Consider the following 72,089-nt stretch of genomic DNA (forward strand, 5'->3'; position numbering starts at 1 on the left):
CCTTAGAGAAACTGTCCTTGATGCAGGGACCCAGAAATGCAAGCTACTCTAATGTAACGTGCCCACCTTCTTCTCAAAGCCAGGCTTCTTCTTCCTCTTGCTACAGAAGAAGCATTAACAACTTCTAAATCCAAGGGGCTAAGAAATGTTTTTCCTGTGTGCCAGGAGCAAGAAAAGAACAGAAAATAGATTAGAGTTTTACCAACAGCCTTAAATGCACATCCATTGTCTGCTGCCCTTGCTTTCTACTTCTACCTTAACTTTGCTTTGGATTCCACCACTTGCCCTTCAGAGTGTGCTCACTCTCCCAGTGACTGATGGTGAACCTGGGAAACCTGGCTTTTCTTCTGGGATCACAGGAACTCAGTCACCTACAGGATCCTCTTCCTGGAGAATGCTTTAATGTTTTACTTTGTTTTTTTTTCTTTTCCTTTTCTTTCTTTTATTCTTTTCTTTTTAAAAAAATTATTTAAAAATTTTAATGGCCAGGCATGGTAATTGACAAGTTAGTGGGCTCTTCTAAAGAAAACTATGGGATCCCTGGTAAATTCTACCAAAACTTTAAATAGACACAACTCCTTTTCAAACTCTACCAAGAAGTAGAAGAGGAAGGAACAATTCCCAACTTACTTTACAGGACCAATATTACCCTGATACCAAAGCCAAACAAAGACATCACAGGGGAAAACTAAGACTAATACCCTTTATGAGTATTAAATACAGAAATCTTTTTTAAAAAAACCTAACAACTGGGGCTGCGATTGTGGCTCAGCGGTATAGTACTAGCCTAGCATGTGTGAGGCCCTTAGGTTCGATCCTCAGCATCACAAAAAAATAATGAAATAAAGGTATTGTGTTCATCTACAACTAAAAAATGAATATTTAAAAATAAAAACTTAACAACCTAAATTCAGCAGCTTGTTAAAAATATTATGTATCATTGCCACTTGGATTTATCCAAGAAATGCAAAAATGATTCAACATTAAAAGTAGAGTATAGCTGGGCATGGTGGCACGTGTCTATAATTCCAGCAACTCTGGAGGCTGAGGCAGGAAGACCATAATTTTGAGGCCAGGCTCAGCAACTTAGTCAGGTCCTCAGCAACTTAGTGAGACCCTGAGTCTCAATTAAAAATAAATAGGACTGGGGGCAAATCTCAGTGATAAATCATCCCCTGGTTAAATCCCTAGTACACTCCCCCCCCAACAAAATGTTTTATAGGTGATAGTCTGAGACATCATTACCAAACTGGAAACTGGGGAGATGGCCAAGACTGACTCCAGCATCATGCAGGATGACCTTGGTGGTGCAATGAATGCAAGATGCGTGTCAGACCGTGTCTCATCAGATCATTGTAAGAATCGACACTATTGGTAATTACACTTGTGATTGGGAAAAAACTACTCCAGACCTTAAAAAGCAGGCTGGGGTGAAAGAGTTTGAAAACAGAAATGATAGTTGCCACACAAAGGAATTGATGTTTGCTAATATTTTACACTGAAATTTGGAATACCCTTTTCCTAAGCTAAACATGGTTTCCTGCAGATAACTACTATGTGTTTAAAGGTTTTATATTATAATGCCCATTCTTATCACATACTATGTAGTTAGTTTATAGAGTAATTTACCCCCAGTTTCTTGAACATAGTGTATATCTTTGTGTCTTGGACCTGGTCAGTCAAGCTATTAATTATTGAACACTAAAACTAGGAGAAAATGTCAATTTGTAGTACACCACATTAACAGTGGAAGAAAAATATCATACATGATCATTTGGTGCAGAAAACGCATTTGACAAATCTAATACCTTTCCATAGTTAAAAAAGACACACACAGAGATAAAAGGTAATTCCCTCAACCTTATGAAGGGCATTAATAAAAAATCTTATATTTATTAAAAGTTTCAGCCACAGAAATTAGGCAAGAAAAATATTTAATATCCAGGTGAGAAAGAAAGAAGAAATCACTTGCAGGTGGAAAGATCTTGCATATAGAAAACCCTAAGATAGTCATGGCAGTTAACTCCTGTAACTTGGGAGGCTATGGAGGAGGCTGAGACAGGGGACCACAAGTTGGAGGCCAGCCTGGCCAATTTAGTGAGAGCACGTCTGAAAATAAAAAAGGGCTGGGGATGAAACTCAGTGGTGGAACACTTGCCTACTATGCATAAAGCCCTGGGTTTGATTTGATCCTCAGTACACACACAATCTCTCTCTCTCTCTCTCTCTCTCTCTCTCTCTCTCTCTCTCTCTCACACACACACACACACACACACACACACAAACACACACAATTAGAACTACTAACAAATAAGTTCCATTTCTATTTTGTGGAGTAGTCTGAGGTGCACTTGGTATTATCCAGGCTGGTCAGTTTTCTCTCCTCTCATCTCCAGCCCTTGCCAGGAAGCCAGCCAGGTCAGTCACTGTGATTATTACTGACGCCATATTTTAAGGATGAGAGAAATGCTAAGTGTCTTGCCCAAGGTCAAAAAGCCAGACAGTATTGGCTTCTGAGAGCAAGGATCTTCTCCCCTTCCAGGAGGGCTCTGTCCCAGCCTGCCAGCCCTCATAGCCTCCCCACACCCACAAAGAAACAGGCTTCTCTGAACGTAGAATAAACAGGCAGAGAAGCGATAAAAAGCAACAAAAAATATATTTTATAAGGATTAGATAACTGTGGAGGTCATGGCACCCCCAACAGGGGATTGAGTGGGGGGGCTCAGGCCCGGGAGACCTCCGTGTAGGGCTCACATCCTGGCATCACCGGGTGGGATGTTGTAGCACTGGGCTGATGGGAAGATAAACACAGAGTCAGTACCTGGGGGCTCTCTCCCTAACCTCCACCCCACTGCTCACAGTCAAGGCCCTCAGCTCCAGGAGGCAGGAAAAAGGAGAGGGTTGACACTACAAGTCATTGCAAGGGCCCTTGGGGGGCACTGGGGGATACCCAGCCCACTGCACTCCTAATGCTCCATTCCATCAGTTTCACATGGGACTGAGTAAAAATTTCCAATTAAAAAAAAAAGAATCTCCTTTAAAACATTATAAGCTACTGGACTAGTCTCAGATCTCATTAACGGCTGAGGAAGGTAAGGGACTGTCCCAAGACCAACCAGCTAGTTAGCAGTGCAGTCTTTTCTCTTTCTCTATTGAGGGACACCTGGGTGTGCTCTGAAGCCCTGTGACCTGGACCCTGCACCCTCCAGGTCCACAATCTCACTCCTTATGCTCCACGTGCTTCAGCTTCAGGGCCAGCCCAACATTGGGGACTTCCCCCAACACATATACAACCACAGACCCCCATGTTCCAAAGCTCACCCCATACCCCTTACCTTCTATAAAGGTGCAGACTTACCTTGGGGGGCCTGAGTTGCAGACCTGGGCCCAAGGAGGTCTTTATGATGTCAGGTTGGCCTCCAGTTGGTATCCTGCTCCATTTGAAGGTAAACAGCCTCGGACATGTACCTGGGAAGCAACAGGCCAAATGCAAGGAGTCACTACCCACCTTGGCCTGGTCTCCCTGACCACACTCAGCCCTCAGCTGGGAAAGCACAGAGCCCAGGGCTCTCATCCAGGAGCCTTATCCAGGCTGCCATTCCCCTCTACCACATATCTTGGGGCAAGAACCTACAACACCAAGGAAGAGTGAAATTCCCAGAAACTCCCAGAGTGCCCTGGAGAAAACCCCAAAGGAAAGGAACAGGAAGTGTTAAGGCCTGGGAGCTGTGGACAGAGACCAGGGAAATAGACCCAGCTTCACCCCACCCCACAGGCCCCAGGGTCCACCACTTGAGCCCTTGGTTTACCAACTCACTTGGGTCCCAAGGATGCACATAGCGTGTTGTAGAAATTCCTTGTGCAGCCCTGGTTATAAGGGTTATCGTGCTGGAGGGAGATGAAAAAGGGAACAGGAGCTCAGAATCAGCAGGACTGGGCAAGGCCATCTCCCAGTGACCATTGCTAAGTTGGTCAGTTAAGTCAGGGCTCAACCTGGGCCCGTGGCAAGGCTCTAAGAGTGACCCAGGGCCTCCTGCCTTCCCAGGCTCCTAGGAAGAGTGACCTTCCTCAACCCACTTGTGAGCAGCTCTCCACAGACAGTGCTTACCTAGCACCCACCTCTCCTGCCTTCTCAGGGCTCCTCATCCCCTTGTGCCTCCCTTTGCAGGATCCTTGCTCTGTCTCTATTGGCCACACCTGTCCTCTCACCTCATCCTTCCAGGTACCTTTTAAGGTCTTTCTAGTGCTGTTCTGCTCAACTGATCCAAAGATGGTGTCACCACTTTACTCTCTTACCTCTTGATTTTTTCTAAAAATCTACCTTCATTGAATTTCACTCTCTGGGAGGCCAGTGGCATCAGGGGATGCCCAGACATATTTCCCTAGTCAAAAATCAGATTTTCCAGGAAAATCTGAGCTGATGACCTTCAGTACACAAAGCAGGAAAGGTCAAGCTCAAAAGTCATGTCCTTCCCTGGACACTGACTGGCTTCTCCTCTCCCTTCTTCTACTTTCTCTTTCCCCTGAGTCCATTTGTCAGCCTCGACCCCTCCTCCTTCCAGACCAGGTTTAGTTTCACCCCAACTTCATGAGCTTTAGGTAGCAAATGCTCTGTTATAATGGCAAGTGGCCCAGCAGCACTTCTATCCACACCAACTCTCCCATGGCCTACACGTGAAGACTTTCATCTTCAAACACTCTTCTCCACCAGAAGGAAAGACGATTCCACATCAGAACAGCTCTGGAATATGTCCATAAAGCAACATGAATCATTGTCCTCTATGAGGTTCTGCCTCCTTTAAGGTGTTCACAGCACTTAAGAAATGAGTATACCACCAGTGCAGTGGTACACACCTGGAATCCCAGGGACTTGGGATTCTGGGGCTCCCAAGTTCAAGGCCAGCCTCAACAACTTAGCAAGGCCCTCAACAATTTAGTGACACCCTATCTCAAAACAAAATGTAGCAAGAATTAGGGATGCAACTTTGGTGGTAAAGCACCCCTGGGTTCAATCCCTAGTACCAGAAGAAATAAATTAATTATTGGCAGAGTATTAAACAAATCACAGAATTTTTAAACTTAGAGAAAGAATGTTTGATTAGATATATATCATGTATAGAAAATACTGATTGTACATCAAGTATAGAAAATGCTTAAGGAATGATAGTTAATAAATATCTAAGAACTGAGCAGTAAATTTGAATACCTTCCTCCCCCCACATGGAACCCTATCACACACAACTAGAATCCAACAGCTCTGAGGCACCCAGACCAGCCTCTCTCACTGGCTCCACTCCTGGGGCTTCTGCTCCAATTCTGTGTCTCAAACACCCTCACACTCCACAGGACCAAAATCCAGCAGCATCTTCTTGCCCCATTTTCTGCCCAACTTCCTGCTGCCTCTCCTTCTTCCCCTTATCTTGGGGGATCAGGGCGCCAGGCTTCTCTCTCTGTTCCTATCTCTCTTTCCTTCTATCCCCAAATGTTGATTCTTCTGTCTGTTGGTTCACTCATTTATTCAGATTTCTTTTCTCTGTGTGCTGAGGATTAAAACATTCAGGGCCTTGCACATGCTAAGCACACACTCTACCACTGAGATGCACCCTCAGCCAGAAATATTTTAGGGCATTAAAAATGCTTCTGTCCAACAAGGCACAGTGGCACACACCTGTAATCCCAGTGACTTGGGCCACTGAGGCTGGTTTGAGACCAGCCTCAGCAACTTAGTGAGACCCTGATTTACAACAAAAAGTAGCAGGGACTGGGGATATAGCTCAGTGGTAAAGTGCCCCTGGGTTCAATACCGAGTAGCAAAAAAATAAAGAATAGTCACTGCACTGGGGATGGAAAGCATCCTGTAAACAGCATGACCAGCCTACTTTCAGTGGTGAGGGCAGCTGCAACACGAGGCACTGAGCACCGTGGGGAGAGGCCAGGGGAGAGCAGAGAGAGGTATCATGGGAACCACGTAGGCAACCCAGATCACAGCACCCAGGTGCATGCAGAGGAGAAGCCCAGAGAGTTAAGTGCTGAGATAGCTACTTCTGGTTTCAGAGGCTGTGTCCTCTGAAGATGTGTGCTGGCTTTGACCATTAATGAGAGCATCATCCTAACAGCAAGGGCTGGGCTGAACTGGCCCAGGAAGTGAAGGGGGAGCTAGTGAACAAGGTCAACTCTTTCAGCAAATAAGGCCCAGAAGGTACAACAGGTGGATTGGAGGCCTGGGATATTAAGGGTGAGACTTGTATGGCTTTTAAGATGAGGCACAAACATGTGTAGATGACCACGGGAAGGAATGGTAGTAATAGTAACAGCAGCACATAGGGCACTTTCTGGTACCAACCACTGTTCTATGTGGTTTACCTGAATTAACCCACAATTCCCTGTTTTACAGATAGGGAAATTGAGTGACCAGGGGCTAGGTAGAGTCTCCCTGCTGGTCAGTTCAAGAGCTGTGATTTGAACTTATGTGGTCTTCACCAGAGTCTTTGCCACCAACCACCAAGCAAGTAACTCTAGGAGGAGTTGAAGTCAGGGAATGGAGTATGGTGGGAATGAAGTTGGAGCATGGGATCAGTGCCTGAAATTAGTGCTGTCAATTATATAAAGGAGCCCTGTGTGGTGAATCTTAGTGTGCAGACCACATTTAGGTCCCTTGAGACTTGGGGATCCTGGACTTGGAGGGCCTCATTCTGAGTAGAGGAGGAAGGGCAATGGCCTATGGCCTGACCTGGGGTGGAAAAACCACAGGATGGAGGCAGGGAAAAGGCTGCCAGGCAACTTCAATGATGGAGTGAAGCTGGAGAGAGAAGACAGGCAGACCACAGGGCTGAGGAATAAGGGCCAAGCACAGGAGTCACAGGTGGGAGGGAACCACATATGGTAGTGGTGGGGTGCTGACCAAAAGGATGGGAGGTGATGAGCAGAGAGGATCCTCTGTCTTTTCAGCTGTCTTGGGGTCTGTAGCTTCCCCTCCCCCACTGATGCTGCCCACCAGTCTTCCTGAAAGAGCCTTTAGTCAAGTGAATGCCATACTAAAGGAATCCCATGGCAGAGACGTCCACTCCTATCATACCTAGAGGATGCTCAAAGAAAAAAAAATAAAGACACACAGATGGGAAAGAAAGCAATAAAACTGTTCCCCACACAGGACATGAGGTTCCATTCAGAGTGAACAACAATGAATGCTGGGGAAGAAGCTCAATGGTCAAGCACCCAATTCAATCCCCAGTACTGGAAAAAGAGCAAAACTAAGGACTCCTGCTCTATGGAAGATGCTATGAACAAAATGAAATGACAAGCCATGAATTGCAAAAAAAGATTTGCAAAACATAGATCTCAATGCAGTATAGAGAAGTCCTGAACTCAATAAGAAAACAACACATTTTTTTTTAAATGGGCAAAAGATTGGAACAAACACTTCACCAACAATATACCCATGGCTGAGAAAACATGAAAATATGCTGAACATCATTAGTCATTAGGAAAATACAGACTGGAGCCCTAATGAGATACCACTACTCATTTGTTAGACAGGCTACAATTTGAAAACAAAAAAAGAATAGTAACAAATGACAATGTCAAAATCTAGTGAGGATGTGGAGCAACTGGAATTCTCATTCATTATTGGTAGAAAGTAGAAACGGTACAGTTGTTTCCTAACAAGTCCCACATGTTTACCTTATGATTCAGCAATGCCACCCTTAACAATTTACCCAACAGAAATGAAAACTTATGTCCACATGTCTATGCACCAATGGTTGTTGTAGCAGCTTTATTTATAACTGCCCCAAACTGGCTGGGTACAGTTCCCCATGCCTGTAATGGCTTGGGAGGCTAAGGCAAGAGAGTGGCAAGTTCAAAGCCTCAGTAACTTAGTAATTTAGCAAGGCCTTAAGTAACTTAGTAAGACTCTTTTCCAAAATTTTAAAAATTTTTCAAAAAGAAAACATATGGGTGCTGGGGGTGGAGTGGGGTGAGGCTGGGATTGTTGCTCAGTGGTTAAGCACCTCTGGGTTCAATCTCTGGTACAAAAAAAAAAAATAATAAACCAACAAAAATACTGCCAAAATCTAGATGCAAAGTAAAAATCCTTCAATTGGTGAATGTATAAGTAATCTGTAGGGAAATACAATACTACACAAACAAAAGACAATAAACTACTGATCTGAGCAACTACATAGATGAATCTCAAATGTATCCTGCTCAGTGAATGAAGCCAGACTAGAAAGCCCACAACGCCATTTATGCATGATTCTGAAAAAAGAAAAACCACAAGGACTCAGGGAGAGAAAATGACAACAAGAGATGAAAGAATTTTCTGAGGTAATGAAACTGGTTAACCTTGATCTTGGTGGAGAGTACATGATGTCATTTGTCAAAATCCCTAACTATAGGCTAAAAAGGGTGAATTTTACTGTTTGTAATTACCCCTCAATAAATGACATTTTTACAAAAATTTACCATGGCTCCCAGGTTTCCACTTCTTCAAAACAAAATTCCATGCTTGGATTTCTGGGCCTTTCTAATCTTGACCCCCATGGAGTCTACCTCATTGCCCATGCTACCTTGTGCTTGAACTAGCTCGTTTCTTCATCATTTTGTTGACACCCTATTTTTGGATTTCTGAGCCTTTCTGCAAAATTGTACCTCTCACAGTCAATGCCCTCCTGTCTGCCTCTCCAAAAGCACACCTAGGACACAGAGAGTGGCATGTTCTACTCTGCAGCGTGGGCTTCACCGAACTACCAGTTTCTTCCAGTCTAATACATCACTCAGGACTGACCCCTCGCTCAGAGTGTTCCCGGTGTCTCCGGTGTTATTCTGATGGCTGGTTGCTCATCAACACAAGTGCACGATGCACTTACCTCTATACCCATCCCTTAAATAACTGCCACCTACCACACCCAGCACACAGTAGGGTTCCAATGCAATGCACCCAGGAGGGAGAATGGCCACCAAGATCCAGCATATAGAGATATCTGAGCTGCATCTTTAGGGGTGGGTCTGGAAGAACTCATGAGGCACCATCAGGGCCAAGGGCAGTGGAGAATGCGCACAAAGTGCCTAATTCCAGAGGTGCAAGATGCCTCCACACAGCCAAGGGCACACGCACTCAGACCACTTACCTGATCTTCATAGGGTCGCCTGGCAGTGCCCACCGCCACTGCCTTGATGAACAACTGCACGATGAGAGGGAGCAGGAGGGCCCCAGCGGGTACAGCCACTAGGATGCTGTGCACAGGCTAAGAAGGGAAGCCATGGAAGAGCTCCTCCCTGGCCCCGCCTTTCAACCCGACTCCTCCCTCCCTCGCTCCTGCCCCAGCTAGCACAACCCACCAGCTCTCCCTCCCTGGACTGGACAGTTAGTCCAGTGCACCCAAGGGAAACCTCACTCCACCACACTGTCCCCCCACCTTTCCCTTTCCAACTTTCATTACCCTACTCTGTGCCCCCCTAGATTCTTAACTCCACTGGCATCCTACCCTGCCCAGTCCCTGACCCCACTGGCCTTCCACATGTCCTTCACAGGTTCTCTCAAGTGACTTCTCCCTCTAGCCCCGCCCACGTCAGCCCCGCCCCGCCCCCCACCAACTCTCACTGAGCCCCTCCCCAACTGTCACTGTGCCCTTCCTAGGATGTTTGCCCCTCCCTCCCCACCAGACCAGCTCTTCCCAGTGTGGGCCCTTGAGACTGTGTGGATACGTCATAGTTTGGTCCAGAAATGCCGTGGGCGTCCTGCCTATGATGAAAAGCACGCAGGTGGCCAGCACAGTTCCCAGATAGAGGCAGAGGGACACGAGGACTAGCAGGTAGAGCCGGATGTTTCGGTGCCCCACACAGTTATTCACCCAACTGCAATGGTGGTCGAACTCCTAGGAGAGAGGAATGAGGACTCAGGGTCCCGTTGCGACTGGCCTCCATCACCCCCTAATCCTGAGGCCCATCACCCCCTATTCCCAACGTAGCCCTCTAGGCCACCTGCTCTTGGCCCTACATACTGGTTCCCATCTCAGGGAGAACCTGGCATTTCCATGGTTAGAGCACAGTTAGGACCCCGTGGCTCATCAGGTCACCTGTCCTGCCTGAGGTCTTTAGAGACAAAACCTGCCTGGTGTTACTTGGAGCAGGATGGATAAGGATGAAAATAAACACCCTTGCCCTACCAGCTGTCTGAACTTGTGAACCCGAGCAGGGTGGGCACATCAGAGAAATGCACTCAGAACCCAGGAAACCCTCCAACTGGGACACCCAGACCAAGACAGGCAAAGATTCCCAGGACAGGGCAGCAGTCAGCCTAAAGGGCTGGGGATCTAGTATCAGCAAGCCAGGAGAGGGGACAGTCACTGCTTTTCCTCCCCCTGACTCCACCAGGTTCCGCACAGAGGGGATGCCCTTTGCATGTCAGCACCTGTGCAAGCAAGGCCAGCCTCCCTGGGCAGGTCCTGACATTGAGGTGTTGACGTCTCTATGCCACTAGAAGCAGTTTGGGAAGATGGTCTCATACCCACCCCCCGGCCCACTCATGTCGTGCGGTTCCTGGTCCTGGCCAGGTGCCCGGGGATGGGTTGGTGGATGGACAGGGAGGAGGAACACTCACTTCCACACAGATGTCACAACTCTCGCAGTGGAAGGTTCGAGGCAGGCGGTGAAAATAACAGGTGGGACACCACGGCATGTCGTATAACCTGCCATTCACTCGTGCCCTGTACAGAGCCTCAGGGTCCTGCTCGAAGGCGCCTGGCAGGGGAAGAGGTTTGGGCAGTGGAGGAGGCCCTTGTATCACTCTGATGCTCGGGGCAGCCCCATAGCATCACTGGGCAACAAGAAGGTGGGGAGGAGGAGGGCAGGGCAATCCCGGTCCTTGTTGAGCAAGCTGACCACTCAGATGGGCGGACAGAGAGAAGGACTTTCCAGCCACAAGAGCTCTACGTGGAGCTCCCCCCTTTGGAATAGTGATCAGTGCTTGGAGTCGGGTGTGAAATGGGAAGGAGGAAGGGTGAACTGTGTGGTTGGAAGAGCCTGCTGCCTCTCTTGCCGGGTCCTCCCTTCTAAAGCAACTGGAAAACCTCCAGGATTCTGTGTTTTCACACTTCAGTGGCTTGGGAAATGAAGTGCCAGGGCCCAAGTCATCATAACAGGGTAAGAAGGGATCCTGAGGACACAGGTAGGGTCAACCCTTTAGAAATGGCCCCTGTAGGCACCAGCCCTTGGGGTGCCACCTCCCTCTCCCAGGGGTCTGAGGTCTTACCTCTGTGTAAAATTCCTGGGTCTGAGATGTTCATGGAAATGAGGCTATATAAACTGAGTAGGCAGAGAAGGCCTGAGGCCACTGGAAAGACCCACTCTCCATTTTGCACCAGTGCTCGGCATCTGAAACCAGGGCCAGACTCAGTTCTAGTCGGGGGCAACCCGGAGCCCCCATGAGGCTTAAGGAGACAGACCCCATTCCCTCCACCAAGTGTCACCAGCATTACCAGCCTCCCACAGTCCTCCCAAAGCCTCAGGCTCCCCACATCGCTGTGCTTCTCACTAAATATCCTCCTTCCCCTCCTGGCCTCCCTCCTCCTCCCTGCCTCTGCACTCTCACTGTCTATTTCTCATCTGTCTCTTGGTGAGAAACCCAACAGCTGGCTCAGAGACTCACGTGAAAGTGAAGTATATGGTGCTCAGGGACACCAGGGCCGCTACAGTCACACAAGCCCAAAGGCTGGAGAAAAGCCAGGATCTGGCTGGGGGTTGGGGTGGGGACAATAAGTCGTCTGATACAGTCATGCTTCGCTGCCTGCTCTCAAACAAATGAGAGCCAACCGCTCCTTCTCCTGGGTTGGCACCCAGAGTACCATGACTACAAGTGTGACATCATAGAGGTTCCGGAATGGGGGCTCTGGCTGCTTCCAGTGCCCTCTGATATCAACCCTCCTCTGCCCTCACATACACACTTGTAGACTGGGACATCCTGCTCTTACACTGGTGGCTTTGTTGGAGCTTGTGAGGATGGGATGTAGTTTGTCCCCCAAAGGTTCATAGGCTGGAGGCTAGGTCCTGGGTGCGGCAGTGTTGAGGGGGTAGGACTTGCAAGAATTGGGGCCTATTACTGGTATGTGGTAGCTCATCATTGGAACCTGGCTCTAGCATTGTGGCCGACATTTGATATTATCTTAATATAAATGAGATACATTCTGGCTTCGATGACTTCTTTTTTGTAAATATCCTTATAACTCTCAATACTCAATATAATATATATATATTAATATGTATATTAAAACATATATTTATATATTGTATATAAATATACATCATATATTTATATTTATATATATTCCCTACTGTTTGAACACAATTGTACAAATCCAACTGGTCTTGCAAGGCCACATTTCTCTCAGCAAGTCCCCCAGTGAGTTGCACTCTGAACAATTTTTAATCTAGCTGTCTGTTTCTCCGCTCTCATGGCACACAGGGGCTGTTCCTCATGTATGTACTGGGAATGGGTTGCTCCAGAACACTGTCACATTGCAGATCCTGTTGAATATGTCTCAGTAAGACTTGAGCAGCTGCATCTCACAAGTCCCCTGGAGATGCTGCCATTGATGGTTTGAGGACCACATACTAGGTAGCAAGGCATTAGAGAAAAGCATAGCTCCAACGGAAGAGTTTGCACGTTTTGATAAAATATAAGAAATAGTTTCTTAACAGAGCACGATAGCATTAAACCAACTATTCCTGATGAGAATGTGGAAGGCCCATGTCTCAATGCAATCCTTGATTATACCTCAAAAGGAAGTAAGAGACAACTCTTGTGCCAAATCCATTTGTCTTTCTTTTTCCTTCCTATATTTTTTCCTTTTGTGTCTAAATATATAATTTTAACTCTGTTTTGTTTCTTAACTTCTTTTATTCTCTCTATTAAACTTCTAAGAAACTTTGTTTAAAATATTTTACTGATTACTTTTATAGTTATACTTACCTTTGTGAACCATCTAACTCTTCATCACTCAGAATGCTCTTAGTAAAGTAAAAGATTATCAATATTGGACAATCATTTTTGAAGGTATATGCAAAAGCTTCTACTATTGTGGGGTAAGGTGGAAAAGATAACAACTCTCAATACTCAATTATTGATTTCTTACTGTATATAACACACACACACAAACACACATATTATCAACATTGTATTCCTTTATGAAATTATTTAAAGACCTTCTTCATAAAATGCAAATAAATATTGGTTGTTTGATATTTCATTCTGATTTTAAGATTATTTATTTTGACGTATTTTGTATAGATATTGATATAGAAGTCAAATTATGGTGTATATTTTCTGGAAATAGATTGTTTTGTTTGAAAAGCAACCAAAAAACATAGTGATCTTTTTTTTTCTTTTCTCATCAGAGACAAAAAAATGACACATGCAGGAAGTTTATGGGAATAAAACTAATTTTTCATAGTTTAAAAAAAAAACAAGGATTGGGGCCTAATGGGAGGTAATTCAGCCACTGGGCATGAGGCCCTTGGAAGGGAGTAATGGACTTCTCATGGGCCCCTGTTAGTTCCTGTGAGGGGGGGGGTGTTATAAAAAGAACAAGACTTATCCTCCCCAGTTTCTGGCCATTCAGTCTCTACCCCTTGCAGGTCCTCCCACCATGATGCCAGTCACCATGTTGTGATCACTCTCACCAAAGGTCAGTCTCAGGGGCTGCCAAATGTTGGACTCTTGAGTTAAATAAACCTCATCTCTTTATAAAGTACCCATTCTTGGGTATTTTGTTTTTAAGGGATGCTAAGTTTCCTTACCACATGATACAACAGTCTAGTAATGCATTTCCCTATTATCAGCATCCAGGTCATTATCAGACTAATGTGATTAAGGTGATGGTTCAATAAATATATAGGTTCAATAGGTTTCTATGTATCCATGGTTTTATTTTGATGTGGTCATTTCCTCAAAGTCATTTCTGTTAGAATGAATGTTATTTACACTTCTGTGTGTGTGTGTGTGTGTGTGTGTGTGTGTGTGTGTGTGTTGGTTGAAATCCTATCGAAGGCCTTGCATATGCTAAGCATGTGCTCAATCACTGTGCCACATGCCCTGCACTTTTTAATATATTTTAATTGCTATTGTAGAGTTACTTCCTTGTATTGTTGTAACAGTTCAAACTGACCTGAAGGCTCACTGAGATTCAGTAACAGCTATAGCCTCAAGAGACCAATCAATGGTGTGTGTGATTTTTTTTTTTCTGGATAGAAAATCTTTTCAATGAATCAGAAAATAAAGTATTATTTTCAAGCTCAAATGAGCTCTACTTCTCACAGTGGGATATACCAAAATTGTATTTCTCTTGGTGTTTTTTACATATATTTACAAAATGATGCATAGATTTTCTGGATACTCATGTGGCTATATTAAGTATTGTTTTCACTTATGACCATTATTTCAGAGTACTTTGAATTTTCCTTCATAGGTCCAATTGACCTCAAATTTATCTGTGAACAATAAATGATTTTTTACAATTCATTTTGGGAAAATAATATGATTAAAGAATTATTCTTATTTTCTATGGCCCTTACATCACATGACTTATGGTGTGAACTTTTCAGGGGTAATATTTTCACAGGTGTAAAATGTGGAAGTTTCATTCTTTGATGTTTTTCTATTCTCAGAGAATAGTAAGGTACCTGTTTACCAGGACCACATGTGTTTTAACACCACACTATTCTCTAAGATTATTCTTTTATCCTGAAGTAGTGTTACTTAATTCCTGCTCCAGGAATAGTAATAGAGGTGTAAAAGATTATTCCATTGTTAAAAGACTGTTTTTAAGTTTATCAGTACTTCTGCCAAAAGTAAAAATTGGAGGTATAAAATGAATTGGATTTGCAGTAAAATAATTTCACCTGAAAATAAACACAAGTTTGAATCACATTTGAATGCTGTACAATGTTCCTTTCATGAGGGCATTTGATTGGCATTAGCAAAGTCTTTCATTGTATTTTTGTGACCTAAAGTTTCCTCATTGTTTATATAGAGAGAGTGATCAAATACTGCCTTTGAGGAAATAAAATATTCAAATGCCCAAATCTAAGTACAATGCACAACTTAAAAATACATGATTTTATTTTAATCTTTATTCTTTTTTCATTTTTTCACTCATATACTGAATTAATATGTTTATATTATGAGTGAATCAATACTTTGAGGAAAATACAGTTAACTGTAAGATCTCTTTCAGTCAGAAGATAATTTCTTCCTATCTGATGGTTAAATAAAACTCCATTGTGTTTACATATCCCATTTTCTTTACCTGTTATCTATTGATATACACCTAGACTGGTTCTACAATTTGGCTACTGTGAATTGTGCTGCTATAAACATGGGAAAGCATGTATCTAAAATATGCTGTCTGTAATTCTTTTGGATAGATACCAAGAAGTGGTATAGCTGGATATTACAGTATTACCTGTTTAGTTTTTGGAGGAACCTCCATTCGATTTCCATAGTGCCTGTACTAATTTACTTTTCCCACCGACAGTGGATAAGGGTTCCTTTTTCTCACACCTTTGCAAACATTGTTATTTCTGTTGAGATGGAATCTCAGCATAGTTTTGATTTGCATTTCCCTTATGTGTAAAGATATTGAACACTTTTCATACAATTGCCATTTATTCTTCTCTGGAGGAGTGTCTGTTAGGTTCATTTGCCCACTTACTGAATTGGTTACTTGCTTAAATGGTGTTGAGTCTTTTGAGTTCCTTATATATTCTCGATATTAATCCTCTGTCAGAAGAGTTGGCAAAGATTTTTTCCTCCCATTCTGAAGGGTTCTCTTCCTGCTGTTGTTTCCTTTGTTGTGTAACTTTTTTGTTTGGTGTCATTCCTTTTCTTGAGACTTGGCATTACTTCCTGAGCTCTAGGAGTCCTTGTTGCCTGCACCTATAGGTTAGAGTCTCTCCTATGTCCTCTTCTAGCAGTTGCATGACTTCTGGTCTTATTCCTAGGTCTTTGATCCAATTTGAATTGATTTATGTAGGGTGAGAAAGAGGGATCCAGATTGAACCTTTACATTTGGATATTGTTTTTCTTTTCTTCAACAAAGGTTTTGGGCAATTGTGTCAAGAATCAGATGAGTTTTTTTTAAAAAAAAAGGAATACGATGAGTGAAGCTATATGGGCTTACATGTCTCTTCTTCTATATAAATTTGACAGAAGGACTTATTTTATGTTTCTACTCTTAATACCAACCATTAACTAATTTAACATTAACTTGAATTTTCCTCCCATTCTGAAGGTTAGCTAACTAACCTTCATTAACTTGAATCTCATGCCAGTTAGTGAGATGTATTCTTGAAATCACTTTCTGCTGGTTTTGAAGTTGACATACACAAGAAAGTGAACTTTAAAATGTAAATCTGTAATAACTATCCATTTAAATATTTTAATTGGTGTTTAGTGTCCACTCATACACTTGCTTATGTTTTCTGATGAAAATTCTGCTTTGAATTGAGTCACCTCCATCTGGCCTGGAGCTGTCAAGTCATGCCTTTTTCGCTGTCTGGTATGTTTGTAACTTGCTGTTTCAGCTGGATAATTCTTGCTGTTTCTTCACATCTCCTTAAAATGTCATCTGCTGAAGGTGGCCTTCCATGATCTGTTCTCAACTACCCATTTCCTGTTATCTCCGAAACCTGGATCTTACTCCATACCCTTTTATCTTAATTTTATTTTATGAAGCAGAACATACTTTTCTTTTCCCTAAATGTAATTTGTGCTGGTTGCTGGGATAATAAACAGAGGTAGTTTCCATGTGATAGAAGGTGGGGATGGTGAAGGCCCCATTAGCTAAGCAGGATAAAGTGCAGGTATAAGCTTGAATTTACTAATGGTATATAGTTAGTATTTATGGCACAAAACTGCTTTTTTTTAAAAAAAATTCATTCTGATTGCAGACCATTTTCCTTATATCTTGAGTTTTACCTGTCCCCACCCATCCTTACCAGTGGGAAATGGAGAACAGTAGAAGAAAGAAGCAGCATGTAAGTTTGATGTGGGATTTGTAGTCCTATATTTATAAGTGCCTTTTTAAATAGCATGTACAGTTTGTAGATCAAAACACTCCCTCTGGTCCTTGTAGGATACTTATATCTTGAGTCTTTCTCAAGCATTTAAATGTGATCTGTGTAATGCTGGAAGTTTCATTTGATAAGCAGACAATGTTAGCTTCAAGTCTTGGTCCCTTGGAGCAGGGTCTGGCATAGTCACAGAAATAATCAAGGAGAACTGGTAGCAGAGCAGTCCTCAGGAGGAAGCCCTTCCAGTGCTTCACAGCTGAGGGCTAGTGGTGGGGGGGTAGGGTTTGTTTCCTCAGCTGCCTTCCTGAGTGTCCCTGTGTTGATTCAGCCCTCTGGACATGGAAGTCTCCATAAAGAGGTTTGATCAGTCAGTCACATGCAAAGATACAGGGTATCTCTTGGGACACTGGTGTGGCCAAGTAAAGGAGATATTCCATTTCTGTGATATGAAAAATGATGTGTTTATCATGGAGTTTCCATATATCAGAGTTAAGAGCACGTTCTGGGTCTTAGAGATTCTCTAATGTTGATCCTCCTGTAAGATACTCACCAAGTAATTTTTTCAAACTTCTTGAACTCCTCTTGGGAGGAACTTGTATTCCTGAGGTCGCCCAGTTCACCTTTCCATGATGGGTGATGGGGCAGCTTGAGATGGAGGGGCAGCTTGAGAATTCTCTTAGAGTTGGAAGTTGGGTTGTTGTTCATAGTTTCTAGATGACTCCTGAATTTACAGGCAATCACATATGTGAGTTCAGAAGAGCAGCAACTTTTGTGTAAAAAAATAAAAACATATATATTTCTTTCTCTGTTTCTTGATTTGTTGTTCCAGCTTTCATAACTTGATAGCTTTTGTTAATGATACAATTGTATATCCCAATCTGTCTTATATGATTGTTTGGCCTGTTGCCATTTGTATTTTGGTGGTAGCTGTGTGCGTGTGTTTATTGATTACTGTATATCACTTACTCTTTAAAGAAGATGCTATGGGGTTCAATTCGGAGGAAAATTGCATTGCCCCACAAGTGGTTTATTGGAAAAATGGGGATCGTGTGTTTTTCAGCACTTAATATCTTGGCTGCATTTTATTGTGCATCACAATTGTGAGGAAAAAGGAAACATTGAACCATTAAGACTATAACAATCATGTCTAGTGGGAAATTAGTGAAGAAAAATTCTCATTAACTCTCAACATAATCTTGGTTTCATTAATATGGAATCTTCAATATTCAGATTATCATGACTACTTTAAACAAAATATAAATAAAATTAATTGTGTGATATTATTTAAGATTAGGTATACATATTCTGCTTCATTAAGGGATGTGTGGAATATCTTTGTCTTTTGGGGATAGATCATTCATACTTCTAGTCATGAACTATGTGCAGTGTTTTTTGGGTTTATAATGGTTAACCTAGATCAAATTTATTTTTGTTGAGTCTTTATTACATAATAAAATTGATATAAATATTTAAATTATGCATTGGTGTTATTGGCATTCATATAGAATTGAATAAATTTGTGTTAAAAATTACAAAGTGAAATGAGATCACATTAATTCTAGCAGGGTTTTAAGTATGTGTATGGCTGTAGTCCTACACTGCCTACTCAATGATTTGTGATGTATTTTTGAAGAGATAGTAAATTGAAGGGGTCTTGGTAAATGGTGACCATGTAGTTTGGGCCAAGGGATAACCTTCTTCTCTGCTGCTATGGCCACTTTGTTCTTATGGCAGCATGCCACCAAGGGAGTAGCTGCTGAGAGAGGCTGGTTAAAATCAATAACTGAGCCTCTAGTTACATGGTTGAATGTTACTGTGGGATGCCAGGACCTTCACACTCTATATCCACTCAGTATGTCTTAACCCTAGGCCTTGTGGCTGCCAGATTTTATGTCTTTTCTTTCAGGACCAGTAAATTCTTCTTTATCTTGTGGCATTACCAACCTCCTCATCCATACCCTCACATTCAATTCCATGACTTCCTCCTGCCCTTTTGGTACAGGGTGACCAGATCATGCAGGTCTTTACGGGTGTAATTCCTTTGTTCTTTAGTCCCCTTCAGTGCTTCCCTAGCTGTGCAATGCTGTGATGGACCCTCTTTTATAGGCCTGGCATAAAGGATATAAGGTGAATGCAGTACCCTTCTACTTGTCTGCAAACCTGATGCCACACCTATGCTATTGTCTTATTGCTCTTAATTGTAAGAGGTTGGTTACTGTTGCAGTGTCAGAATGGTCAGAGAAGTCTTAGAAAACAAAATCTTTGTAGGCATCCAACCAGCATCCTCATACCATGTATCAAGGCCTTAGATTTTTTCTAGCTCTAGCTCCCTCTTTGATTAAATAGCCAATTTCCGCTGAATTTCAGGTACTGACTAGAGAACTCTGCAATTGATATCATGTCCCCTTCACTATTCTAGCCACTTTACACTGAGCTGAGAATCCCGGATCCTCATATATACCCTGTGAGATTAATAATAATGCTTTTCTTTTACATAGAAAGTAATAGAAGCAGAGAAATTCAGTGGTGTGCTCCAGGTCCTATAAACCAGTCCAGAACTTTTGACTCCAAATCAAGAAGTTCTATGCCTGAAATCAGCCTTATGTAATGACTCTTTTTCTCAAAAATGTCAATGACTTTGTATTTCTTCTGGAAAATATACAAGTTCAGGGCTCAGGGGCATCCAGACTTAAATCTCAGAGGCTTCAATCCTCTTGCCTTTACTTAATTCCCACCATTGCCCAAACTGTGCATTCTGTCCAGTTGAATTCTCCACCTGCCACCAGCTTTTGCTCACACCTCCGTGACTCCTCCCTTCTTTCCTTGTTTACAACATTCATTCACTCTCTGATTTCACAAAACTCCTACTGGGAAACGTCGCATTAGAGTTGAGTCTCGTATGTACAAGGCCTTCAATCCCTGTGGACACATGGAGGGCTGGTGCTCCATGTGTGTTCTCTCGAGCTTTCTTCGCTGAGAGACCAGGTTCAAGCTCTGTAGCTCTCATACAAAATATGAGAAGGTTTGTGGGAAGCCTTCCAAGTTCTCTCTAAAGGGATTTTCTGGGACACATGAATCTATGTCATAGGAAGTCAAAAATCAGTGCACTGAATCAATAAATTGCATGTATGAACAGGTGTCTTTTGATCAGCGGTGAGAGTGCTGTTAAAGTAGCAGGCAAATGACAGTCAGAGTCAATGGGTAAGACAGTGCAGTTTCTTTTGGTGTGCCTGTTAGTGGTTATTTTCATTGAGAGTTCTCAGTGAAGGCTGGTAATACTGTTGAAGACATGCTTCAGTGCTTAGGGCTCAGTAGGCAAAGCTGAAATGTTTGAAGCAGACTTATTGGTTTGATTATTCAGTTCCTTTTTTTTTTTCAACAGAAAAGTGCAGATCATAATTTGGATCATGAAGACTTTGCATAAACTAATGAGCAAATAAAAAGGAGAGCAGCATTGGTGGTCATTTGTGACCACAGAATAGGTTTTTTGTTGTTGTTCTTTATTATTTAAGCATATGTCTTGTTTGTAATTGACACATAGTAATTTCACATATTCTGTGCCATTCCAATGCATGCATGCCATCTTTAATGATCAGATAAAACTCAATTGGCATTTTTATAACCTCAGATGTTTATCATTTCCTTGGGGGGGCCACATTTAAAATCCTACTACATTTTTGAATTTTGCAATTAGCTTTTGTGGACCATAGTTGTCTTACTCTATTTTTATACATATTTTCTTCAAAAGATACTTTTAATTGGTATTACAAAGGTTTCCAATTTTTAAAATAATGCTCTAAATTTTGGAAATGTTAAAATTTATCCACTTCAAATATTTGGAACTAAGTCTGCATTTTGCTTATTGTTATTATTACTGCCATTAAAAATGAGTTTTGATTATCTGGTCCTGCAGAGTATATTTTAGTATTTTTTAAAGGGTTTTTTGTTATTGAAAAAACATATAATTTTTCATGGTTTGCACAGGCATTTGATTTGAATATGTGACTAAGGTCCAACTCAGGAAAAAGCAATTTTCCTTTTACTGTTGCTAATGCCCTACAGATCTGCACTTAGGATATCATTCATCTTCATGTTGCTGGGATCCTCTGTCCTGCTGGCTCTTTCAGCTACTTCCTGAATTTCATCTGGTTTTCAGAACATCACAGAAGATACAGTAGGCTCTATTCTAGTTGTATTGTCACCAAGGACCTTTGCCATGAGCAAGTGTGTCCTGCTCTGTGCCTTCCTCCTCCCACCTACTGCCCCTTCCACTCATGGCATCCTGTGACTGTGGTTGTCATCTCCATCTCCCCATCCACATGTAATCTTTCCCTCATTTAAATTGTCTAAATCCCCCATGATTACTTGCCAGTTGGTTCTCAATTGTGCTGTATACTGGTTTCACTTTGCTTTAACACTATTCTTTAGAGTCTCATTTTCCTAATGTATTCCATTTATTTGTTTAAAATTATTGTTTTAAAATGTGTAATAAAGTGGAGATTGTTGTGGTCATTGTTTAGATATCAAAGAAGCAAACAAAATCTTTGCCCCTGGGATAACCGCTGTGGGAATGATTTGTATAAAAGTATACGTAATGTGACTTGGTAAAAATGGAAAAATACAGAGCATTGTATAAGGGGTAAAGATAAAGAGTTTGGGGACACAATTTTTTGTAGCTTACTGGTGAGGGTCACAGTGATTTTAGCTAGTGTGTTTAGGTTTCTGCTTATGATGCAGAGTATAGAAAATGGTAGGTCCATCAGAGCTTGTTGAATAATTAATGAGCCCATGAATCACTTGATGAGGAGATTGGGGTGAGAGAAGAGAGAGAGTGGGAGAGAGTGGAAACTTTGAAATTGCAACTCCAGATTGACTAAAAAGTGGGTTTGTCCTCAAATCATCATGGTCACAAAGAATAATCTTGAATCTCTGGGGCTAAAAATTTCATATCCCAGTAAATCCCAAACAGAATTGGCCAAAAATCAATAAGAAATTAATAAGCCTGAAGCCTATTCACATAGTCTAGTGTTGTTTTCTGAGAGAGGTGCATTTGAATACAACTTTCCCTGAAAATTCTTGTGGAATGTTGTCACCTTCAAATGTCACACAAAGCTTATTGGTTTTGAATCTAATAAATATTTACATAAATTTACATAAAATTCAATATAACTGAATTATTATAAAAATTTGGATTAGCTTTTTTTTCCATTTATCTTCTTTTTATACTATATTTTCTATCTCTCCATTTTTATATATACATAAGTTGAATAAAATGAAAAATACCTGTGGTAATAATACGGGATTAGAACCAGTGTTAGAAAATATCTATATTTACTTAGAGTATATTTAGTTTAAAACTACATAGTGTATAAGTTGCAATAGAACTTGATAGCACTTTTCACTTTTAAGTCCAAATTTCTAAATAAGAATTCTTCAGGTTTCCTTTTATATTAGAAATAGTCACTAATGTTAGTATTTTGCCTTTCTCTAAATGTTTCAACCTCAATTTTTTGGAAGATGTTTCCTCGTTTCATCCTCTGCTGGAATTTCTATGCAGAATTCAGGCTGCTATTCTCAGCCTTTGGACTGTGACTTTATTTTTTGATTATGTCTGCAGGAACAATATAGGGCTTCTGTACTGCAATGAAAAGACAAAATCAAAGCTCTGTGGTTGAATTCATCCTCTTGGGCTTCTCTGACTTTCCTGAACTTCAAGACGAGATCTTTGGGGTTTTCTTGGTTATTTATCTGATGACCCTGATGGGAAATGCCATCATCATAGCCGCCATCTTGCTGGACCAGACCCTCCACATCCCCATGTACCTGTTCCTGCAGAACTTATCTGTGGTGGAAGTGAGTTTCAGTGCAGCCATCATGCCTGAAATGCTGGTGGTCCTGACCACTGAGAAAACTACAATTTCTTTTGTGGGCTGTTTTGCACAGATGTATTTCATTCTTCTTTTTGGTGTGAATGAATGTTTTCTCCTAGGGGCAATGGCTTATGACCGATTTGCTGCCATCTGCTGTCCTCTGACCTACCCCATGATTATGAACAAGAGGGTGTTTGTGAAATTAGTCATGTTCTCATGGGTCTCAGGGATCATGGTGGCTACTCTGCAGACCTCATGGGTATTCAGTTTTCCCTTTTGTGGACCCAATGAAATTAGTCATATATCTTGTGAAACCCCAGCAGTGCTGGAACTGGTTTGTGCAGATATCTCCTTGTATGAAATCTATGCCTTCATAGGCACCATTTTGATTATATTGCTTCCTTTCTTGTTGATACTCTTGTCTTATCTTAGAATTCTCTTTGCCATCCTGAAGATGCCATCAACAACTGGGAGGCAAAAGGCCTTTTCCACCTGTGCCTCTCATGTCACATCAGTCACCCTCTTCTATGGCACAGCCAGTATGACTTATTTACAGCCCAAATCTAGCTACTCACCAGTAACCAAGAAACTGATGTCTTTGGCTTACACATTGCTCACACCCCTGCTGAATCCCCTTATCTACAGCCTGCGAAACCATGAGATGAAAAAGGCTTTGGTGAAATTATGGCGGAGAGCAGTGGTTTTACACACAGTCTGACTTGTTAAGAAGCTATATATTTGCTTATTACTCAAAAGAACTCTGTTTGAATTTAATAAGTGATGAAAACAGATTCCATTTCTTGATATTAATGAGTTTGCATTGTTGTATTCCTTGAGTTTGAAATGTATCAGGAGATTCTTCTCTTTTAATACTGTGGTGTTATCATCTGTTTTGAAGAGATACTAAGTTCCTTAGCACATGATCCAATAGTCTAGGCATGCATTTCCCTATTATGGGCATCCACGTAATTATCAGACTATTGTGATTAAGATTATGTTTCATTAAATATCTACTTCAATAGGTTTCTATGTATTGATGCTTTTATTTTGATATGATCATTTCCTCAAAGGTCATTCTCTTAGAATGAATGATATTTACACATAAACATGTATGTGTGTGTGTGTGTGTGTGTGTGTGCTGGTTGAGATCCAACTGGAAGCCTTGCATATGCTAAGCATGTGCACAACCACTGTGTTCCACACCCTTCCCTTGTTTATATATTTTAATTGTTATTTTAGAGTTACTTCTTTAAATGCTTTTAACTAATTCTGACTAACCTGAAAGCTCACTGAAATTCACTAACAGCTGTAACCTCAAGAGACCAACAAATAGTGGGTGTGATTTTTTTTTCTGGAGAGAAAAATCTTTTCAACGAGTCAGTAAGAAAATGAATTATTGTTTTCAGGATGAAATGAGTTCTACTTCATGGGCTCATACTGGGATCATCCCAAACTGTATTTCTCTTGGTATTTATATATTTATGCAACAATGCATATATTTTCTGGACCTCTCATGTGGCAATATTAAGTATTGTTTTCACTTGGAGCCACTACATTAGAGACTTTTTTCGTATCTTCCTTTGTAGGTCAAAATGCCCTCAAATTGTTTATAAACAATTTGGTTTTGTTTTGTTTTGTTTTTTAGTTGTGATAGAACTTTATTTTATTTATTTATATGTGATGCTGAGAACTGAACCTAGTGCCTCACACATGTCAGGCTACTATTGGGTCACAGCCCCAGCTCCAGCTAGTGGTTTTTTATTAATTATATTGGGAAAATAATATAATCCATGAGTTATGCCTATTTTCTAGAATCCTTGCATTTCCTGACTTACAGTGTGAACTTTTCAGAGTGAATAATCTCACAGGTGCAAAATCTGGAACATTTCATACTTTGTAGTAATGTTCTCTCTCTCTCTTTCTATATATATAGATAGATATAGATATAGATATAGATATATAGGTATATATCTAGATATAAAAAGCAGGCATTGAACCCAGGGGCACTTAATCACTGAGCACCAGCCACAGCACCATCCCTGCTTTATATTTTATTTATAGACAGGCATTGCTGAGTTGCTCAGAGGCTTTCTAATTTGCTGAGGAGGGCTTTGAAATTGTGCTCCTCCGGTCTCAGCCTCCCAAGCCACTAGGATTACAGGCATGTGTCATTGCACCTTGCTAGTACTTTTTATTTTGTTTGTAGTTTATTGTGCATCACAGCTGTGAAGGAAAAGAAAACATAACTTGAGCATAACAATCATATCAAATGGGGAAAGTAGTGAGACTATATTCCAATTAAGTTTCAACATATTGATTTAGTATTGAATATTCAATGTTATTCAAATTATCATGGCTACTAAAGTATAATTTGAATAAAATTGGTAGTGTGATATTAATTAAGATTAGGCATACAGATTCTGCCTCATGTAGGGTTTCTTATAATTTGCACTTGTTATTTGGGGATAAGCTATTCATACTTCTACTCATGAAATATCTATACTGTTCTTTTGGTTTATGATAGTTAACCTAGACTAAATTATTATTTTCCCCTCATTCCTTTTTTATTTATTCAGCAAATATTTATTTTGTAGCAGTGGTAGGGTAAATACTGTTTCAAGTACTGAGGATATAATGGAGCTCATTTCTCTACAGAATTGGTTCACCTGAGGTTTGATCCAACATTCCAAGACAGCTGGTGTGAAAAGTCAGAATGAAGTAGAGAAAAAGGGAGTAAATAAGAAAATGTCTTTTGAGGGATATTAAAAAGTATAGAGGCAAAGCCGCAATGAAAGAACAGAATATAAAAGAGAGGGAAAAACAAGGAGAGGGTATCAGGGTGGGATAGGATTTTGTCTATCATTCTGTTTCAGTATGTATTTTTCCTATTTCCTTAGAACAGACTGTGTCTAAGTTGCAGCTCACGCAGGAAGCAGCAGTACCTGGCAAGACCCCCACCCTGTGTGCATGGAGCCTGGGCATGAGTCCTGGAAGTAGGGATGTGAGAGACCCTGGTACTCATCTGTCCATTTTAATATGAGGCTTAGGGAGAGAGAAAAGGACACAGGAAGGTCCCTGTGTCTCTTCACCTATCCTCACCCCAGCCCCCAGGGAGACCCATTCTCTACTCAGCCTTATAAACTTTCTAGGACTGGAGGAGTGATGGACAGGAAAAGAAACAGAAAGAAAACAGAAAGACCCAAACAAGCAGAGATTATGGGGAGGATGTGTTATTTGCTTGGGTATCCCAGAAGTACATTCTCTTCAACCCTATTTCTCTCTTGATCTTTTTCTCCCACTTTCTATGTCATATTCACTGTGGGATGGCACAGCAGGAAGGCCCTAGCAAAATAAGGACTCCTTGACCTTGAACTTTCATCCTCCAGAAAAGTAACAAGTGTCTGTTCTTTATGAATTACCCATGTCAGGGATTCTGTTATAGAAGCACAAAATGGACTAAGACACCAAGAAAGAAGTGACTCTCTTCTTAAGGCAAATTAAACTTTGCTCTTTTGTTGGGAATTGCAACTGTCATCTGTTAAATTTGAATGACCAGGCAAGTCCTCTTCTCCATCTCCTTGGGATCATTCTTAGTTCATGAAAATTTTCAAGCCTTACTTATACTTAAGAATGCCTCTCCTAGGGAGTGTGACATTCAAGTGGCTTCTCTTAGGGAAAAAGAACAAATGGATAGGTAGAAATGATAACTAGGAAAGTTGTTTTCATTCTTCCATGGTTAGTTAAAAAAAAAAAGCCCCTCCTCATCCTATTGATCCTTTGAGCAAGGCTCCATCTGCATTAGTAAGAATAAGCTGGGATATGCTGCTATGACAAACAGCCCCAAATTGAGCACAGAAATGCCCCAAATCTTTCTTCATTTAGGCAAGGTCTTCTACAGACTAAAGTGACTCCTTAGAGAAACTGTCCTTGATGCAGGGACCCAGAAATGCAAGCTACTCTAATGTAACGTGCCCACCTTCTTCTCAAAGCCAGGCTTCTTCTTCCTCTTGCTACAGAAGAAGCATTAACAACTTCTAAATCCAAGGGGCTAAGAAATGTTTTTCCTGTGTGCCAGGAGCAAGAAAAGAACAGAAAATAGATTAGAGTTTTACCAACAGCCTTAAATGCACATCCATTGTCTGCTGCCCTTGCTTTCTACTTCTACCTTAACTTTGCTTTGGATTCCACCACTTGCCCTTCAGAGTGTGCTCACTCTCCCAGTGACTGATGGTGAACCTGGGAAACCTGGCTTTTCTTCTGGGATCACAGGAACTCAGTCACCTACAGGATCCTCTTCCTGGAGAATGCTTTAATGTTTTACTTTGTTTTTTTTTTCTTTTCCTTTTCTTTCTTTTATTCTTTTCTTTTTAAAAAAATTATTTAAAAATTTTAATGGCCAGGCATGGTAATTGACAAGTTAGTGGGCTCTTCTAAAGAAAACTATGGGATCCCTGGTAAATTCTACCAAAACTTTAAATAGACACAACTCCTTTTCAAACTCTACCAAGAAGTAGAAGAGGAAGGAACAATTCCCAACTTACTTTACAGGACCAATATTACCCTGATACCAAAGCCAAACAAAGACATCACAGGGGAAAACTAAGACTAATACCCTTTATGAGTATTAAATACAGAAATCTTTTTTAAAAAAACCTAACAACTGGGGCTGCGATTGTGGCTCAGCGGTATAGTACTAGCCTAGCATGTGTGAGGCCCTTAGGTTCGATCCTCAGCATCACAAAAAAATAATGAAATAAAGGTATTGTGTTCATCTACAACTAAAAAATAAATATTTAAAAATAAAAACTTAACAACCTAAATTCAGCAGCTTGTTAAAAATATTATGTATCATTGCCACTTGGATTTATCCAAGAAATGCAAAAATGATTCAACATTTAAAAGTAGAGTATAGCTGGGCATGGTGGCACGTGTCTATAATTCCAGCAACTCTGGAGGCTGAGGCAGGAAGACCATAATTTTGAGGCCAGGCTCAGCAACTTAGTCAGGTCCTCAGCAACTTAGTGAGACCCTGAGTCTCAATTAAAAATAAATAGGACTGGGGGCAAATCTCAGTGATAAATCATCCCCTGGTTAAATCCCTAGTACACTCCCCCCCCAACAAAATGTTTTATAGGTGATAGTCTGAGACATCATTACCAAACTGGAAACTGGGGAGATGGCCAAGACTGACTCCAGCATCATGCAGGATGACCTTGGTGGTGCAATGAATGCAAGATACATGTCAGACCGTGTCTCATCAGATCATTGTAAGAATCGACACTATTGGTAATTACACTTGTGATTGGGAAAAAACTAGTCCAGACCTTAAAAAGCAGGCTGGGGTGAAAGAGTTTGAAAACAGAAATGATAGTTGCCACACAAAGGAATTGATGTTTGCTAATATTTTACACTGAAATTTGGAATACCCTTTTCCTAAGCTAAACATGGTTTCCTGCAGATAACTACTATGTGTTTAAAGGTTTTATATTATAATGCCCATTCTTATCACATACTATGTAGTTAGTTTATAGAGTAATTTACCCCCAGTTTCTTGAACATAGTGTATATCTTTGTGTCTTGGACCTGGTCAGTCAAGCTATTAATTATTGAACACTAAAACTAGGAGAAAATGTCAATTTGTAGTACACCACATTAACAGTGGAAGAAAAATATCATACATGATCATTTGGTGCAGAAAACGCATTTGACAAATCTAATACCTTTCCATAGTTAAAAAAGACACACACAGAGATAAAAGGTAATTCCCTCAACCTTATGAAGGGCATTAATAAAAAATCTTATATTTATTAAAAGTTTCAGCCACAGAAATTAGGCAAGAAAAATATTTAATATCCAGGTCAGAAAGAAAGAAGAAATCACTTGCAGGTGGAAAGATCTTGCATATAGAAAACCCTAAGATAGTCATGGCAGTTAACTCCTGTAACTTGGGAGGCTATGGAGGAGGCTGAGACAGGGGACCACAAGTTGGAGGCCAGCCTGGCCAATTTAGTGAGAGCACATCTGAAAATAAAAAAGGCCTGGGGATGTAACTCAGTGGTGGAGCGATTGTCTACTATGCATAAAGCCCTGGGTTTGATTTGATCCTCAGTACTACACACAATATCTCTCTCTCTCTCTCTCTCTCACACACACACAGACACACACACACACACACACACAAACACACACAATTAGAACTACTAATAAATAAGTTCCATTTCTATTTTGTGGAGTAGTCTGAGGTGCACTTGGTATTATCCAGGCTGGTCAGTTTTCTCTCCTCTCATCTCCAGCTTTTGCCAGGAAGCCAGCCAGGTCAGTCACTGTGATTATTACTGACGCCATATTTTAAGGATGAGAGAAATGCTAAGTGTCTTGCCCAAGGTCAAAAAGCCAGACAGTATTGGCTCCTGAGAGCAAGGATCTTCTCCCCTTCCAGGAGGGCTCTGTCCCAGCCTGCCAGCCCTCATAGCCTCCCCACACCCACAAAGAAACACGCTTCTCTGAACGTAGAATAAACAGGCAGAGAAGCGATAAAAAGCAACAAAAAATATATTTTATAAGGATTAGATAACTGTGGAGGTCATGGCACCCCCAACAGGGGATTGAGTGGGGGGGCTCAGGCCCGGGAGACCTCCGTGTAGGGCTCACATCCTGGCATCACCTCGTGGGATGTTGTAGCACTGGGCTGATGGGAAGATAAACACAGAGTCAGTACCTGGGGGCTCTCTCCCTAACCTCCACCCCACTGCTCACAGTCAAGGCCCTCAGCTCCAGGAGGCAGGAAAAAGGAGAGGGTTGACACTACAAGTCATTGCAAGGGCCCTTGGGGGGCACTGGGGGATACCCAGCCCACTGCACTCCTAATGCTCCATTCCATCAGTTTCACATGGGACTGAGTAAAAATTTCCAATTAAAAAAAAAAGAATCTCCTTTAAAACATTATAAGCTACTGGACTAGTCTCAGATCTCATTAACGGCTGAGGAAGGTAAGGGACTGTCCCAAGACCAACCAGCTAGTTAGCAGTGCAGTCTTTTCTCTTTCTTTATTGAGGGACACCTGGGTGTGCTCTGAAGCCCTGTGACCTGGACCCTGCACCCTCCAGGTCCACAATCTCACTCCTTATGCTCCACGTGCTTCAGCTTCAGGGCCAGCCCAACATTGGGGACTTCCCCCAACACATATACAACCACAGACCCCCATGTTCCAAAGCTCACCCCATACCCCTTACCTTCTATAAAGGTGCAGACTTACCTTGGGGGGCCTGAGTTGCAGACCTGGGCCCAAGGAGGTCTTTATGATGTCAGGTTGGCCTCCAGTTGGTGTCCTGCTCCATTTGAAGGTAAACAGCCTCGGACATGTACCTGGGAAGCAACAGGCCAAATGCAAGGAGTCACTACCCACCTTGGCCTGGTCTCCCTGACCACACTCAGCCCTCAGCTGGGAAAGCACAGAGCCCTGGGCTCTCATCCAGGAGCCTTATCCAGGCTGCCATTCCCCTCTACCACATATCTTGGGGCAAGAACCTACAACACCAAGGAAGAGTGAAATTCCCAGAAACTCCCAGAGTGCCCTGGAAAAAACCCCAAAGGAAAGAAACAGGAAGTGTTAAGGCCTGGGAGCTGCGGACAGAGACCAGGGAAATAGACCCAGCTTCACCCCACCCCACAGGCCCCAGGGTCCACCACTTGAGCCCTTGGTTTACCAACTCACTTGGGTCCCAAGGATGCACATAGCGTGTTGTAGAAATTCCTTGTGCAGCCCTGGTTATAAGGGTTATCGTGCTGGAGGGAGATGAAAAAGGGAACAGGAGCTCAGAATCAGCAGGACTGGGCAAGGCCATCTCCCAGTGACCCTTGCTAAGTTGGTCAGTTAAGTCAGGGCTCAACCTGGGCCCGTGGCAAGGCTCTAAGAGTGACCCAGGGCCTCCTGCCTTCCCAGGCTCCTAGGAAGAGTGACCTTCCTCAACCCACTTGTGAGCAGCACTCCACAGACAGTGCTGACCCAGCACCCACCTCTCCTGCCTTCTCAGGGCTCCTCATCCCCTTGTGCCTCCCTTTGCAGGATCCTTGCTCTGTCTCTATTGGCCACACCTGTCCTCTCACCTCATCCTTCCAGGTACCTTTTAAGGTCTTTCTAGTGCTGTTCTGCTCAACTGATCCAAAGATGGTGTCACCACTTTACTCTCTTACCTAAAAATCTACCTTCATTGAATTTCACTCTCTGGGAGGCCAGTGGCAGCAGGGGATGCCCAGACATATTTCCCTAGTCAAAAATCAGATTTTCCAGGAAAATCTGAGCTGATGACCTTCAGTACACAAAGCAGGAAAGGTCAAGCTCAAAAGTCATGTCCTTCCCTGGACACTGACTGGCTTCTCCTCTCCCTTCTTCTACTTTCTCTTTCCCCTGAGTCCATTTGTCAGCCTCGACCCCTCCTCCTTCCAGACCAGGTTTAGTTTCACCCCAACTTCATGAGCTTTAGGTAGCAAATGCTCTGTTATAATGGCAAGTGGCCCAGCAGCACTTCTATCCACACCAACTCTCCCATGGCCTACACGTGAAGACTTTCATCTTCAAACACTCTTCTCCACCAGAAGGAAAGACGATTCCACATCAGAACAGCTCTGGAATATGTCCATAAAGCAACATGAATCATTGTCCTCTATGAGGTTCTGCCTCCTTTAAGGTGTTCACAGCACTTAAGAAATGAGTATGCCACCAGTGCAGTGGTACACACCTGGAATCCCAGGGACTTGGGATTCTGGGGCTCCCAAGTTCAAGGCCAGCCTCAACAACTTAGCAAGGCCCTCAACAATTTAGTGACACCCTATCTCAAAACAAAATGTAGCAAGAATTAGGGATGCAACTTTGGTGGTAAAGCACCCCTGGGTTCAATCCCTAGTACCAGAAGAAATAAATTAATTATTGGCAGAGTATTAAACAAATCACAGAATTTTTAAACTTAGAGAAAGAATGTTTGATTAGATATATATCATGTATAGAAAATACTGATTGTACATAAAGTATAGAAAATGCTTAAGGAATGATAGTTAATAAATATCTAAGAACTGAGCAGTAAATTTGAATACCTTCCTCCCCCCACATGGAACCCTATCACACACAACTAGAATCCAACAGCTCTGAGGCACCCAGACCAGCCTCTCTCACTGGCTCCACTCCTGGGGCTTCTGCTCCAATTCTGTGTCTCAAACACCCTCACACTCCACAGGCCCAAAATCCAGCAGCATCTTCTTGCCCCATTTTCTGCCCAACTTCCTGCTGCCTCTCCCTCTTCCCCTTATCTTGGGGGATCAGGGCGCCAGGCTTCTCTCTCTGTTCCTATCTCTCTTTCCTTCTATCCCCAAATGTTGATTCTTCTGTCTGTTGGTTCACTCATTTATTCAGATTTCTTTTCTCTGTGTGCTGAGGATTAAAACATTCAGGGCCTTGCACATGCTAAGCACACACTCTACCACTGAGATGCACCCTCAGCCAGAAATATTTTAGGGCATTAAAAATGCTTCTGTCCAACAAGGCACAGTGGCACACACCTGTAATCCCAGTGACTTGGGCCACTGAGGCTGGTTTGAGACCAGCCTCAGCAACTTAGTGAGACCCTGATTTACAACAAAAAGTAGCAGGGACTGGGGATATAGCTCAGTGGTAAAGTGCCCCTGGGTTCAATACCGAGTAGCAAAAAAATAAAGAATAGTCACTGCACTGGGGATGGAAAGCATCCTGCAAACAGCATGACCAGCCTACTTTCAGTGGTGAGGGCAGCTGCAACACGAGGCACTGAGCACCGTGGGGAGAGGCCAGGGGAGAGCAGAGAGAGGTATCATGGGAACCACGTAGGCAACCCAGATCACAGCACCCAGGTGCATGCAGAGGAGAAGCCCAGAGAGTTAAGTGCTGAGATAGCTACTTCTGGTTTCAGAGGCTGTGTCCTCTGAAGATGTGTGCTGGCTTTGACCATTAATGAGAGCATCATCCTAACAGCAAGGGCTGGGCTGACCTGGCCCAGGAAGTGAAGGGGGAGCTAGTGAACAAGGTCAACTCTTTCAGCAAATAAGGCCCAGAAGGTACAACAGGTGGAGTGGAGGCCTGGGATATTAAGGGTGAGACTTGTATGGCTTTTAAGATGAGGCACAAACATGTGTAGATGACCACGGGAAGGAATGGTAGTAATAGTAACAGCAGCACATAGGGCACTTTCTGGTACCAACCACTGTTCTATGTGGTTTACCTGAATTAACCCACAACTCCCTGTTTTACAGATAGGGAAATTGAGTGACCAGGGGCTAGGTAGAGTGTCCCTGCTGGTCAGTTCTAGAGCTGTGATTTGAACTTATGTGGTCTTCACCAGAGTCTTTGCCACCAACCACCAAGCAAGTAACTCTAGGAGGAGTTGAAGTCAGGGAATGGAGTATGGTGGGAATGAAGTTGGAGCATGGGATCAGTGCCTGAAATTAGTGCTGTCAATTATATAAAGGAGCCCTGTGTGGTGAATCTTAGTGTGCAGACCACATTTAGGTCCCTTGAGACTTGGGGATCCTGGACTTGGAGGGCCTCATTCTGAGTAGAGGAGGAAGGGCAATGGCCTATGGCCTGACCTGGGGTGGAAAAACCACAGGATGGAGGCAGGGAAAAGGCTGCCAGGCAACTTCAATGATGGAGTGAAGCTGGAGAGAGAAGACAGGCAGACCACAGGGCTGAGGAATAAGGGCCAAGCACAGGAGTCACAGGTGGGAGGGAACCACATATGGTAGTGGTGGGGTGCTGACCAAAAGGATGGGAGGTGATGAGCAGAGAGGATCCTCTGTCTTTTCAGCTGTCTTGGGGTCTGTAGCTTCCCCTCCCCCACTGATGCTGCCCACCAGTCTTCCTGAAAGAGCCTTTAGTCAAGTGAATGCCATACTAAAGGAATCCCATGGCAGAGACGTCCACTCCTATCATACCTAGAGGATGCTCAAAGAAAAAAAAATAAAGACACACAGATGGGAAAGAAAGCAATAAAACTGTTCCCCACACAGGACATGAGGTTCCATTCAGAGTGAAGAACAATGAATGCTGGGGAAGAAGCTCAATGGTCAAGCACCCAATTCAATCCCCAGTACTGGAAAAAGAGCAAAACTAAGGACTCCTGCTCTATGGAAGATGCTATGAACAAAATGAAATGACAAGCCATGAATTGCAAAAAAAGATTTGCAAAACATAGATCTCAATGCAGTATAGAGAAGTCCTGAACTCAATAAGAAAACAACACATTGTTTTTTAAATGGGCAAAAGATTGGAACAAACACTTCACCAACAATATACCCATGGCTGAGAAAACATGAAAATATGCTGAACATCATTAGTCATTAGGAAAATACAGACTGGAGCCCTAATGAGATACCACTACTCATTTGTTAGACAGGCTACAATTTGAAAACAAAAAAAGAATAGTAACAAATGACAATGTCAAAATCTAGTGAGGATGTGGAGCAACTGGAATTCTCATTCATTATTGGTAGAAAGTAGAAACGGTACAGTTGTTTCCTAACAAGTCCCACATGTTTACCTTATGATTCAGCAATGCCACCCTTAACAATTTACCCAACAGAAATGAAAACTTATGTCCACATGTCTATGCACCAATGGTTGTTGTAGCAGCTTTATAAATGCCCAAAACTGGCTGGGCACAGTTCCCCATGCCTGTAATGGCTTGGGAGGCTAAGGCAAGAGAGTGGCAAGTTCAAAGCCTCAGTAACTTAGTAATTTAGCAAGGCCTTAAGTAACTTAGTAAGACTCTTTTCCAAAATTTTAAAAATTTTTCAAAAAGAAAACATATGGGTGCTGGGGGTGGAGTGGGGTGAGGCTGGGATTGTTGCTCAGTGGTTAAGCACCTCTGGGTTCAATCTCTGGTACAAAAAAAAAAGTAATAAACCAACAAAAATACTGCCAAAATCTAGATGCAAAGTAAAAATCCTTCAATTGGTGAATGTATAAGTAATCTGTAGGGAAATACAATACTACACAAACAAAAGACGATAAACTACTGATCTGAGCAACTACATAGATGAATCTCAAATGTATCCTGCTCAGTGAATGAAGCCAGACTAGAAAGCCCACAACGCCATTTATGCATGATTCTGAAAAAAGAAAAACCCCAAGGACTCAGGGAGAGAAAATGACAACAAGAGATGAAAGAATTTTCTGAGGTAATGAAACTGGTTAACCTTGATCTTGGTGGAGAGTACATGATGTCATTTGTCAAAATCCCTAACTATAGGCTAAAAAGGGTGAATTTTACTGTTTGTAGTTACCCCTCAATAAATGACATTTTTACAGAATTTTACCATGGCTCCCAGGTTTCCACTTCTTCAAAACAAAATTCCATGCTTGGCTTACTGGGCCTTTCTAATCTTGACCCCCATGGAGTCAACCTCATTGCCCATGCTACCTTGTGCTTGAACTAGCTCGTTTCTTCATCATTCTGTTGACACCCTATTTTTGGATTTCTGAGCCTTTCTGCAAAATTGTACCTCTCACAGTCAATGCCCTCCTGTCTGCCTCTCCAAAAGCACACCTAGGACACAGAGAGTGGCATGTTCTACTCTGCAGCGTGGGCTTCACCGAACTACCAGTTTCTTCCAGTCTAATACATCACTCAGGACTGACCCCTCGCTCAGAGTGTTCCGGGTGTCTCCGGTGTTATTCTGATGGCTGGTTGCTTATCAACACAAGTGCACGATGCACTTACCTCTATACCCATCCCTTAAATAACTGCCACCTACCACACCCAGCACACAGTAGGCTTCCAATGCAATGCACCCAGGAGGGAGAATGGCCACCAAGATCCAGCATATAGAGATATCTGAGCTGCATCTGTAGGGGTGGGTCTGGAAGAACTCATGAGGCACCATCAGGGCCAAGGGCAGTGGAGAATGCGCACAAAGTGCCTAATTCCAGAGGTGCAAGATGCCTCCACACAGCCAAGGGCACACGCACTCAGACCACTTACCTGATCTTCATAGGGTCGCCTGGCAGTGCCCACCGCCACTGCCTTGATGAACAACTGCACGATGAGAGGGAGCAGGAGGGCCCCAGCGGGTACAGCCACAAGGATGCTGTGCACAGGCTAAGAAGGGAAGCCATGGAAGAGCTCCTCCCTGGCCCCGCCTTTCAACCCGACTCCTCCCTCCCTCCCTCCTGCCCCAGCTAGCACAACCCACCAGCTCTCCCTCCCTGGACTGGACAGTTAGTCCAGTACACCCAAGGGAAACCTCACTCCACCACACTGTCCCCCCACCTTTCCCTTTCCAACTTTCATTACCCTACTCTGTGCCCCCCTAGATTCTTAACTCCACTGGCATCCTACCCCGCCCAGTCCCTGACCCCACTGGCCTTCCACATGTCCTTCACAGGTTCTCTCAAGTGACTTCTCCCTCTAGCCCCACCCACGTCAGCCCCGCCCCGCCCCCCACCAACTCTCACTGAGCCCGCCCCCCCCCCAACTGTCACTGCGCCCTTCCTAGGATGTTTGCCCCTCCCTCCCCACCAGACCAGCTCTTCCCAGTGTGGGCCCTTGAGACTGTGTGGATACGTCATAGTTTGGTCCAGAAATGCCGTGTGCCTCCTGCGTATGATGAAAAGCACGCAGGTGGCCAGCACAGTACCCAGATAGAGGCACAGGGACACGAGGACTAGCAGGTAGAGCCGGATGTTTCGGTGCCCCACACAGTTATTCACCCAACTGCAATGGTGGTCGAACTCCTAGGAGAGAGGAATGAGGACTCAGGGTCCCGTTGCGACTGGCCTCCATCACCCCCAATCCTGAGGCCCATCACCCCCTATTCCCAACGTAGCCCTCTAGGCCACCTGCTCTTGGCCCTACATACGGGTTCCCATCTCAGGGAGAACCTCGCATTTCCATGGTTAGAGCACAGTTAGGACCCCATGGCTCATCAGGTCACCTGTCCTGCCTGAGGTCTTACAGACAAAACCTGCCTGGTGTTACTTGGAGCAGGATGGATAAGGATGAAAATAAACACCCTTGCCCTACCAGCTGTCTGAACTTGTGAACCCGAGCAGGGTGGGCACATCAGAGAAATGCACTCAGAACCCAGGAAACCCTCCAACTGGGACACCCAGACCAAGACAGGCAAAGATTCCCAGGACAGGGCAGCAGTCAGCCTAAAGGGCTGGGGATCTAGTATCAGCAAGCCAGGAGAGGGGACAGTCACTGCTTTTCCTCCCCCTGACTCCACCAGGTTCCGCACAGAGGGGATGCCCTTTGCATGTCAGCACCTGTGCAAGCAAGGCCAGCCTCCCTGGGCAGGTCCTGACATTGAGGTGTTGACGTCTCTATGCCACTAGAAGCAGTTTGGGAAGATGGTCTCATACCCACCCCCCGGCCCACTCATGTCGTGCGGTTCCTGGTCCTGGCCAGGTGCCCGGGGATGGGTTGGTGAATGGACAGGGAGGAGGAACACTCACTTCCACACAGATGTCACAACTCTCGCAGTGGAAGGTTCGAGGCAGGCGGTGAAAATAACAGGTGGGACACCACGGCATGTCGTATAACCTGCCATTCACTCGTGCCCTGTACAGAGCCTCAGGGTCCTGCTCGAAGGCGCCTGGCAGGGGAAGAGGTTTGGGCAGTGGAGGAGGCCCTTGTATCACTCTGATGCTTGGGGCAGCCCCATAGCATCACTGGGCAACAAGAAGGTGGGGAGGAGGAGGGCAGGGCAATCCCGGTCCTTGTTGAGCAAGCTGACCACTCAGATGGGCGGACAGAGACAAGGGCTTTCCAGCCACAAGAGCTCTACATGGAGCTCCCCCCTTTGGAATAGTGATCAGTGCTTGGAGTCGGGTGTGAAATGGGAAGGAGGAAGGGTGAACTGCATGGTTGGAAGAGCCTGCTGCCTCTCTTTCCGGGTCCTCCCTTCTAAAGCAACTGGAAAACCTCCAGGATTCTCTGTTTTCACACTTCATTGGCTTGGGAAATGAAGTGCCAGGGCCCAAGTCATCATAACAGGGTAAGAAGGGATCCTGAGGACACAGGTAGGGTCAGCCCTTTAGAAATGGCCCCTGTAGGCACCAGCCCTTGGGGTGCCACCTCCCTCTCCCAGGGGTCTGAGGTCTTACCTCTGTGTAAAATTCCTGGGTCTGAGATGTTCATGGAAATGAGGCTATATAAACTGAGTAGGCAGAGAAGGCCTGAGGCCACTGGAAAGACCCACTCTCCATTTTGCACCAGTGCTCGGCATCTGAAACCAGGGCCAGACTCAGTTCTAGTCGGGGGCAACCCGGAGCCCCCATGAGGCTTAAGGAGACAGACCCCATTCCCTCCACCAAGTGTCACCAGCATTACCAGCCTCCCACAGTCCTCCCAAAGCCTCAGGCTCCCCACATCGCTGTGCTTCTCACTAAATATCCTCCTTCCCCTCCTGGCCTCCCTCCTCCTCCCTGCCTCTGCACTCTCACTGTCTATTTCTCATCTGTCTCTTGGTGAGAAACCCAACAGCTGGCTCAGAGACTCACGTGAAAGTGAAGTATATGGTGCTCAGGGACACCAGGGCCGCTACAGTCACACAAGCCCAAAGGCTCGAGAAAAGCCAGGATCTGGCTGGGGGTTGGGGTGGGGACAATAAGTCGTCTGATACAGTCATGCTTCGCTGCCTGCTCTCAAACAAATGAGAGCCAACCGCTCCTTCTCCTGGGTTGGCACCCAGAGTACCATGACTACAAGTGTGACATCATAGGGGTTCCGGAATGGGGGCTCTGGCTGCTTCCAGTGCCCTCTGATATCAACCCTCCTCTGCCCTCACATACACACTTGTAGACTGGGACATCCTGCTCTTACACTGGTGGCTTTGTTGGAGCTTGTGAGGATGGGATGTAGTTTGTCCCCCAAAGGTTCATAGGCTGGAGGCTAGGTCCTGGGTGCGGCAGTGTTGAGGGAGTAGGACTTGCAAGAATTGGGGCCTATTACTGGTATGTGGTAGCTCATCATTGGAACCTGGCTCTAGCATTGTGGCCGACATTTGATATTATCTTAATATAAATGAGATACATTCTGGCTTCGATGACTTCTTTTTTGTAAATATCCTTATAACTCTCAATACTCAATATAATATATATATATTAATATGTATATTAAAACATATATTTATATATTGTATATAAATATACATCATATATTTATATTTATATATATTCCCTACTGTTTGAACACAATTGTACAAATCCAACTGGTCTTGCAAGGCCACATTTCTCTCAGCAAGTCCCCCAGTGAGTTGCACTCTGAACAATTTTTAATCTAGCTGTCTGTTTCTCCGCTCTCATGGCACACAGGGGCTGTTCCTCATGTATGTACTGGGAATGGGTTGCTCCAGAACACTGTCACATTGCAGATCCTGTTGAATATGTCTCAGTAAGACTTGAGCAGCTGCATCTCACAAGTCCCCTGGAGATGCTGCCATTGATGGTTTGAGGACCACATACTAGGTAGCAAGGCATTAGAGAAAAGCATAGCTCCAACGGAAGAGTTTGCACGTTTTGATAAAATATAAGAAATAGTTTCTTAACAGAGCACGATAGCATTAAACCAACTATTCCTGATGAGAATGTGGAAGGCCCATGTCTCAATGCAATCCTTGATTATACCTCAAAAGGAAGTAAGAGACAACTCTTGTGCCAAATCCATTTTTCTTTCTTTTTCCTTCCTATATTTTTTCCTTTTGTGTCTAAATATATAATTTTAACTCTGTTTTGTTTCTTAACTTCTTTTATTCTCTCTATTAAACTTCTAAGAAACTTTGTTTAAAATATTTTACTGATTACTTTTATACTTATACTTACCTTTGTGAACCATCTAACTCTTCATCACTCAGAATGCTCTTAGTAAAGTAAAAGATTATCAATATTGGACAATCATTTTTGAAGGTATATGCAAAAGCTTCTACTATTGTGGGGTAAGTTAGAAAAGATAACAACTCTCAATACTCAATTATTGATTTCTTACTGTATATAACACACACACAAACACACATATTATCAACATTGTATTCCTTTATGAAATTATTTAAAGACCTTCTTCATAAAATGCAAATAAATATTGGTTGTTTGATATTTTATTCTGATTTTAAGATTATTTATTTTGACGTATTTTGTATAGATATTGATATAGAAGTCAAATTATGGTGTATATTTTCTGGAAATAGATTGTTTTGTTTGAAAAGCAACCAAAAAACATAGTGATCTTTTTTTTTCTTTTCTCATCAGAGACAAAAAAATGACACATGCAGGAAGTTTATGGGAATAAAACTAATTTTTCATAGTTTAAAAAAAAAACAAGAATTGGGGCCTAATGGGAGGTAATTCGGCCACTGGGGATGAGGCCCTTGGAAGGGAGTAATGGACTTCTCATGGGCCCCTGTTAGTTCCTGTGAGAGGGGGGGTGTTATAAAAAGAACAAGACTTATCCTCCCCAGTTTCTGGCCATTCAGTCTCTACCCCTTGCAGGTCCTCCCACCATGATGCCAGTCACCATGTTGTGATCACTCTCACCAAAGGTCAGTCTCAGGGGCTGCCAAATGTTGGACTCTTGAGTTAAATAAACCTCATCTCTTTATAAAGTACCCAATCTTGTGTATTTTGTTTTTAAGGGATACTAAGTTTCCTTACCACATGATACAACAGTCTAGTAATGCATTTCCCCATTATCAGCATCCAGGTCATTATCAGACTAATGTGATTAAGGTGATGGTTCAATAAATATATAGGTTCAATATGTTTCTATGTATCCATGGTTTTATTTTGATGTGGTCATTTCCTCAAAGTCATTTCTGTTAGAATGAATGTTATTTACACTTGTGTGTGTGTGTGTTTCTGTGTGTGTGTGTTGGTTGAAATCCTATCGAAGGCCTTGCATATGCTAAGCATGTGCTCAATCACTGTGCCACATGCCCTGCACTTTTTAATATATTTTAATTGCTATTGTAGAGTTACTTCCTTGTATTGTTGTAACAGTTCAAACTGACCTGAAGGCTCACTGAGATTCAGTAACAGCTATAGCCTCAAGAGACCAATCAATGGTGTGTGTGATTTTTTTTTTTTCTGGATAGAAAATCTTTTCAATGAATCAGAAAATAAATTATTATTTTCAACCTCAAGTGAGCTCTACTTCTCACAGTGGGATATACCAAAATTGTATTTCTCTTGGTGTTTTTTACATATATTTACAAAATGATGCATAGATTTTCTGGATACTCATGTGGCTATATTAAGTATTGTTTTCACTTATGACCATTATTTCAGAGTACTTTGAATTTTCCTTCATAGGTCCAATTGACCTCAAATTTATCTGTGAACAATAAATGATTTTTTACAATTCATTTTGGGAAAATAATATGATTAAAGAATTATTCTTATTTTCTATGGCCCTTACATCACATGACTTATGGTGTGAACTTTTCAGGGGTAATATTTTCACAGGTGTAAAATGTGGAAGTTTCATTCTTTGATGTTTTTCTATTCTCAGAGAATAGTAAGGTACCTGTTTACCAGGACCACATGTGTTTTAACACCACACTATTCTCTAAGATTATTCTTTTATCCTGAAGTAGTGTTACTTAATTCCTGCTCCAGGAATAGTAATAGAGGTGTAAAAGATTATTCCATTGTTAAAAGACTGTTTTTAAGTTTATCAGTACTTCTGCCAAAAGTAAAAATTGGAGGTATAAAATGAATTGGATTTGCAGTAAAATAATTTCACCTGAAAATAAACACAAGTTTGAATCACATTTGAATGCTGTACAATGTTCCTTTCATGAGGGCATTTGATTGGCATTAGCAAAGTCTTTCATTGTATTTTTGTGACCTAAAGTTTCCTCATTGTTTATATAGAGAGAGTGATCAAATACTGCCTTTGAGGAAATAAAATATTCAAATGCCCAAATCTAAGTACAATGCACAACTTAAAAATACATGATTTTATTTTAATCTTTATTCTTTTTTCATTTTTTCACTCATATACTGAATTAATATGTTTATATTATGAGTGAATCAATACTTTGAGGAAAATACAGTTAACTGTAAGATCTCTTTCAGTCAGAAGATAATTTCTTCCTATCTGATGGTTAAATAAAACTCCATTGTGTTTACATATCCCATTTTCTTTACCTGTTATCTATTGATATACACCTAGACTGGTTCTACAATTTGGCTACTGTGAATTGTGCTGCTATAAACATGGGAAAGCATGTATCTAAAATATGCTGTCTGTAATTCTTTTGGATAGATACCAAGAAGTGGTATAGCTGGATATTACAGTATTACCTGTTTAGTTTTTGGAGGAACCTCCATTCGATTTCCATAGTGCCTGTACTAATTTACTTTTCCCACCGACAGTGGATAAGGGTTCCTTTTTCTCACACCTTTGCAAACATTGTTATTTCTGTTGAGATGGAATCTCAGCATAGTTTTGATTTGCATTTCCCTTATGTGTAAAGATATTGAACACTTTTCATACAATTGCCATTTATTCTTCTCTGGAGGAGTGTCTGTTAGGTTCATTTGCCCACTTACTGAATTGGTTACTTGCTTAAATGGTGTTGAGTCTTTTGAGTTCCTTATATATTCTGGATATTAATCCTCTGTCAGAAGAGTTGGCAAAGATTTTTTCCTCCCATTCTGAAGGGTTCTCTTCCTGCTGTTGTTTCCTTTGTTGTGTAACTTTTTTGTTTGGTGTCATTCCTTTTCTTGAGACTTGGCATTACTTCCTGAGCTCTAGGAGTCCTTGTTGCCTGCACCTATAGGTTAGAGTCTCTCCTATGTCCTCTTCTAGCAGTTGCATGACTTCTGGTCTTATTCCTAGGTCTTTGATCCAATTTGAATTGATTTATGTAGGGTGAGAAAGAGGGATCCAGATTGAACCTTTACATTTGGATATTGTTTTTCTTTTCTTCAACAAAGGTTTTGGGCAATTGTGTCAAGAATCAGATGAGTTTTTTTTAAAAAAAAAGGAATACGATGAGTGAAGCTATATGGGCTTACATGTCTCTTCTTCTATATAAATTTGACAGAAGGACTTATTTTATGTTTCTACTCTTAATACCAACCATTAACTAATTTAACATTAACTTGAATTTTCCTCCCATTCTGAAGGTTAGCTAACTAACCTTCATTAACTTGAATCTCATGCCAGTTAGTGAGATGTATTCTTGAAATCACTTTCTGCTGGTTTTGAAGTTGACATACACAAGAAAGTGAACTTTAAAATGTAAATCTGTAATAACTATCCATTTAAATATTTTAATTGGTGTTTAGTGTCCACTCATACACTTGCTTATGTTTTCTGATGAAAATTCTGCTTTGAATTGAGTCACCTCCATCTGGCCTGGAGCTGTCAAGTCATGCCTTTTTCGCTGTCTGGTATGTTTGTAACTTGCTGTTTCAGCTGGATAATTCTTGCTGTTTCTTCACATCTCCTTAAAATGTCATCTGCTGAAGGTGGCCTTCCATGATCTGTTCTCAACTACCCATTTCCTGTTATCTCCGAAACCTGGATCTTACTCCATACCCTTTTATCTTAATTTTATTTTATGAAGCAGAACATACTTTTCTTTTCCCTAAATGTAATTTGTGCTGGTTGCTGGGATAATAAACAGAGGTAGTTTCCATGTGATAGAAGGTGGGGATGGTGAAGGCCCCATTAGCTAAGCAGGATAAAGTGCAGGTATAAGCTTGAATTTACTAATGGTATATAGTTAGTATTTATGGCACAAAAACTGCTTTTTTTAAAAAAAAATTCATTCTGATTGCAGACCATTTTCCTTATATCTTGAGTTTTACCTGTCCCCACCCATCCTTACCAGTGGGAAATGGAGAACAGTAGAAGAAAGAAGCAGCATGTAAGTTTGATGTGGGATTTGTAGTCCTATATTTATAAGTGCCTTTTTAAATAGCATGTACAGTTTGTAGATCAAAACACTCCCTCTGGTCCTTGTAGGATACTTATATCTTGAGTCTTTCTCAAGCATTTAAATGTGATCTGTGTAATGCTGGAAGTTTCATTTGATAAGCAGACAATGTTAGCTTCAAGTCTTGGTCCCTTGGAGCAGGGTCTGGCATAGTCACAGAAATAATCAAGGAGAACTGGTAGCAGAGCAGTCCTCAGGAGGAAGCCCTTCCAGTGCTTCACAGCTGAGGGCTAGTGGTGGGGGGGTAGGGTTTGTTTCCTCAGCTGCCTTCCTGAGTGTCCCTGTGTTGATTCAGCCCTCTGGACATGGAAGTCTCCATAAAGAGGTTTGATCAGTCAGTCACATGCAAAGATACAGGGTATCTCTTGGGACACTGGTGTGGCCAAGTAAAGGAGATATTCCATTTCTATGATATGAAAAATGATGTGTTTATCATGGAGTTTCCATATATCAGAGTTAAGAGCACGTTCTGGGTCTTAGAGATTCTCTAATGTTGATCCTCCTGTAAGATACTCACCAAGTAATTTTTTCAAACTTCTTGAACTCCTCTTGGGAGGAACTTGTATTCCTGAGGTCGCCCAGTTCACCTTTCCATGATGGGTGATGGGGCAGCTTGAGATGGAGGGGCAGCTTGAGAATTCTCTTAGAGTTGGAAGTTGGGTTGTTGTTCATAGTTTCTAGATGACTCCTGAATTTACAGGCAATCACATATGTGAGTTCAGAAGAGCAGCAACTTTTGTGTAAAAAAATAAAAACATATATATTTCTTTCTCTGTTTCTTGATTTGTTGTTCCAGCTTTCATAACTTGATAGCTTTTGTTAATGATACAATTGTATATCCCAATCTGTCTTATATGATTGTTTGGCCTGTTGCCATTTGTATTTTGGTGGTAGCTGTGTGCGTGTGTTTATTGATTACTGTATATCACTTACTCTTTAAAGAAGATGCTATGGGGTTCAATTCGGAGGAAAATTGCATTGCCCCACAAGTGGTTTATTGGAAAAATGGGGATCGTGTGTTTTTCAGCACTTAATATCTTGGCTGCATTTTATTGTGCATCACAATTGTGAGGAAAAAGGAAACATTGAACCATTAAGACTATAACAATCATGTCTAGTGGGAAATTAGTGAAGAAAAATTCTCATTAACTCTCAACATAATCTTGGTTTCATTAATATGGAATCTTCAATATTCAGATTATCATGACTACTTTAAACAAAATATAAATAAAATTAATTGTGTGATATTATTTAAGATTAGGTATACATATTCTGCTTCATTAAGGGATGTGTGGAATATCTTTGTCTTTTGGGGATAGATCATTCATACTTCTAGTCATGAACTATGTGCAGTGTTTTTTGGGTTTATAATGGTTAACCTAGATCAAATTTATTTTTGTTGAGTCTTTATTACATAATAAAATTGATATAAATATTTAAATTATGCATTGGTGTTATTGGCATTCATATAGAATTGAATAAATTTGTGTTAAAAATTACAAAGTGAAATGAGATCACATTAATTCTAGCAGGGTTTTAAGTATGTGTATGGCTGTAGTCCTACACTGCCTACTCAATGATTTGTGATGTATTTTTGAAGAGATAGTAAATTGAAGGGGTCTTGGTAAATGGTGACCATGTAGTTTGGGCCAAGGGATAACCTTCTTCTCTGCTGCTATGGCCACTTTGTTCTTATGGCAGCATGCCACCAAGGGAGTAGCTGCTGAGAGAGGCTGGTTAAAATCAATAACTGAGCCTCTAGTTACATGGTTGAATGTTACTGTGGGATGCCAGGACCTTCACACTCTATATCCACTCAGTATGTCTTAACCCTAGGCCTTGTGGCTGCCAGATTTTATGTCTTTTCTTTCAGGACCAGTAAATTCTTCTTTATCTTGTGGCATTACCAACCTCCTCATCCATACCCTCACATTCAATTCCATGACTTCCTCCTGCCCTTTTGGTACAGGGTGACCAGATCATGCAGGTCTTTACGGGTGTAATTCCTTTGTTCTTTAGTCCCCTTCAGTGCTTCCCTAGCTGTGCAATGCTGTGATGGACCCTCTTTTATAGGCCTGGCATAAAGGATATAAGGTGAATGCAGTACCCTTCTACTTGTCTGCAAACCTGATGCCACACCTATGCTATTGTCTTATTGCTCTTAATTGTAAGAGGTTGGTTACTGTTGCAGTGTCAGAATGGTCAGAGAAGTCTTAGAAAACAAAATCTTTGTAGGCATCCAACCAGCATCCTCATACCATGTATCAAGGCCTTAGATTTTTTCTAGCTCTAGCTCCCTCTTTGATTAAATAGCCAATTTCCTACATAGTGTATAAGTTGCAATAGAACTTGATAGCACTTTTCACTTTTAAGTCCAAATTTCTAAATAAGAATTCTTCAGGTTTCCTTTTATATTAGAAATAGTCACTAATGTTAGTATTTTGCCTTTCTCTAAATGTTTCAACCTCAGTTTTTTGGAAGATGTTTTCCTCGTTTCATCCTCTGCTAGAATTTCTATACAGAATTCAGGCTGCTATTCTCAGCCTTTGGACTGTGACTTTATTTTTTGCTTATGTCTGCAGAAACAATATAGGGCTTCTGTACTGCAATGAAAAGACAAAATCAAAGCTCTGTGGTTGAATTCATCCTCTTGGGCTTCTCTGACTTTCCTGAACTTCAAGATGAGATCTTTGGGGTTTTCTTGGTTATTTATCTGATGACCCTGATGGGAAATGCCACGCAGGGAGCAGCAGTACCTGGCAAGACCCCCACCCTGTGTGCATGGAGCCCGGGCATGAGTCCTGGAGTTAGGGATGTGAGAGACAACCCTGGTACTCATCTGTCCATTTTAAGATGAGGCTTAGGGAGAGAGAAAAGGACACAGGAAGGTCCCTGTGTCTCTTCACCTATCCTCACCCCAGCCCCCAGGGAGACCCATTCTCTACTCAGCCTGATCAACGTTCTAGGACTGGAGTAGTGATGGACAGGAAAAGAAACAGAAAACAGAAAGAGCCTACCAAGCAGAGAATATGGGGAGGATGTGTTATTTTCTTGAGTATCACAGAAGTACATTCTCTTCAACCCTATTTCTCTCTTTATCTTTTCCTCCCACTTTCTATGTCATATTCACTGTGAGATGGCACAGCAGGAAGGCCCTAGTAAAATAAGGACTCCTTGACGTTGAACTTTCATCCTCCAGAAACGTAATGAGTGTCTGTTCTTTATGAATTACCCATGTCAGGGATTCTGTTATAGAAGCACAAAATGGACTAAGACACCAAGAAAGAAGTGACTCTCTTCTTAAGGCAAATTAAACTTTGCTCTTTTGTTGGGAATTGCAACTGTCATCTGTTAAATTTGAATGACCAGGCAAGTCCCCTTCTCCATCTCTTTGGGATCATTCTTAGTACATGAAAATTTTCAAGCCTTTCTTATACTTAAGAAAGCCTCTCCTAGGGAGTGTGACATTCAAGTGGCTTCTCTTAGGGAAAAAGAACAAATGGATAGGTAGAAATGATAACTAGGAAAGTTGTTTTCATTCTTACATGGTTAGTTAAAAAAAAAAAAAGCCCCTCTTCATCCTATTGATCCTTTGAGCAAGGCTCCATCTGTATTAGTTAGAATAAGCTGGGATATGCTGCTATGACAAACAGCCCCAAATTGAGCACAGAAATGCCCCAAATCTTTCTTCATTTAGGCAAGGTCTTCTACAGAGTAAAGTGACTCCTTAGAGCAACTGTCCTTGATGCAGGGACCCAGAAATGCAAGCTACTCTAATCTCACGTGCCCACCTTCTTCTCAAAGCCAGGCTTCTTCTTCCTCTTGCAACAGAAGGAGAAGCATTAACAACTTCTAAATCCAAGAGGCTAAGAAATGTTTTTCCTGTGTGCCAGGAGCAAGAAAAGAACAGAAAATAGATTAGAGTTTTACCAACAGCCTTACATGCACATCCATTGTCTGCTGCCCTTGCTTTCTACTTCTACCTTAACTTTGCTTTGGATTCCACCAGTTGCCCTTCAGAGTGTGCTCACTCTCCCAGTGACTGATGGTGAACTTGGCAAACCTGGCTTCTCTTCTGGGATCACAGGAACTCAGTCACCTACAGGATCCTCTTCCTGGAGAATGCTTTAATGTTTTACTTTGTTTTTTTTTCTTTTCCTTTTTTTTCTTTTATTCTTTTCTTTTTAAAAAATTATTTAAAAATTTTAATGGCCAGGCATGGTGATTGACAAGTTAGTGGGCTCTTCTAAAGAAAACTATGGGATCCCTGGTTAATTCTACCAAAACTTTAAATAGACACAACTCTTTTTCAAACTCTACCAAGAAGTAGAAGAGGAAGAAACAATTCCCAACTTACTTTACAGGACCAATATTACCCTGATACCAAAGCCAAGCAAAGACATCACAGGGGAAAACTAAGACTAATACCCTTTATGAGTATTAAATACAGAAATCTTTTTTAAAAAAACCTAACAACTGGGGCTGCGATTGTGGCTCAGCGGTATAGTACTAGCCTAGCATGTGTGAGGCCCTTAGGTTTGATCCTCAGCATCACAAAAAATAATGAAATAAAGGTATTGTGTTCATCTACAACTAAAAAATAAATATTTAAAAATAAAAACTTAACAACCTAAATTCAGCAGCATGTTAAAAATATTATGTATCACTGCCACTGGGATTTATCCACGAAATGCAAAAATGATTCAACATTTAAAAGTAGAGTATAGCTGGGCATGGTGGCACGTGTCTATAATTCCAGCAACTCTGGAGGCTGAGACAGGAAGACCATAATTTTGAGGCCAGGCTCAGCAACTTAGTCAGGTCCTCAGCAACTTAGTGAGACCCTGAAACTCAACTAAAAATAAATAGGACTGGGGACAAATCTCAGTGATAAATCATCCCCTGGTTAAATCCCTAGTACACTCCCTTCCCCAACAAAATGTTTTATAGGTGATAGTCTGAGACATCATTACCAAACTGGAAACTGGGGTGATGGCCAAGACTGACTCCAGCATCATGCAGGATGACCTTGGTGGTGCAATGAATGCAAGATACATATCAGACCGTGTCTCATCAGATCATTGTAAGAATCGACACTATTGGTAATCACACTTGTGATTGGGAAAAAACTACTCCAGACCTTAAAAAGCAGGCTGGGGTGAAAGAGTTTGAAAACAGAAATGATAGTTGCCACACAAAGGAATTGAAGTTTGCTAGTATTTTACACTGAAATTTGGAATACCATTTTCCTAAGCTAAACATGGTTTCCTGCAGATAACTACTATGTGTTGAAAGGTTTTATATTATAATGCCCATTCTTATCACATACTATGTAGTTAGTTTATAGAGTAATTTCCCCCCAGTTTCTTTTTTTTTTATTGTTCGTCGTTCAAAACATTACACAGTTCTTAATACATCATCTTTCACAGTTTGATTCAAGTGGGTTATGAACTCCCAACTTTACCCCGTATACAGATTGCTGTATCACATCAGTTACCCTTCCATTGATTGTCATATTGCTTTTCTAGTGTCTGATGTATTCTGCTGTCAGTCCTATTCTCTACTATCCCCCCTCCCCTCCCCTCCCCTCCCCTTTTCTCTCTCTACCACTTCTACTGTAAATCATTTCTTCCATTTGTATTATCTTGTCTTACCCCTCCTTTCCTCTTATATATCATTCTCACTCCCTTTCCCTCCCATCTCTCATCCCTGTTTAATGTAAATCTTCTTCTCAAGCTCTTCATCCCTACCCTGTACTTGTTTACTCCCCTTATATCAAAGAGGTCATTTGGTATTTGTTTTTTAACGATTGACTAGCTTCACTTAGCATAATCTGCTCTAATGCCATCCATTTTTCTCCAAATTCTATGATTTTGTCGTTTCTTAATGCAGAGTAATACTCCATTGTGTATAAATGCCACATTTTTTTTATCCATTCATCTATTGAAGGGCATCTAGGTTGGTTCCACAATCTTGCTATGGTGAATTGTGCTGCTATGAACATCGATGCAGCAGTGTCCCTGTAGCATGCTCTTTTTAAGTCTTTAGGGAATAGACCGAGAAGGGGAATAGCTGGGTCAAATGGTGGTTCCATTCCCAGCTTTCCAAGAAATCTCCATACTGCTTTCCAAATTGGCTGCACCAATTTGCAGTCCCACCAGCAATGAACAAGAGTGCCCTTTTCCCCGCATCCTCTCCAGCACTTATTGTTATTTGACTTCCTAATGGCTGCCAATCTTACTGGAGTGAGATGGTATCTTAGGGTAGTTTTGATTTGCATTTCTCTGACTGCTAGCGATGGTGAGCATTTCTTCATGTACTTATTGATTGATTGTATGTCCTCCTCTGAGAAGTGTCTATTCAGGTCCTTGGCCCATTTATTGATTGGGTTATATGTTATCTTATTGTCTAATTTTTTGAGTTCTTTGTATATTCTGGTTATTAGGGCTCTATCTGAAGTGTGTGGATTAAAGATTTGTTCCCAGGATGTAGGCTCCCTATTTATCTCTCTTATTGTTTCTTTTGCTGAGAAAAAACTTTTTAGTTTGAGTAAGTCCCATTTGTTGATTCTCGTTGTTAACTCTTGCACTATGGGTGTCCTATTGAGGAATTTGGGGCCCGATCCCACAGTATGTAGATCGTAGCCAACTTTTTCTTCTATCAGATGCCATGTCTCTGATTTAATATCAAGCTCCTTGATCCATTTTGAGTTAACTTTTGTGCATGGCGAGAGATAGGGATTCAGATTCATTTTGATGCAAATGGATTTCCAGTTTTCCCAGCACCATTTGTTGAAGATGCTATCCTTCCTCCATTGCATGCTTTTAGCCCCTTTATCAAATATAAGGTAGTTGTAGTTTTGTGGATTGGTTACTGTGTCCTCTATTCTGTACCATTGGTCCACCCGCCTGTTTTGGTACCAGTACCATGCTGTTTTTGTTACTATTGCTCTGTAGTATAGTTTGAAGTCTGGTATCGCTATACCACCTGATTCACACTTCCTGCTTAGCATTGTTTTTGCTATTCTGGGTCTTTTATTATTCCATATGAATTTCATGATTCTTTTATCTATTTCTACAAGAAATGCTGTTGGGATTTTGATTGGTATTGCATTGAACTTATAGAGAACTTTTGGTAATATCGCCATTTTGATGATGTTAGTTCTGCCTATCCATGAGCAGGGTATATTTCTCCATCTTCTAAGGTCTTCTTCTGTGTCTTTCTTTAGGGTTCTGTAATTTTCATTATATAAAACTTTCACCACTCTTGTTAGGTTAATTCCCAAGTATTTTATTTTTTGGGGGGATATTGTGAATGGAGTAGTTGTCCTCATTTCCGTTTCAGAGGATTTGTCGCTGATATACAGGAACGCCTTTGATTTATGCATGTTGATCTTATATCCTGCCACTTTGCTGAATTCATTTATTAGCTCTAATAGCTTCTTTGTAGACCCTTTTGGGTCTGCTAGGTATAGGATCATATCATCTGCAAATAGTGATAATTTAAGTTCTTCTTTTCCTATTTTTATGCCTTTAATTTCTTTCGTCTGTCTAATTGCTCTGGCCAGTGTTTCAAGGACAATGTTGAACAGAAGTGGTGAGAGAGGGCATCCCTGTCTTGTACCAGATCTTAGAGGGAATGCCTTCAATTTTTCTCCATTCAGAATGATGCTGGCCTGTGGCTTATCATAGATTGCTTTTACAATGTTGAGGTATGTTCCGGTTATCCCTAATTTTTCTAGAGTTTTGAACATAAAGGGATGCTGAACTTTGTCGAATGCTTTTTCTGCATCTATCGAGATGATCATATGGTTCTTATTTTTAAGTCTATTGATGTGGTGAATAATTATGTTCAATAATAACATTTATTGATTTCTGTATATTGAACCAGCCTTGCATCCCAGGGATGAATCCTACTTGATCATGGTGTATAATTTTTTTGATATGTATTTGAATCCGATTTGCCAGAATTTTATTGAGGATTTTTGCGTCAAGGTTCATTAGAGATATTGGTCTGTAGTTTTCTTTCTTTGAAGTGTCTTTGTCTGGTTTCAGAATCAGGGTGATGTTGGCCTCGTAGAATGAATTTGGAAGTTCTCCCTCTTTTTCTATTTCCTGAAATAGCTTGAAAAGTATTGGTGTTAGTTCCTCTTTAAAGGTTTTGTAAAACTCTGCTGTATACCCATCCGGTCCTGGGCTTTTCTTAGTTGGTAATCTTTTGATGGTTTCTTCTATTTCCTCTATTGTTATTGGTCTGTTTAGGTTGTCTATATCCTCCTGACTCAATCTGGGCAGATCATAAGACTTAAGGAATTTATCTATGCCTTCACTATCTTCTATTTTATTGGAGTATAAGGATTCAAAATAATTTCTGATTATCTTCTGTATTTCTGAAGTGTCTGTTGTGATACTGCCTTTTTCATCCCGTGTGTTAGTAATTTGAGTTCTCTCTCTTCTTCTCTTCATTAGCATGGCTAAGGGCCTGTCGATTTTATTTATTTTTTCAAAGAACTAAATTTTGGTTGTTCAATTTGTTTCAATTTCATTAATTTCAGCTCTGATTTTAATTATTTCTTGCCTTCTACTTCTTTTGCTGTTGTTTTGCTCTTCTTTTTCTAGGATTTTGAGATGAAGTAAGAGATCATTTATTTGTTGGTTTTTTCTTTTTTTGAGGAATGAACTCCAAGCGATGAATTTTCCTCTTAGAACTGCTTTCAATGTGTCCCATAGATTCTGATATGTTGTGTCTGTGTTTTCATTTAACTCTAGGAAGTTTTTAATTTCCTCCTTGATGTCTTCTAAAACCCATTGATCATTCAGCATCCTATTGTTCATTCTCCAAGTGATGCTTGATGTTTCCTTCCTTCTTTTATCATTGATTTTCAGTTTTATTCCATTATAATCAGATAAGATGCATGGTATTATCTCTACCCCTTTATATTGTCTAAGAGTTGCCCTTTGACATAATATATGGTCTATTTTTGAGAAGGTTCCATGTGCTGTTGAGAAAAAGGTGTAACTACTTGATGTTGGGTGGTATAGTCTATATATGTCAATTAAGTCTAGGTTGTTAATTGTGTTATTGAGTTCTATAGTTTCCTTATTTAACTTTTGTTTGGAAGATCTGTCCAGTGGTGAGAGAGGTGTGTTGAAGTCTCCCATGATTATTGTATGGTGATCTATTAGACTCTTGAACTTGAGAAGAGTTTGCTTGATGAACACAGCTGCACCATTATTTGGGGCATATATATTTATGATTGTTATGTCTTGTTGGTGTATGGTTCCCTTGAGCAGTATGAAGTGTCCTTCTTTATCCCTTTTAATTAACTTTGGCTTGAAATCTATTTTATTAGATATGAGTATGGACACTCCTGCTTGTTTCTGCAGTCCATATGAGTGGTATGATTTTTCCCAACCTTTCACCTTCAGTCTATGAATATCTTTTCCTATCAGATGCGTCTCCTGTAGGCAGCATATTGTTGGGTCTTGTTTTGTGATCCATTCTACTAGCCTGTGTCTCTTAATTGGTGAGTTTAAGCCATTAACATTTAGGGTTATTATTGAGATATGGTTTGTTCTTCTAGCCATATTTGTTTATTGATGTTACTAAACCTGATTTGTTATTCTCTTTGACTACTTTCCCCCCTTTACTTTCCTACCTCCCATTGTTGGTTTTCAATGTTATTGTCCATTTCCTCTTCCTGTAATGTTTTGCAAAGGATTTTTTGAAGAGATGGTTTTCTAGCTGCGAATTCTTTTAACTTTTGTTTATCGTGGAAGGTTTTAATTTCATCTTCTATCCTGAAGCTTAATTTCGCCGGATACACGATTCTTGGTTGGAACCCATTTTCTTTCAGTGTTTGAAATATGTTATTCCAGGATCTTCTAGCTTTCAGAGTCTGTGTTGAGAGATCAGCTGTTATCCTGATTGGTTTGCCCCTAAATGTAATCTGCTTTCTTTCTCTTGCAGCTTTTAAAATTCTCTCCTTATTCTGTATGTTGGACATCTTCATTATAATGTGTCTAGGTGTGGATCTCTTATGATTTTGCACATTCGGCGTCCTGTAGGCTTCTAGGATTTGGGATTCTGTCTCATTCTTCAAGTCTGGGAAGTTTTCTCGTATTATTTCACTGAATAGACTGTTTATTCCTTTGGTATGGAGCTCTGTGCCTTCTTGTATCCCAATGACTCTTAGATTTGGTCTTTTGATATTGTCCCATAATTCTTGGATGTTCTGCTCATGGTTTCTTAGCAGACTTGTTGAGCTGTCTATGTTCTTTTCCAGATGAAATACTTTGTCTTCATTGTCTGATGTTCTCTCTTCTAAGTGATCTACTCTGCTGGTAGTATTCTCAATTGAGTTTTTAAGTTGGTTTATTGTTTCCTGCATTTCTAGGATTTCTATTTGTTTGTTTTTTATTACCTCTATCTCCCTGTGAAATTGATCTTTACTTCCTGGATTTGTTTGTCAATGTGATCTTTCATTGTCTGATTTTGCTGTCTCATGTCTTCCTTGAGACTCCAGATCATCTGAAGCATATATATCCTGAACTCTTTATCTGACATTCCATCTGTTGCAGCTATTACCTCTTCTAAAGTTGAGTTGACCTGCATTGCTTGTGGTCCTTTCTTTCCTTGTCTTTTAATGCTGCTCACGTTTCTTTCTGCTTGGTGAAACTGTTGTGTTTATGAGTTTTTCCCCCTAATTATTTATATTGCTCTTGTATAGTTGAAAAATCTCCCTTGCGGGGTGGGTAGTGGCTGTGCTCCTTCTCTAGTTGGGGTGATCTCAATACCGCACTGGAAGGCCGCTAGGCCTGCTCTGCCGCTTGTTCGCAGGTCTGCCCACCCTGCGGGAGCGGGTGGCGGCTCTGCTCTGCCCCCCCTCCAATTGTGGCGATATGACTATCACCCCCTCGGGTCGTTGGGCCTGATCCGGATGCGGGCGGCTGCTCTGCTCTGCCCCCCTACTCCAATTGGAGTGGCGTATCTACCATGTTGGCAGGCCTCTAGGCCTGTTCCGTTGGTGGGTCTCAGGTCTGCCTGACTCTGGCCGTAAGGGGAGTTGGGTGTCGAGAGTCCTTTGGTCCTTGCGGTAACGCCCACAGAGAGATTTTGAAGTTTCCCAGTTGTTTGCCAGGTGGGTGGGGCTATTAGCAGAGCCCGGAGGGCATGGCCATGTACGGGGCCATGCGGGGACCCTTCTAGCTGAGTCGGGCCACCGGGAGCCACGTGAAGAGCGGGGTAGCTGTGTCTGTGTGGTTAAGATCCGGGCGGGTGGTTTGGCTATTCGCCGAGCGAGAGCAGGGCCTCCCGGGGGAGCCGTTATGGCAGAGGCATCTGCCAGTTTGGGCTGCCACTCCGCTCCGGGCCACCGCCGCTTTCAGAGGCTGCTGGTGGTTGTGGGATTGGACCTCTGCGCCCGCCGGGGGGGGGGCACCTGTAGAGCCGGGAGCCGGGTAGCTGCGACCGCGTGGTTAGGAACCGGGCAGGTGAGGCGGCTGTTCCCAGAGCGAGCACTAGGCCTCCCAGGGGAGCCCGGATGGCGGAGGCCGAATTCCAGTTCGGGCGGGGCGGGCCAAGTCCCTCCGGGGGTCCACCGCTTGCAAAATGGCTGCTGTTTGCAGGAGTTGATTTCTGCACCCGCCGCGGGGCCACCTGTCTAGTCGGGTAGCTGTGGCCGCGTGGTTAGGGACCGGGTGGGTGATGCAGCTCCTCCCAGAGTGAGAGCTAAGCCTCCCGGGGGAGCCGCTTGCGGGAGCGGCTGATGGCTATGGGACTATATTTCTGTGCCTGCGTGGCCATCCAAGATCCACTTCTCTGGGACAAACTGTCACTTCTAATAAACCTACCAGTTCACGGCAGCTCTATTCTTAAGGGAATTATGCTAGAAGTTCCTCCTTAGGTAGGCTGCCGCTGTTCCGATGGGTCTTTCTTATCCCGTTAAAGTGGAGATGTAAGAATCGCTGCTTCCTCGCCGGCCACCATGTTGGATCCTCTCACTCCTCCCAGTTTCTTGAACATAGTGTATATCTTTGTGTCTTGGACCTGGTCAGTCAAGCTATTAATTATTGAACACTAAAACTTGGAGAAAACGTCAATTTGTAGTACACCACATTAACAGTGGAAAAAAATATCATACATGATCATTTGGTGCAGAAAACGCATTTGACAAAATCTAATATCTTTCTATAGTTAAAAAAGACACACACAGAGATAAAAGGTAATTCCCTCAACCTTATGAAGGGTATTAATGAAAAATCTTATATTTATTAAAAGTTTCAGCCACAGAAATTAGGCAGAAAAATATTTAAAATCCAGGTGAGAAAGAAAGAAGAAATCACTTGCAGGTGGAAAGATCTTGCATACAAAAAACGCTAAGATAGTCATGGCAATTAACTCCTGTAAATTGGGAGGTTATGGAGGAGGCTGAGACAGGGGACCACAAGATGGAGGGCAGCATGGCCAATTCAGTGAGAGCACGTCTGAAAATAAAAAAGGCCAGGGGATGTAACTCAGTGGTGGAGCACTTGCCTACTATGCATAAAGCCCTCTCTCTCTATCTCTCTCTCTCTCTCTCTCTCTCTCTCTCTCTCTCACACACACACACACACACACACACACACACATACACATACAAACACACACAATTAGAACTACTAATAAATAAGTTCCATTTCAATTTTGTGGAGTAGTCTGAGGTGCACTTGGTATTATCCAGGCTGGTCAGTTTTCTCTCCTCTCATCTCCAGCCCTTGCCAGGAAGCCAGCCAGGTCAGTCACTGTGATTATTACTGTCGCCATATTTTAAGGATGAGAGAAATGCTAAGTGTCTTGCCCAAGGTCAAAAAGCCAGACAGTATTGGCTCCTGAGAGCAAGGATCTTCTCCCCTTCCAGGAGGGCTCTGTCCCAGCCTGCCAGCCCTCATAGCCTCCCCACACCCACAAAGAAACACTCTTCTCTGAACGTAGAATAAACAGACAGAGAAGCGATAAAAAGCAACAAAAAATATATTTTATAAGGATTAGATAACTGTGGAGGTCATGGCACCCGCAACAGGGGATTGAGTGGGGGGACTCAGGCCCGGGAGACCTCCGTGTAGGGCTCACATCCTGGCATCACCGGGTGGGATGTTGTAGCACTGGGCTGATGGGAAGATAAACACAGAGTCAGTACCTTGGGGGCTCTCTCTCTAACCTCCACCCCACTGCTCACAGTCAAGTCCCTCAGCTCCACGAGGCAGGAAAAAGGAGAGGGTTGGCACCACAAGTCATTGCAAGGGACCTTGGGGGGCACTGGGGGATACCCAGCCCACTGCACTCCTAATGCTCCATTCCATCAGTTTCACATGGGATTGAGTAAAAATTTCCAATTTAAAAAAAAAAGAATCTCCTTTAAAACATTATAAGCTACTGGACTAGTCTCAGATCTCATTAACGGCTGAGGAAGGTAAGGGACTGTCCCAAGGCCAACCAGCTAGTTAGCAGTGCAGTCTTTTCTCTTTCTCTATTGAGGGAAACCTGGGTGTGCTCTAAAGCCCTGTGACATGGACCTTGCACCTTCCAGGTCCATAATCTCACTCCTTATGTTCCACGTGCTTCAGCTTCAGGGCCAGCCCAACATTGGGGGCTTCCCCCAACACATATGCAACCACAGACCCCCATGTTCCAAAGCTCACCCCATACCCCTTACCTTCTATAAAGGTGCAGACTTACCTTGGGGGGCCTGAGTTGCAGACCTGGGCCCAAGGAGGTCTTTATGATGTCAGGTTGGCCTCCAGTTGGTGTCCTGCTCCATTTGAAGGTAAACAGCCTCGGACATGTACCTGGGAAGCAACAGGCCAAATGCAAGGAGTCACTACCCACCTTGGCCTGGTCTCCCTGACCACACTCAGCCCTCAGCTGGGAAAGCACAGAGCCCAGGGCTCTCATCCAGGAGCATTATCCAGGCTGCCATTCCCCTCTACCACATATCTTGGGGCAAGAACCTACAACACCAAGGAAGAGTGAAATTCCCAGAAACTCCCACAGTGCCCTGGAGAAAACCCCAAAGGAAAGGAACAGGAAGTGTTAAGGCCTGGGAGCTGCGGACAGAGACCAGGGAAATAGACCCAGCTTCACCCCACCCCACCGGCCCCAGGGTCCACCACTTGAGCCCTTGGTTTACCAACTCACTTGGGTCCCAAGGATGCACATAACGTGTTGTAGAAATTCCTTGTGCAGCCCTGGTTATAAGGGTTATCGTGCTAGAGGGAGATGAAAAAGAAAACAGGAGCTCAGAATCAGCAGGACTTGGCAAGGCCATCTCCCAGTGACCCTTGCTTAGTTGGTCAGTTAAGTCAGGGCTCAACCTGGGCCCGTGGCAAGGCTCTAAGAGTGACCCAGGGCCTCCTGCCTTCCCAGGCTCCTAGGAAGAGTGACCTTCCTCAACCCACTTGTGAGCAGCTCTCCACAGACAGTGTTTACCCAGCACCCACCTCTCCTGCCTTCTCAGAGCTCCTCTTCCCCTTGTGCCTCCCTTTGCAGGATCCTTGCTCTGTCTCTATTGGCCACACCTGTCCTCTCACCTCATCCTTCCAGGTACCTTTTAAGGTCTTTCTAGTGCTGTTCTGCTCAACTGATCCAAAGATGGTGTCACCACTTTACTCTCTTACCTCTTGATTTTTTCTAAAAATCTACCTTCATTGAATTTCACTCTCTGGGAGGCCAGTGGCAGCAGGGGATGCCCAGACATATTTCCCTAGTCAAAAATCAGATTTTCCAGGAAAATCTGAGCTGAAGACCTTCAGTACACAAAGCAGGAAAGGTCAAGCTCAAAGGTCATGTCCTTCCCTGGACACTGACTGGCTTCTCCTCTCCCTTCTTCTACTTTCTCTTTCCCCTGAGTCCATTTGTCAGCCTCGACCCCTCCTCCTTCCAGACCAGGTTTAGTTTCACCCCAACTTCATGAGCTTTAGGTAGCAAATACTCTGTTATAATGGCAAGTGGCCCAGCAGCACTTCTATCCACACCAACTCTCCCATGGCCTACACATGAAGACTTTCATCTTCAAACACTCTTCTCCACCAGAAGGAAAGACGATTCCACATCAGAACAGCTCTGGAATATGTCCATAAAGCAACATGAATCATTGTCCTCTATGAGGTTCTGCCTCCTTTAAGGTGTTCACAGCACTTAAGAAATGAGTATACCACCAGGTGCAGTGGTGCACACCTGGAATCCCAGGGACTTGGGATTCTGGGGCTGGAGGATCCCAAATTCAAGGCCAGCCTCAACAACTTAGCAAGGCCCTCAACAATTTAGTGACACCCTATCTCAAAACAAAATGTAGCAAGAATTAGGGATGCAACTTTGGTGGTAAAGCACCCCTGGGATCAATCCCTAGTACCAGAAGAAATGAATTAATAATTGGCAGAGTATTAAAAAAAATCACAGAATTTTTAAACTTAGAGAAAGAATGTTTGATTAGATATATATCATGTATAGAAAATACTGATTGTACATAAAGTATAGAAAATGCTTAAGGAATGATAGTTACTAAATATCTTAGAACTGAGCAGGAATTTGAATACCTTCCTCCCCCCACATGGAACCCTATCACACACAACTAGAATCCAACAGCTCTGAGGCACCCAGACCAGCCTCTCTCACTGGCTCCACTCCTGGGGCTCCTGCTCCAATTCTGTGTCTCAAACACCCTCACACTCCACAGGACCAAAATCCAGCAGCATCTTCTTGCCCCATTTTCTGCCCAATTTCCTGCTGCCTCTCCTTCTTCCCCTTATCTTGGGGGATCAGGGTGCCAGGCTTCTCTCTGTTCCTTTCTCTCTTTCCTTCTATCCCCAAATGTTGATTCTTCTGTTTGTTGGTTCACTCATTTATTCAGATTTCTTTTCTCTGTGTGCTGGGGATTAAAACATTCAGGGCCTTGCACATGCTAAGCACACACTCTACCACTGAGATGCAACCTCAGCCAGAAATATTTTAGGGCATTAAAAATGCTTCTGTCCAACAAGGCACAGTGGCACACACCTGTAATCCCAGTGACTTGGGACACTGAGGCAGGTTTGAGACCAGCCTCAGCAACTTAGTGAGACCCTGATTTACAATAAAAAGTAGCAGGGACTGGGGATATAGCTCAGTGGTAAAGTGCCCCTGGGTTCAATACCGAGTAGCAAAAAAATAAAGAATAGTCACTGCACTGGGGATGGAAAGCATCCTGCAAACAGCATGACCAGCCTACTTTCAGTGGTGAGGGCAGCTGCAACACGAGGCACTGAGCACTGTGGGGAGTGGCCAGGATAGAGCAGAGAGAGGTATCATGGGAACCATGTAGGCAACCCAGATCACAGCACCCAGGTGCATGCAGAGGAGAAGCCCAGAGAGTTAAGCACTGAGACAGCTACTTCTGTTTTTAGAGGCTGTGTCCAGTTCAGAAAGAGTAGTCTGAAAATGTGTGCTGGCTTTGACCATTAATGAGAGCATCATCCTGACAGCAAGGGCTGGGCTGACCTGGCCCAGGAAGTGAAGGGGGAGCTAGTGAACAAGGTCAACTCTTTCAGGAAATAAGGCCCAGAAGGTACAGCAGGTGGAGTGGAGGCCTGGCATATTAAGGCTGAGACTTGTATGGCTTTTAAGATGAGGCACAAACATGTGTAGATGACCACGGGAAGGAATGGTAGTAACAGTAACAGAAGCACATAGGGCACTTTCTGGTACCAACCACTGTTCTATGTGGTTTACCTGAATTAACCCACAACTCCCTGTTTTACAGATAGGGAAATTGAGTGACCAGGGGCTAGGTAGAGTCTCCCTGCTGGTCAGTTCTAGAGCTGTGATTTGAACTTATGTGGTCTTCACCAGAGTCTTTGCCACCAACCACCAAGCAAGTAACTCTAGGAGGAGTTGAAGTCAGGGAATGGAGTATGGTGGGAATGAAGTTGGAGCATGGGATCAGTGCCTGAAATTAGTGCTGTCAATTATATAAAGGAGCCCTGTGTGGTGAATCTTAGTGTGCAGACCACATTTAGGTCCCTTGAGACTTGGGGATCCTGGACTTGGAGGGCCTCATTCTGAGTAGAGGAGGAAGGGCAATGGCCTATGGCCTGACCTGGGGTGGAAAAACCACAAAATGGAGGCAGGGAAAAGGCTGCCAGGCAACTTCAATGATGGAGTGAAGCTGGAGAGAGAAGACAGGCAGACCACAGGGCTGAGGAATAAGGGCCAAGCACAGGAGTCACAGGTGGGAGGGAACCACATATGGTAGTGGTGGGGTGCTGACCAAAAGGATGGGAGGTGATGAGCAGAGAGGATCCTCTGTCTTTTCAGCTGTCTTTGGGTCTGTAGCTTCCCCTCCCCCACTGATGCTGCCCACCAGTCTTCCTGAAAGAGCCTTTAGTCAAGTGAATGCCATACTAAAGGAATCCCATGGCAGAGACGTCCACTCCTATCATACCTAGAGGATGCTCAAAGAAAAAAAAATAAAGACACACAGATGGGAAAGAAAGCAATAAAACTGTTCCCCACACAGGGCATGAGGTTCCATTCAGAGTGAAGAACAATGAATGCTGGGGAAGAAGCTCAATGGTCAAGCACCCAATTCAATCCCCAGTACTGGAAAAAGAGCAAAACTAAGGACTCCTGCTCTATGGAAGATGCTATGAAGAAAATGAAATGACAAGCCATGAATTGCAAAAAAAGATTTGCAAAACATAGATCTCAATGCAGTATAGAGAAGTCCTGAACTCAATAAGAAAACAACACATTGTTTTTTAAATGGGCAAAAGATTGGAACAAACACTTCACCAACAATATACCCATGGCTGAGAAAACATGAAAATATGCTGAACATCATTAGTCATTAGGAAAATACAGACTGGAGCCCTAATGAGATACCACTACTCATTTGTTAGACAGGCTACAATTTGAAAACAAAAAAAGAATAGTAACAAATGACAATGTCAAAATCTAGTGAGGATGTGGAGCAACTGGAATTCTCATTCATTATTGGTAGAAAGTAGAAACGGTACAGTTGTTTCCTAACAAGTCCCACATGTTTACCTTATGATTCAGCAATGCCACCCTTAACAATTTACCCAACAGAAATGAAAACTTATGTCCACATGTCTATGCACCAATGGTTGTTGTAGCAGCTTTATAAATGCCCAAAACTGGCTGGGCACAGTTCCCCATGCCTGTAATGGCTTGGGAGGCTAAGGCAAGAGAGTGGCAAGTTCAAAGCCTCAGTAACTTAGTAATTTAGCAAGGCCTTAAGTAACTTAGTAAGACTCTTTTCCAAAATTTTAAAAATTTTTCAAAAAGAAAACATATGGGTGCTGGGGGTGGAGTGGGGTGAGGCTGGGATTGTTGCTCAGTGGTTAAGCACCTCTGGGTTCAATCTCTGGTACAAAAAAAAAAAAAATAAATAAACCAACAAAAATACTGCCAAAATCTAGATGCAAAGTAAAAATCCTTCAATTGGTGAATGTATAAGTAATCTGTAGGGAAATACAATACTACACAAACAAAAGACGATAAACTACTGATCTGAGCAACTACATAGATGAATCTCAAATGTATCCTGCTCAGTGAATGAAGCCAGACTAGAAAGCCCACAACGCCATTTATGCATGATTCTGAAAAAAGAAAAACCACAAGGACTCAGGGAGAGAAAATGACAACAAGAGATGAAAGAATTTTCTGAGGTAATGAAACTGGTTAACCTTGATCTTGGTGGAGAGTACATGATGTCATTTGTCAAAATCCCTAACTATAGGCTAAAAAGGGTGAATTTTACTGTTTGTAATTACCCCTCAATAAATGACATTTTTACAGAATTTTACCATGGCTCCCAGGTTTCCACTTCTTCAAAACAAAATTCCATGCTTGGCTTACTGGGCCTTTCTAATCTTGACCCCCATGGAGTCAACCTCATTGCCCATGCTACCTTGTGCTTGAACTAGCTCGTTTCTTCATCATTCTGTTGACACCCTATTTTTGGATTTCTGAGCCTTTCTGCAAAATTGTACCTCTCACAGTCAATGCCCTCCTGTCTGCCTCTCCAAAAGCACACCTAGGACACAGAGAGTGGCATGTTCTACTCTGCAGCGTGGGCTTCACCGAACTACCAGTTTCTTCCAGTCTAATACATCACTCAGGACTGACCCCTCGCTCAGAGTGTTCCGGGTGTCTCCGGTGTTATTCTGATGGCTGGTTGCTTATCAACACAAGTGCACGATGCACTTACCTCTATACCCATCCCTTAAATAACTGCCACCTACCACACCCAGCACACAGTAGGCTTCCAATGCAATGCACCCAGGAGGGAGAATGGCCACCAAGATCCAGCATATAGAGATATCTGAGCTGCATCTGTAGGGGTGGGTCTGGAAGAACTCATGAGGCACCATCAGGGCCAAGGGCAGTGGAGAATGCGCACAAAGTGCCTAATTCCAGAGGTGCAAGATGCCTCCACACAGCCAAGGGCACACGCACTCAGACCACTTACCTGATCTTCATAGGGTCGCCTGGCAGTGCCCACCGCCACTGCCTTGATGAACAACTGCACGATGAGAGGGAGCAGGAGGGCCCCAGCGGGTACAGCCACTAGGATGCTGTGCACAGGCTAAGAAGGGAAGCCATGGAAGAGCTCCTCCCTGGCCCCGCCTTTCAACCCGACTCCTCCCTCCCTCCCTCCTGCCCCAGCTAGCACAACCCACCAGCTCTCCCTCCCTGGACTGGACAGTTAGTCCAGTACACCCAAGGGAAACCTCACTCCACCACACTGTCCCCCCACCTTTCCCTTTCCAACTTTCATTACCCTACTCTGTGCCCCCCTAGATTCTTAACTCCACTGGCATCCTACCCCGCCCAGTCCCTGACCCCACTGGCCTTCCACATGTCCTTCACAGGTTCTCTCAAGTGACTTCTCCCTCTAGCCCCACCCACGTCAGCCCCGCCCCGCCCCCCACCAACTCTCACTGAGCCCGCCCCCCCCCAACTGTCACTGCGCCCTTCCTAGGATGTTTGCCCCTCCCTCCCCACCAGACCAGCTCTTCCCAGTGTGGGCCCTTGAGACTGTGTGGATACGTCATAGTTTGGTCCAGAAATGCCGTGTGCCTCCTGCGTATGATGAAAAGCACGCAGGTGGCCAGCACAGTACCCAGATAGAGGCACAGGGACACGAGGACTAGCAGGTAGAGCCGGATGTTTCGGTGCCCCACACAGTTATTCACCCAACTGCAATGGTGGTCGAACTCCTAGGAGAGAGGAATGAGGACTCAGGGTCCCGTTGCGACTGGCCTCCATCACCCCCTAATCCTGAGGCCCATCACCCCCTATTCCCAACGTAGCCCTCTAGGCCACCTGCTCTTGGCCCTACATACGGGTTCCCATCTCAGGGAGAACCTCGCATTTCCATGGTTAGAGCACAGTTAGGACCCCATGGCTCATCAGGTCACCTGTCCTGCCTGAGGTCTTTAGAGACAAAACCTGCCTGGTGTTACTTGGAGCAGGATGGATAAGGATGAAAATAAACACCCTTGCCCTACCAGCTGTCTGAACTTGTGAACCCGAGCAGGGTGGGCACATCAGAGAAATGCACTCAGAACCCAGGAAACCCTCCAACTGGGACACCCAGACCAAGACAGGCAAAGATTCCCAGGACAGGGCAGCAGTCAGCCTAAAGGGCTGGGGATCTAGTATCAGCAAGCCAGGAGAGGGGACAGTCACTGCTTTTCCTCCCCCTGACTCCACCAGGTTCCGCACAGAAGGGATGCCCTTTGCATGTCAGCACCTGTGCAAGCAAGGCCAGCCTCCCTGGGCAGGTCCTGACATTGAGGTGTTGACGTCTCTATGCCACTAGAAGCAGTTTGGGAAGATGGTCTCATACCCACCCCCCGGCCCACTCATGTCGTGCGGTTCCTGGTCCTGGCCAGGTGCCCGGGGATGGGTTGGTGAATGGACAGGGAGGAGGAACACTCACTTCCACACAGATGTCACAACTCTCGCAGTGGAAGGTTCGAGGCAGGCGGTGAAAATAACAGGTGGGACACCACGGCATGTCGTATAACCTGCCATTCACTCGTGCCCTGTACAGAGCCTCAGGGTCCTGCTCGAAGGCGCCTGGCAGGGGAAGAGGTTTGGGCAGTGGAGGAGGCCCTTGTATCACTCTGATGCTTGGGGCAGCCCCATAGCATCACTGGGCAACAAGAAGGTGGGGAGGAGGAGGGCAGGGCAATCCCGGTCCTTGTTGAGCAAGCTGACCACTCAGATGGGCGGACAGAGACAAGGGCTTTCCAGCCACAAGAGCTCTACATGGAGCTCCCCCCTTTGGAATAGTGATCAGTGCTTGGAGTCGGGTGTGAAATGGGAAGGAGGAAGGGTGAACTGCATGGTTGGAAGAGCCTGCTGCCTCTCTTTCCGGGTCCTCCCTTCTAAAGCAACTGGAAAACCTCCAGGATTCTCTGTTTTCACACTTCATTGGCTTGGGAAATGAAGTGCCAGGGCCCAAGTCATCATAACAGGGTAAGAAGGGATCCTGAGGACACAGGTAGGGTCAGCCCTTTAGAAATGGCCCCTGTAGGCACCAGCCCTTGGGGTGCCACCTCCCTCTCCCAGGGGTCTGAGGTCTTACCTCTGTGTAAAATTCCTGGGTCTGAGATGTTCATGGAAATGAGGCTATATAAACTGAGTAGGCAGAGAAGGCCTGAGGCCACTGGAAAGACCCACTCTCCATTTTGCACCAGTGCTCGGCATCTGAAACCAGGGCCAGACTCAGTTCTAGTCGGGGGCAACCCGGAGCCCCCATGAGGCTTAAGGAGACAGACCCCATTCCCTCCACCAAGTGTCACCAGCATTACCAGCCTCCCACAGTCCTCCCAAAGCCTCAGGCTCCCCACATCGCTGTGCTTCTCACTAAATATCCTCCTTCCCCTCCTGGCCTCCCTCCTCCTCCCTGCCTCTGCACTCTCACTGTCTATTTCTCATCTGTCTCTTGGTGAGAAACCCAACAGCTGGCTCAGAGACTCACGTGAAAGTGAAGTATATGGTGCTCAGGGACACCAGGGCCGCTACAGTCACACAAGCCCAAAGGCTCGAGAAAAGCCAGGATCTGGCTGGGGGTTGGGGTGGGGACAATAAGTCGTCTGATACAGTCATGCTTCGCTGCCTGCTCTCAAACAAATGAGAGCCAACCGCTCCTTCTCCTGGGTTGGCACCCAGAGTACCATGACTACAAGTGTGACATCATAGGGGTTCCGGAATGGGGGCTCTGGCTGCTTCCAGTGCCCTCTGATATCAACCCTCCTCTGCCCTCACATACACACTTGTAGACTGGGACATCCTGCTCTTACACTGGTGGCTTTGTTGGAGCTTGTGAGGATGGGATGTAGTTTGTCCCCCAAAGGTTCATAGGCTGGAGGCTAGGTCCTGGGTGCGGCAGTGTTGAGGGGGTAGGACTTGCAAGAATTGGGGCCTATTACTGGTATGTGGTAGCTCATCATTGGAACCTGGCTCTAGCATTGTGGCCGACATTTGATATTATCTTAATATAAATGAGATACATTCTGGCTTCGATGACTTCTTTTTTGTAAATATCCTTATAACTCTCAATACTCAATATAATATATATATATTAATATGTATATTAAAACATATATTTATATATTGTATATAAATATACATCATATATTTATATTTATATATATTCCCTACTGTTTGAACACAATTGTACAAATCCAACTGGTCTTGCAAGGCCACATTTCTCTCAGCAAGTCCCCCAGTGAGTTGCACTCTGAACAATTTTTAATCTAGCTGTCTGTTTCTCCGCTCTCATGGCACACAGGGGCTGTTCCTCATGTATGTACTGGGAATGGGTTGCTCCAGAACACTGTCACATTGCAGATCCTGTTGAATATGTCTCAGTAAGACTTGAGCAGCTGCATCTCACAAGTCCCCTGGAGATGCTGCCATTGATGGTTTGAGGACCACATACTAGGTAGCAAGGCATTAGAGAAAAGCATAGCTCCAACGGAAGAGTTTGCACGTTTTGATAAAATATAAGAAATAGTTTCTTAACAGAGCACGATAGCATTAAACCAACTATTCCTGATGAGAATGTGGAAGGCCCATGTCTCAATGCAATCCTTGATTATACCTCAAAAGGAAGTAAGAGACAACTCTTGTGCCAAATCCATTTTTCTTTCTTTTTCCTTCCTATATTTTTTCCTTTTGTGTCTAAATATATAATTTTAACTCTGTTTTGTTTCTTAACTTCTTTTATTCTCTATTAAACTTCTAAGAAACTTTGTTTAAAATATTTTACTGATTACTTTTATAGTTATACTTACCTTTGTGAACCATCTAACTCTTCATCACTCAGAATGCTCTTAGTAAAGTAAAAGATTATCAATATTGGACAATCATTTTTGAAGGTATATGCAAAAGCTTCTACTATTGTGGGGTAAGTTAGAAAAGATAACAACTCTCAATACTCAATTATTGATTTCTTACTGTATATAACACACACACACAAACACACATATTATCAACATTGTATTCCTTTATGAAATTATTTAAAGACCTTCTTCATAAAATGCAAATAAATATTGGTTGTTTGATATTTCATTCTGATTTTAAGATTATTTATTTTGACGTATTTTGTATAGATATTGATATAGAAGTCAAATTATGGTGTATATTTTCTGGAAATAGATTGTTTTGTTTGAAAAGCAACCAAAAAACATAGTGATCTTTTTTTTTCTTTTCTCATCAGAGACAAAAAAATGACACATGCAGGAAGTTTATGGGAATAAAACTAATTTTTCATAGTTTAAAAAAAAAACAAGAATTGGGGCCTAATGGGAGGTAATTCGGCCACTGGGGATGAGGCCCTTGGAAGGGAGTAATGGACTTCTCATGGGCCTCTGTTAGTTCCTGTGAGAGGGGGGGTGTTATAAAAAGAACAAGACTTATCCTCCCCAGTTTCTGGCCATTCAGTCTCTACCCCTTGCAGGTCCTCCCACCATGATGCCAGTCACCATGTTGTGATCACTCTCACCAAAGGTCAGTCTCAGGGGCTGCCAAATGTTGGACTCTTGAGTTAAATAAACCTCATCTCTTTATAAAGTACCCAATCTTGTGTATTTTGTTTTTAAGGGATACTAAGTTTCCTTACCACATGATACAACAGTCTAGTAATGCATTTCCCTATTATCAGCATCCAGGTCATTATCAGACTAATGTGATTAAGGTGATGGTTCAATAAATATATAGGTTCAATAGGTTTCTATGTATCCATGGTTTTATTTTGATGTGGTCATTTCCTCAAAGTCATTTCTGTTAGAATGAATGTTATTTACAGTTGTGTGTGTGTGTGTCTGTGTGTGTGTGTTGGTTGAAATCCTATCGAAGGCCTTGCATATGCTAAGCATGTGCTCAATCACTGTGCCACATGCCCTGCACTTTTTAATATATTTTAATTGCTATTGTAGAGTTACTTCCTTGTATTGTTGTAACAGTTCAAACTGACCTGAAGGCTCACTGAGATTCAGTAACAGCTATAGCCTCAAGAGACCAATCAATGGTGTGTGTGATTTTTTTTTTTTCTGGATAGAAAATCTTTTCAATGAATCAGAAAATAAATTATTATTTTCTAGCTCAAATGAGCTCTACTTCTCACAGTGGGATATACCAAAATTGTATTTCTCTTGGTGTTTTTTACATATATTTACAAAATGATGCATAGATTTTCTGGATACTCATGTGGCTATATTAAGTATTGTTTTCACTTATGACGATTATTTCAGAGTACTTTGAATTTTCCTTCATAGGTCAAATTGACCTCAAATTTATCTGTGAACAATAAATGATTTTTTACAATTCATTTTGGGAAAATAATATGATTAAAGAATTATTCTTATTTTCTATGGCCCTTACATCACATGACTTATGGTGTGAACTTTTCAGGGGTAATATTTTCACAGGTGTAAAATGTGGAAGTTCCATTCTTTGATGTTTTTCTATTCTCAGAGAATAGTAAGGTACCTGTTTACCAGGACCACATGTGTTTTAACACCACACTATTCTCTAAGATTATTCTTTTATCCTGAAGTAGTGTTACTTAATTCCTGCTCCAGGAATAGTAATAGAGGTGTAAAAGATTATTCCATTGTTAAAAGACTGTTTTTAAGTTTATCAGTACTTCTGCCAAAAGTAAAAATTGGAGGTATAAAATGAATTGGATTTGCAGTAAAATAATTTCACCTGAAAATAAACACAAGTTTGAATCATATTTGAATGCTGTACAATGTTCCTTTCATGAGGGCATTTGATTGGCATTAGCAAAGTCTTTCATTGTATTTTTGTGACCTAAAGTTTCCTCATTGTTTATATAGAGAGAGTGATCAAATACTGCCTTTGAGGAAATAAAATATTCAAATGCCCAAATCTAAGTACAATGCACAACTTAAAAATACATGATTTTATTTTAATCTTTATTCTTTTTTCATTTTTTCACTTATATACTGAATTAATATGTTTATATTATGAGTGAATCAATACTTTGAGGAAAATACAGTTAACTGTAAGATCTCTTTCAGTCAGAAGATAGTTTCTTCCTATCTGATGGTTAAATAAAACTCCATTGTGTTTACATATCCCATTTTCTTTACCTGTTATCTATTGATATACACCTAGACTGGTTCTACAATTTGGCTACTGTGAATTGTGCTGCTATAAACATGGGAAAGCATGTATCTAAAATATGCTGTCTGTAATTCTTTTGGATAGATACCAAGAAGTGGTATAGCTGGATATTACAGTATTACCTGTTTAGTTTTTGGAGGAACCTCCATTCGATTTCCATAGTGCCTGTACTAATTTACTTTTCCCACCGACAGTGGATAAGGGTTCCTTTTTCTCACACCTTTGCAAACATTGTTATTTCTGTTGAGATGGAATCTCAGCATAGTTTTGATTTGCATTTCCCTTATGTGTAAAGATATTGAACACTTTTCATACAATTGCCATTTATTCTTCTCTGGAGGAGTGTCTGTTAGGTTCATTTGCCCACTTACTGAATTGGTTACTTGCTTAAATGGTGTTGAGTCTTTTGAGTTCCTTATATATTCTGGATATTAATCCTCTGTCAGAAGAGTTGGCAAAGATTTTTTCCTCCCATTCTGAAGGGTTCTCTTCCTGCTGTTGTTTCCTTTGTTGTGTAACTTTTTTGTTTGGTGTCATTCCTTTTCTTGAGACTTGGCATTACTTCCTGAGCTCTAGGAGTCCTTGTTGCCTGCACCTATAGGTTAGAGTCTCTCCTATGTCCTCTTCTAGCAGTTGCATGACTTCTGGTCTTATTCCTAGGTCTTTGATCCAATTTGAATTGATTTATGTAGGGTGAGAAAGAGGGATCCAGATTGAACCTTTACATGTGGATATTGTTTTTCAAGTACTGTTTGTTATAAAGGCTTATCATTTCTTCAACAAAGGTTTTGGGCAATTGTGTCAAGAATCAGATGAGTTTTTTTTTTAAAAAAAAGGAATACGATGAGTGAAGCTATATGGGCTTACATGTCTCTTCTTCTATATAAATTTGACAGAAGGACTTATTTTATGTTTCTACTCTTAATACCAACCATTAACTAATTTAACATTAACTTGAATTTTCCTCCCATTCTGAAGGTTAGCTAACTAACCTTCATTAACTTGAATCTCATGCCAGTTAGTGAGATGTATTCTTGAAATCACTTTCTGCTGGTTTTGAAGTTGACATACACAATAAAGTGAACTTTAAAATGTAAATCTGTAATAACTATCCATTTAAATATTTTAATTGGTGTTTAGTGTCCACTCATACACTTGCTTATGTTTTCTGATGAAAATTCTGCTTTGAATTGAGTCACCTCCATCTGGCCTGGAGCTGTCAAGTCATGCCTCTTTCGCTGTCTGGTATGTTTGTAACTTGCTGTTTCAGCTGGATAATTCTTGCTGTTTCTTCACATCTCCTTAAAATGTCATCTGCTGAAGGTGGCCTTCCATGATCTGTTCTCAACTACCCATTTCCTGTTATCTCCGAAACCTGGACCTTACTCCATACCCTTTTATCTTAATTTTATTTTACGAAGCAGAACATACTTTTCTTTTCCCTAAATGTAATTTGTACTGGTTGCTGGGATAATAAACAGAGGTAGTTTCCATGTGATAGAAGGTGGGGAAGGTGAAGGCCCCATTAGCTAAGCAGGATAAAGTGCAGGTATAAGCTTGAATTTACTAATGGTATATAGTTAGTATTTATGGCACAAAAACTGCTTTTTTTAAAAAAAAATTCATTCTGATTGCAGACCATTTTCCTTATATCTTGAGTTTTACCTGTCCCCACCCATCCTTACCAGTGGGAAATGGAGAACAGTAGAAGAAAGAAGCAGCATGTACGTTTGATGTGGGATTTGTAGTCCTATATTTATAAGTGCCTTTTTAAATAGCATGTACAGTTTGTAGATCAAAACACTCCCTCTGGTCCTTGTAGGATACTTATATCTTGAGTCTTTCTCAAGCATTTAAATGTGATCTGTGTAATGCTGGAAGTTTCATTTGATAAGCAGACAATGTTAGCTTCAAGTCTTGGTCCCTTGGAGCAGGGTCTGGCATAGTCACAGAAATAATCAAGGAGAACTGGTAGCAGAGCAGTCCTCAGGAGGAAGCCCTTCCAGTGCTTCACAGCTGAGGGCTAGTGGTGGGGGGGGTAGGGTTTGTTTCCTCAGCTGCCTTCCTGAGTGTCCCTGTGTTGATTCAGCCCTCTGGACATGGAAGTCTCCATAAAGAGGTTTGATCAGTCAGTCACATGCAAAGATACAGGGTATCTCTTGGGACACTGGTGTGGCCAAGTAAAGGAGATATTCCATTTCTATGATATGAAAAATGATGTGTTTATCATGGAGTTTCCATATATCAGAGTTAAGAGCACGTTCTGGGTCTTAGAGATTCTCTAATGTTGATCCTCCTGTAAGATACTCACCAAGTAATTTTTTCAAACTTCTTGAACTCCTCTTGGGAGGAACTTGTATTCCTGAGGTCGCCCAGTTCACCTTTCCATGATGGGTGATGGGGCAGCTTGAGATGGAGGGGCAGCTTGAGAATTCTCTTAGAGTTGGAAGTTGGGTTGTTGTTCATAGTTTCTAGATG

The 72,089-nt window shown here is 42.5% G+C and overlaps 1 protein-coding gene across 1 annotated transcript; it reads left to right on the forward strand.

The window, feature by feature from the left end:
* The first annotated feature begins 22,710 nt into the window (after nucleotides 1-22,710).
* On the forward strand, nucleotides 22,711-23,655 carry LOC144376795 (olfactory receptor 10A3-like). The gene has a single exon (XM_078045073.1). It carries the CDS (start codon nucleotides 22,711-22,713, stop codon nucleotides 23,653-23,655), a length of 945 nt encoding a protein of 314 aa, XP_077901199.1.
* The last annotated feature ends 48,434 nt before the right edge of the window (nucleotides 23,656-72,089 follow it).

Source organism: Ictidomys tridecemlineatus, chromosome 4 (genome assembly GCF_052094955.1).
Source record: "Ictidomys tridecemlineatus isolate mIctTri1 chromosome 4, mIctTri1.hap1, whole genome shotgun sequence".
In the NCBI taxonomy this organism is placed as follows: domain Eukaryota; kingdom Metazoa; phylum Chordata; class Mammalia; order Rodentia; family Sciuridae; genus Ictidomys; species Ictidomys tridecemlineatus.

What these genes read in the sequence shown, in the direction of transcription:
- LOC144376795 (XM_078045073.1), top strand. Translation starts at nt 22,711, where the DNA reads ATGAAAAGACAAAATCAAAGCTCTGTGGTTGAATTCATCCTCTTGGGC.